The sequence below is a fragment of the Neopsephotus bourkii genome, unplaced genomic scaffold (genome assembly GCF_033783945.1).
Source record: "Neopsephotus bourkii isolate Nb327-2 ecotype Australia unplaced genomic scaffold, CSIRO-AGI_Nbou_v1 NB_354, whole genome shotgun sequence".
NCBI lineage: Eukaryota > Metazoa > Chordata > Aves > Psittaciformes > Psittacidae > Neopsephotus > Neopsephotus bourkii.
The window spans coordinates 507-72,404 of NW_026900860.1; the positions used below are offsets into that span (position 1 = coordinate 507).

Here is a 71,898-nt window from a genome sequence, read left to right on the forward strand (position 1 = left end):
TGATTGCCTGGAGCCAGCTCCCAGTGCTGGGGTTGGTGTCACCCCTTCACCAATCCCTCACGGAGACAGGCAGCTCCTGGGGGTGCTCCGAGGTGCAGCCCAGCGCAGCTCTGGGCTACAGGCTGAGCTCTCAGCACAGCCCCTCGCAGAGCTGCAGCACCCACTGCCGCACACAGCTCTCACCTCTCCAGATGAACTCAGCATCCTGTTTAGCACCTCATCTTGGGCACGGCCGATCGGTTTCTCACAGAGGAAATGAGCTCTCCCTGTTCGGCGTGACACGCACATAAATACGCATACACATACGCACACGTGCGTGCATGCACACACGCAGACAGCAGTCCTTCAAAGCCCTCTGGGTGTCTTCTTTCAGGCTTCTACCGTGTGGCTTAAGGAAGCGAGGAAATGTAAAAAGCAGTCAAAACGTTAGGGGGAAACCCAGATAGAAATGCCTTTTCCACAGCAAAGGGGGAGCAGCTCCCAGGATGACTGGCCCAGCCCCGCCAGCTCACTTTGTCCTTGCTTCCTCCTCCTCTGTGGCTTCTTAGGGCTTTCCATGCCACAAGAGCCAGCCAGGCACTTGCCTGAATGAGACCCACTGCTGCCAAGGACAGTTTCTCCCATAAATTCAGACTTTTAGCAGCGCTTACTACAGCTATTGAATTCACTTATTGTAATATCACGCCTCCCATTAAGATTTCAATCAGTGCTTCAACTGGAAAGCCTTACTCTCCAAGAGTTATAAACCTGCCTCTATAAAGTTGATTATTTAGCATCAATTACCCTTTAGTTATTATTTAGCATCAATTAGCATCCAGCTTCTTGGCTCCCAGCTGCGTTTCCTTCTTGCTTACCTGATCTCTGTTTGCAAAAGCTGATGTAAATTGGTTTGGCAAGTCTGTTTAATTCCAGGGATAAACAATTCCTGACTTAAGAGGCATGTGCGGAAAGTGATGGAGTGAAATTATCCAAAGTTACCTCACTACTACATTAAAAAATTAAACCTACTCCAGATATCTTTTTTCTCCCTCTTAAATATTAATATTTTTTTACCTAGGAATGCTATTAAAAAATTTCACCATTCCCACTGGCTTAAAACCTTGAATATTTTTTGGAATGGTGCACAGCGCTGGAGGGGAAGGCAGTCTCAGGAGGTTAAAACCTTTCAGAATACATCCCAGCACCTCAGTGCCAACAACCGGTACCACTGCAATGACCTGGGCAGCATGTGTTGGCATGATTTATGTAGCAGCCTGAAAAGAATCTGTGGTGTTTGTTTATTACCGCAGCATGACTGATGGGCTCCTAAGTGCACGGGGACACAATCAGCTGAGCTGTGACGGCTGCGGGGTTGATAAGCTGGGAGTTACAGCCATTACAGCACGTCAGTCCACTCAACTGCAGAAGTCCTCAGGGTAGTCGTGACCTGGGGGAAACCACAGTGAGACAAAACCCACTGCTGACAGGGTCACTGTTGGACCATCTCTCCTGCACGGTCACACTGCCACCCACCTTGGACTTGGCAGCGCTGGGGTAAAGGTGGGACCTGATGGTCTTAAAGGCCTTTTCCAACCTGGTGGATTCTGTGATTCTCTGGCCCTCCTTGGTAAAGAATACACACCATTCAACCCAAAGAGCAATTCCTTGTTCTGTTCTCATCCTCGCCTCTTCCAAATGTTAAAAGATGGCTACCAGCATGACTCAAACCACAGAGCAGGAAAGGCTACTCAAGCATTGTCTTCCAACAGTCAGCAGCTTTGTGACAGGCAAATGAGTAGACAGAGGCACCAGGTACCCCAGAAACACATCCTTCACTGGGAGCCCCTGGAACAACCTCAGCCCCTTCCTGGAAAAAAGACTCCAGGCTTATACAATCATAGAATCTCAGCCTGGTTTGGGTTGGAAAGGACCTTAAAGCTCATCCAGCTCCAACACCTGCCACGGGCAGGGACACCTCACACTAGAGCAGCTTGCTCCAAGCCCCTGTGTCCAACCTGTACTTGAGCACTGCCAGGGATGGGGCAGCCACAGCTTCTCTGGGCACCCTGTGCCAGCGCCTCAGCACCCTCACAGGGAAGAGCTTCTGCCTTAGATCTAACCTGAACTTGCCCTGTTTCAGTCTGAACCCATCACCCCTTGATGAAGAGCCCCTCTCTAGCATGCCTCCAGCATTATGTTTATGTACAACATGTAAATAAACACCTAAATCCAGTGAAGGCTTAGACATAACAACACAAACAAGAAAGCAATCGAGTATGAAAGAAATTGTATTTATCTTTTATTTTTTTCTTACAAAAATAAACATTTTGAGAAACAAAAGCACCTTTTTTTTTCCCCTCCTGACTGTACAATCTACAAAACAGTATGACATTGGTCACTTCAGCATTTATTGCTTTCACTGAAAGCAAATTCTCTAGACACACCATGCCTGTAAAACGCATTTATATAGAGTTAAGGCTAGCATTCATTCGGCATTATTAAGGTCATTTTCCTTCCTTCATTCTAAGAATTAGCAAGCGGTGCCTTAGAAAACCAAGGATTTGATGATAAAAAAGTATGAGTAACTGCAAGGTAGTCATTCAGCCAGTCCTGTTCCACCAGCTGGACTGCTCTGCCCAAGATGTGGCTTCCTGAACAACTCAAACTCCCTTCAACAAAAGTCTTAAGCACAGGCTTAATTGTAAGCATATGCTTTGGGCTATCCCTATTCAGTAAAGCACTGGGGTAAGCCCCTACCTTTTCAGTGGGACTATTCATATGCTGATGTGATTTGCTAGACCCACAAAACGACTCTTTTAAATCAGAAATGAAACTTTATGATAACATTGGAAGCAAAGATGAAAATTAGCTACAGTCTTGCAACTCTAAACAGAACCAATTCCTTCCTTTTGACCAAGAGGCAGGCACTGCATATCTGATGGCTGTTAACACAAATGCTGATTGTCTTCAGTAACCTTTGCTGTTCAGCTTATAAACTGATACGTTTCAGTTACTCCATTGTGATTTTATGTGCCCAAGTAAGCATCAGCGTGGAGGATACAGACTTCCCATAGAAATGAACAACTCTGGTCCCTGTACACACACGTACAGGTCAGAAACGTCACACTGCCCTTGGTCAGAAAAGGCAGAGCTGCCAGCCGATTCAGAACCCAAACGATTCCCTAACAGTGTATCATATTTTGTATTCTGCTTTGTTTAAAAAAAATAGAAATAAAAATAAAAATCACATTTTCAAAACGTTGTTCTATTGCACATTCATCCTGGTCATGCAGGTTATTTCTTTAAAGTTCTCTTTAGCACTCTATAGATTAGAATGAGTAATAGTGCAATTATTCCTCTGGCCACAGCCACCTTCTACCTAACAGCTGCCTATATTTATACACAAACAGCTCTTATCACTCACAGGGCAGACGGAGCCACTTTAGGTGTAGTCTGTCACCTTCACATACGTTATCTTGTCAGGATCAGGCATGATATGGTTTGAGGCCATCTTGAAGAAGACAAGCTGCCGACCTGCACCCGGTAGGAAAGGGGGAGAAAGGAAAAGAAGTAATTTAGAAGGGATGAGCAAAATGCTGCCTACCCTAAAATACTGCAATTTCACATTCTTCTTCAACCTATGCATTCCTCAGGCAGCCCAAGACTGAACTGTCCCTCAACTTCCAATGGTATAAACCTGAAATGCTTTCATCTAAAAGGACACCAGATCTCCCCTGGTTTCACTACATTTATTATGATCAACACATGGCTGCACGCAGCTAACAGTAAATGAAGATTTTAACACACATGTCACACGATCTTAAAACATTATTTAAAGACTATCCCACTGACAAAACCAGGCTTGAGTTCAGGCTTTAGGAAGGATTCCATTTCATTGTACAGGAGCAGAACCACCTCTGCGTACTTGAATCCTTGCAAAACTGGTCAGTGCAACGCATGCTGAACACAACTTGCTCCAAGTACTGATCGCTTTGTAACTCTGGGTTTTAAACCAGCTAGAACAAGGTTTCTGCTCCTGGAACGCAAACACCAACAAGTAGTAACAGCCTGGATGGTGTAAGGTACCTCCCATATACACACCAGCGGCCAGTGGGGGCTGAATGCAGTGAGGTTTCGCCCTCCAGTATGTGTGGGAAGCATAGCACAGTTCTTGTACCTTGTATCAGAGATAACTTTCCAGGTCAGTTCAACCTCTGCCTTTCCTCTCTCTAACTGCGGGAAAATCAAACGCCCTCTCTAGAGGGCTCCCATAACACTGCTTTCTTCAGATGCTTCACACTGCTTTTGCATCAGATGGGATGCCTTACCTGAGCAAATTCCCATGCTGCGTTCCAGAGGCCCAAGCACTCATGCATCAGGAGCAGCACGGTAAAGGGAACGGTAAGCAAGACCAAGACTGCCATGTCTCATTTGCTCTTGATATTGTAACCTGAGGCAGGAGCTGCTCTAAACTTCCTACGGATTTCCCTGTGCCATAATAATAATTTTTTCAGTATATTAATTAACTTCAGTAGTCTGGCTACAGACAGTCTGACATGATGGTCTAGTAGCCACCGGTTAGCCACAGGTAGGTTAGTCTTTTTTAGGTTCCATGGAAGTCTCTGGTCACACCTCCCAGAATCACACACTAATGCAGAAAGCCATAGCAGCACCTAAACTAAACCACTCTGAAACGTACGAACTGTCTGAAGTTTCTACTTGTTTGTGGTGCTTTCAGAGCTGGGGACCTACCAGGCACATGTATAAGCCTGCCTGTGATGTGTATTTATGCTGCTTAGCTAAGCACAACTAAGGCACCCAACTGCACACAGGGCAGAGTTTGACATTAAGGTTAAGACATGCAGTGATTGCAGATGTACAGACAGAAAGCCAAGCCTAAACAACTTGCTACACTACAGTCTGCGGCAGAGCAAGGACTTCAATCATCCTTCCCAAGGCATCAGCCACCCTTCCTCCCAAAGCCAGGAGCAGGGGAGCTGACCTGGCCCTAGCAGAAAACAGCAGGGAAACAGCCCTGTGCTGTGGAGGCAACATTCCTCTTTTCAGCAAGTGTGTTCTGTTAGACAAGAAAATGAGCTGTGGTAGCAAATGGCATTTTCCTCTGGAAGCTCTGTTTCTACCTGGCTTAAAACCCTCCCTTCCCACTGTCCTTTAGCCAAAGCCCTACTGCGAGAAGCACGGCATTCCCACCGGAGGCAGGGAATCTCTGACACCAGCCAGGAAGCCCCAGCTAGATGCACAGGAGAACCTGTTTGGTGTTTTGTCAAACTGCACCAGCCACATGAATTGGAAAGGTTAATTTAAACCCAGGTGTTGGTCCATGTCCTGCACGTCTAACTGCGCAAACAGGCCACAGGCTTTTGGTGGTGCTTCTGATGCTGTGTTTTACAATAAAGCCTCAGAGCCCATGGTTTGGAGACCTGTGGCTCATGTGTTGTAGCCCTCTCTGGTGCCAATGCCTCTGAGTCTGTCCACAGGTTCCTCCTCCCATGAGAGCAGGCAAGGAGAATCCCCATCAAAACCAAAACTGCCTCATCTGGAGCATGAGAAACTACCCCACTTCTATCCCAGAACTCCCCCCAGACTGTATTAAAACACTTACAACATCCAGGCTGTGTGACTGAGCTGCTGTTTCTGCTCCACAGCATCCATGACCTACCTGTCCAAGTTGTCTGGTTGGTAAGGACAAAAGCTTTGCACTGGGAGTAGCTATCACAGATCTCAATGGCTTCATTGACGTCGAACACAGAGAGGAGACAGCCCTTATGATGGTACGACGGCCAGCATCTGTAGTTCTCATCGGGAATAACAGCTTCAGGCACCCGTCTGTACTCTGCAAATAACCAGAGCAAAGCAATCGTTTTGAGAGCTCCACCAAACTGCTTGTTTTTAAAAGGCAAAGCTTATTATAACAGCTTAGAAGCAGGCTATGTGATGGAAAAGGTGACGGGCTGGACTTCCAGCCCTGGTTTACTCCCAGATGTGTTTACAGCTCTGCGCCTTACTTTCCTTTTCCTTTCCTCCTTTCTTCTTCTCACCTTTTCCTCCAGAAAGTGTCTGCAAATAAACAGCCTGTGCACAAAACCCTATCCCCTTCCCCACTGTGTAGGCAAGGCTCTGGTTTTATTAGGAGTTTTACAGGAAGAATGTCCCATTGAATAAACAGCATCCACTTGAATGAACCGACTCACTGTCCTACTTCTTCACAGTGAGCAGGATTGTCGGGGTGAGACCTGACCAGGCGTTCCCAGCCCTCCCTCTCCTTCAGAAGAGCGCGCTATTTTCCTCAGGCTCCTTTAGATGGAAGAAAAGACAGGCTTTTAATTAAGCAAACGTTTTTTGCTTGCTCAGATCCACACAAAGGGGCAGTCGCTCGATGGGCCTCCAAAGAGAAGGGGGAGAAAAGCAAGCAGTGGGAGCATGTCAGCATGGTCCTTGCCCCGCGCCTCCGCGCTGCCCTGCCCGTTACTCCTCTCCCTTGGCTGCCGTTCAGTCTCACTTGCCTTTATGAGCTGCGTCTTGTTCTCTGTTTGCAGCTCCTCTCACTTTCCCAGCCGCTGACGGGGTTTCTCTAATGAATGCATCAGCAAATCCAGCTCATCGCTTATAAACATTTCTGTTTATCACCCAGGTGCACAGATTGATGGTTCCCTCTCGTCTCTCCCCTTTCATCCCCCGACCCTATTCAAAAAACTTCAGACTCTTTATTTTTTCTAATTGTATCTATTATGGAAACCAGAGCTGCCCGCCCTGACTCACAGCCTATTCTCAAGTCGCTTCGGTTGAGGCATTCTCTGCCTGATGCTGCAGATTCAGCCCGCTAGCATTTCATACAGCACATTGTACGAACATCACCGTGTCATAGGCAAGCGTGTCTTCTACTCTAAAGTGCCAGTATTTCAAGTGGGAAAAGAAGTACACCTCCAGAAGTGCTCATTCACACCACACAGTCTGAAACAGTGGGAAACAAACGCAGTAAATACATTCTATTTTAAGTTCATTAAAAATATCATGAGGAACATTCCGAAGCAGCAAAATCAGAGCTGCTCATGCCCCACTTAAATCAAAGGCAAGGGAGTTTCCATTAATTCAGAAATGGCAGATTTATGCACATGAAGGGAAAAAAACCCCGCAGTTCCCCATTACTAATGGTCATCTCTCCATCAATGAATGTATGTGCATCCCTTCCCAGGGCACTGCTGGAGTCACCATCCCTGCAAGGGTTCACACACCGTATGGCCCTCAGTGCCATGGGTTAGTGGTGGCTTTGGCAATGCTGAGGAATGGTTGGACTTGATGAGCTTAAAGGACTTTGCCAACCTCATTGATTTTATGATTATTCTGAAGAAAAGCTGGAGCCTAAAACAAACTGTTACTGGCTGGATAGATAAAAGTCCCTTTTTTCCAATTTCCATATCATCTGTACCGTGTAGCAGTAATCGAATGGAACTGAATTATATTCTCTTCTCTCTCTATGGTAACTGCTGAGTATTGATTTGTACCTTGAGCCAACGTCACTAAAATAATGAGCACAAATTACTCATATTGATACATTAATAGTGGCACCATGTGTTTGTATCAGTGTACAAGCCACAGACTGGATGTAAAACAGGACTACCCACAACTTCCCATGGCTGCCGTCGTTCCCCCTAACACTTTACTGTGCCAGACCCCACACCACAGACAATGATCACAGAAGGATGGCCCTTGAACACCAGCAGAAGATGAAGCATCTGCCTGGCTCTCTGCATGAGCAGGGAGCACGTCCTAGCCCTTTCCAAGAATACCCTTGGAGCACGCCAGGCTCTGTGCCAGGGCTGGGAGGGAGCTGCAGCATCCCTCAGCACACCATCAGAGGAGCCTCATGTCATGCCTTTTTCTCCATGCAAGGCAGAACCACATCTAGAAGAGCCTTACTTTGAATCATTATTCAACGTTTAGAATGTCCTGCTCACAGATACACCTCTCAATACACCTGTAGATATGCCTCTCAATACGCTCCTCAGCACCGCTTCCAGTACAGCTGTCAGGGGTTAGGTTCTCACTGACGTAAACAGATCTAAAAAGAGCAGCAGTGATTTATGGGACACAAGGCTCTGTCAGACGCAGGAGTTAAAGTTCTCCCTCTCCATTGACTTTTTCAAGGTAACCGAGCCTGGTAAATCATTTGGGCAGCTTGGGACACGTTAATCGACAGGGTTGGATCAGGAATAACTGCAGTGGTGATAACAAGCTCCTGGCTTGTTGGTGCAAGGGAGGATGGAAACCTCCACGCTGGTGCTTAGGGTGGTCTCACACACAGCAGAGCCCTGTGACTGTCCCTGCCCACTCCCTGCCAGTATCTACATGAGAGAAACCATCACCATCTGCACCATCTGCAATGACTCCTGGGAACAGGGCAGTGTAACAGGCACGCTGCAGCACAACCCACATGCAAAGAACATTTTCCCTGGCTGGGAGATCAGCAAGTGCCACACAGGTGAAAACAAAGCCCCTGGAGCCTAAGTGAGAGCAGAGATTTACACAGGCAGCTCCTGGCAGCACTCCTGAGCAGGCAAAGACCACAGTGTGCCTGCAGTTTGGGGATCTATGCTGCATGCAGGGAGAGGAGTGGGATGCAGGGAGGAGGGAAGGCAGCCCCTCTCCCTGCTTGCATGGCAGCCAGCAGGGGTAGCTGCCTGGGAGTGCCTTCCCCTAGGAGCATCCACATGGGAAGGTGGCTGCAAGGAGCAAAGAATGGAACACACAATGGCCCTGCACCCTAACTCATGCTCCCAAACCTGCCAGACACTCCTGCTGCCCCTGGAAGCCAACACGGGATCTCCTCTTAAACTATCAGGAGAGGCACAAGGATGCTCAGGGGCTGCAGCACCTCCAATATGGAGACAGGCTGAGAACATTGGGGCTGTTCAGCCTGGAGAAGAGAAGCTGCGTGGAGACCTGAGAGCAGCTTCCAGTGTCTGAAGGGTGCTACAAGGATGCTGGAGAGGGACTCTTCATCAGAAACTGCAGTCATAGGACAAGGGGTGATGGGTTCAGACTGAAACAGGGCAAGTTCAGGTTAGATCTAAGGCAGAAGCTCTTCCCTGTGAGGGTGCCGAGGCACTGGCACAGGGTGCCCAGAGAAGCTGTGGCCACCCCATCCCTGGCAGTGCTCAAGGCCAGGTTGGACACAGGGGCTTAGAGCAAGCTGCTCCAATGGAAGGAGTCCCTGCCCATGGCAGGGGTTGGAGCTGGATGAGCTTGAGCCCATTCTATGATTCTATAATAACAGTCAGAACTGAGCAGACACTGACTGCAACACCAACCAAGCACCGGTCTGAGGAAAGTGCATTTCTTTCCACAACTCCCTTTATCTTGAGCAGAGCAAGGAACAGAGCCCCTGGAATCTCTTATTTACACAGCGACAAATTTGGGAGCTGACCTCTTAGCCCTTATTTGTATGAGCTGTGAAGAAATGCACACCTCGCAGACGAACTGTAAGGACACCTGAGGGCTCCTCCAGCAAGAAGTGCCCTGGCAATGACATTAGCCCCAGCCTGCACGAGAATCAGGCTTCCCTTACGCCCCTAAATGATCCTCTTGGTCACTACAGTGCAGTAACTCGTTCAATTAAGCGATACTGCACTGGTTTAAAGGCAGCTCCAGCTCAGGTTTTTGTCCTGCCAAGGCCTGAAACGTTGCTTAAATGGAGTCAATGGAATTTGAAGGCTCACGGCAGTAAATCACATCATAAAAAGGTCAAAGTTCTGCTCGATTTCCAGACTAATGGTGTTTAAAACCAATAAATACTTGCCTAATACTATAAATGCAGCTGTAAATTTACACTTTTGCGTACATACACGTAAGCTGACACAGAGTGCATAAAATCTACCCAGGTAATGGCAAGGAACAGATCAGAGAAATGCCCGACACTCCTCCTGGCATCGCAACAGAAAAAGAATCCTTTTCTCCATCTCCTGCTTTAGTGAGGATTGGAGCAAATAAAAGCAATACAGTTAAGCCTGATCTTGATGCCACAATGGAGCAAATAAAAGCAATACAGTTAAGCCTGATCTTGATGCCACAATGGAGCAAATAAAAGCAATACAGTTAAGCCTGATCTTGATGCCACAACAGATTTACTGCAGAATAACACACAAGAGCCAATTCCCTGCTCACGGTTATACAACTAAACCCTGCTAGGGAACAGTCTCCCTGCCCTGTAAACATCACGAAGCTTTAAAACATCGTGCTGAATCTGGGCAATGCTCAAAAGTTTGGGGTTGGGGTATTTTTCACAGATTTCTAGTATGTTTTACAAGTTTTGCTTTGGGCAATTAAAACACTGTTTTGTCCTGGCCTAAACCTTCCACCGAAAATCACCTGCATTGTCCCAAAGCCGACTACAATCCCTCAACAGACACTCATTTTCACTGTGCTAGACTGAGTCATATAAATAACTCCACAAGTATATAATAAACTATGTGAAACTGCCTGTGGTTTCCCCCTTTTAGCTTGCTTGGATCACCCTAAATCTGACTTTAATCAGGCCTAATGACCGTTTATTTCAGCCACAGCAGCCAGATTGCAGTTTTACTACCAACTACAGCTACTCATTGGAGATTTGCCCAGTTCTTTTTTCTAGTTATCACCTGCCAATACACCATGGGTCAACGACACAGGGGCGGTAACGTTCATCCTTGAGAGAGAAATCACATTGCTCCTTTTCCTCCCTCCTCCTTTCCTCCACTCTCGAGGGGAACACTGGCAGCTGACTCTGGAATTGCTTTTAATTGCTTTGCTTACAAGTAAGTCGAAAGAGCCTGATCTTGCCAATCTCGGCAAGAAGTGGTATTGAGCAGCGTTTTGCTTTACAGTCCCCACCAATTCCCAGGATGCTTATGGAAAACAGAATGGGAGCCTAAAAGGACAATAATACACTTCTGGTTTCAGCGTGCTTCATTTTTTCAGGCTGACATTTCCCTCGTGCTCCAATACCTCACATTTAAACACAACGAGCCTCAAAGCACACAGTTGTGCTACGGAAAGCTATTTTTTGGGATGGCTGAGACAAGGACATGCTAGGCCTATCCCACGTGTCTCTGCTTTCAATCATTTCTGACGAATCCCAACTGTTTGGAAGGGCAGGCAAGGCCTGGCAGGACGCGGGTTTGCCGTCAGACTGGGAGATAGCCCTGCTCCTCTGGTGAGTATTCCCATCCTGTGGCTGTTTCCCGCATGCAGGCTGGAAGCAAAGGAAGGCTCGCCTCTTTTCACATGCTTCTATTGTGCTTACAGTAGAGCCATATTTAAATCGGTATGCAGGCTGTCACCGAAACACAAATAAATAAGGGGAAGAACGACATGTTCCCTTGCGTTTTACTCCCATTAACATGACACAGCTGGAGCGGTTTTCCTGCCGCATCCCGGGTCTGCTCCCTGGGCTGCAGGGCTGCTCTGCACCCCCAGCTACCTCTGCAGTCCGCACCAAGCTCCTGAAGGCGCCCAGCTCAAATCAGTGCCACGGATGTTTGTACGGTGCATCTGGCCTGCTTACTCATCAAAACAACGATACTGCAATGATGGATGAGCCTGTGTAGAGTCACCTGCGCAGGGTATTTAAGCTGACAGACATGATTTGTAAGAGACACTCATGACTTCTTCAGTGCTCTCCAGAGGAGCTGAGGACCTAACCCATCAGCAGAAGGCATTTTGCTGTACGCTGCCAAAGTGAGACCTGGAGAAGCTTAGCAGCAGCAGAACAGGCTGCTCAGCGAACAGGGCAATGGTTTGCACTACAGCAGGGATACATGTGAGCAACAACCATGGGTCACTGCACACCCCACCATATTCCCAGTGCTGCACGGGTGCAAAGGTCCTGTGCTCCTGCTGATGCAAATGAACGTCTGCACAAGGCAGGGCATGGAGGGAGACATTCTGCCCATGCTTGCAACCTTTTTCCCCCTCCGCTGGCCACAAAGCAGCCGTGATGTCTCTATGGAAGAAACACCAAATGCACAAGTGCTGGATAAAGCAGGAATCTGGGCTTGAAAGGATGGGACTGCACTATATTCCAAGCTGAGCCTTCAGCTGCATACTTCCAGCCTTCACACTGTGGCCTGCAGCAGGCTATACAAGCTGCCTCAAACAATACTGCAGCAACCCCACACATACACATGAGCACAAACACCACCACTCCCCATCCCCATTTCAATCAGTCTTGGGTGGATTGCTATGCGGTAGCCTGGAGTGAGCCACGGGGCCCACAGGGTGCCTTTTCCCTCTGTAAATGTGATCATACTCACAAAGCTGCTTGGGCTCCTTGCCTTTAGAAGATGGAATACTTGGAAAGGAAAGCACCAGAGGGAAGAAAACCAGCTCCATACGTCTCCAGTGCTTCAGATTCAGAAGATTCCAGGGGGAACGGTTGGACTTGATGATCTTGGAAGTCTTTTCCAACCTAAATGATTCTATGATTTAGGATTTCCTAAGCAGGTTGCTATAGTGACCCTGCAGAATATTTTCTTCAACACACTGTTGTACTGTAAATATTTACGTACAGCCTAATCCTGCCAAATTGTTTGAAGACAAAGGAAAACACAGCGTGTCTTTGCTTTATGTCCAACCTTCCAGCTATTTTAGCATCGAGAACAAACTCTCAACTAACAGCAGCAGCTAACGACGCCTTTCTCTGGGCTTGCACGCCCTCAGGCCTAATAATGGGTCATCTATTAGCTTTAATGAATAACAAAGCTATCCGATTTACTGGTGTTAGCTGATTTCACGCATTTCTGAGTAAATTCGGAGGTAACTGAAAGGCTGGGGCTTAGCTCAGGGGCCAGACACCCAGTTGGTACAAATCAGTGTCACTTAATAGAAGTAATAAAAATGTTGATACTGGGGCAGGACTTTACAGATGAACAGATTTCTTTTATAGTCTTCTTAATCTCAAGACTTAATGGAATGATTTAATCTTTTTAAGATAACATATGTCACAAGAAATACATGGGTTTAATCCACATTCTTCTGGATTCCAGCAAGACAGACCAACAGTCAACGGAATATAAAAGTATTTGTTCATGGTGTTGTTTTAAACACTGTAATGTTCCTAGCTCAACGTTAACAGTAGTATGATTTATGATTACAGAACACATACATAGCTATCGAATGTCTCCCGTGCCTCTACTCTGTTTCTAAGATACTAAAGCAAAGTCCAGAGCATAACATAATTTACAGCACTATAAAATCTTTTACAACTGAAGCACAGTGAAAGCTTAATATCCAAGACCTTTTGTAATATGACTATGTCATCTTGTTAAACTTTATTTACGGGAACACTAGGGTTGACAAGAACATTCTTCATGTCACTTCCTTAACGATTATCAGTATCACCTTTCTCACTTCGTGGTGCTCATAGGACGAGGGCTCCCTTTCAAAAACATTGGTTCACACAGATAACAGACTTGTATCCTCAGTTAATGTTTTCATTACGGCCTTAGATCGCATGCCCAAGATCGTGAGCTCTTCTTTCCTAGCACAAATTCACAATGCTCTATCCGAAACGACAGATTCAGACCTAAGCCAAGCTCTGAAGCACCATTACACGAACCTTCAGTGGGGTTTTTTTTCCCCCCAAAAATCTAAACCAAAACAAAATCTTGCAGTTCTTGGATCTGAATTCTCCTTCAGTTCCGCTTTTAGGATTTCAAAAGAGGTTATACACCAGAAAGGCTTTATTTTGTCAAAACCCTTTACATGCCGGAGGAGACTGACTGGCACTGTTAATTCTTGTCATTTCTACTGTTTGGGAGACTGAGAAATCCTGGGAGCCAGACACTTTGGGAGGTTTCCATTATCTGGAGCACAATCAAGTTGACCTTATGCCAGCCTGATCTTGGCACACCCCCATACGAATGCAAAGCTCTGATTAACTCCGGTGTGGCTTAAAAACCAAACCATCCTCTCTGGTTTTACCTTAGCCTAGCACCCTAGGGTTGGAAAAGTCTCCTTGAACTTTCATTTTGATGTAGAACAAGGAAGAAAAGGTTTAAAAAAACCTAAAAATCTTACAATTTTAAAACCACTTGTGCACCAGTCCCTTCCAGCAGCACTGTGTCCCATCCCCCCCCCCCACTCCTGCAACTTCATTGTACCACAGGAGAACTTCTTATTCAAGAATCTCTGGATAATTTATAATTAATAGTTTATAACCCCATCATCTCTGGACTGAGAACATTAAAAACTAATCCTGGTGTGGTATTACCAGTCAAATACCAGTTTAGGAAGGAATATGTTTGGAATAAAAGGGATACGAACAGGTAGGTAGGCACATTTTCACCCTCACAAAATGACTTCTTCATACTTTTCTGGCACGGAAAGGGAGCCTTAAAATAGAAATAAATTACAACCCCTTTTCTGTTTGGTTAAAGTCGCCTTAGAACAAACGAGAAACAGGCCTGCATATCTTACAGGCATGGCAGCTAAGTCTGAAAACACATCTCAATCTAAGCGTAATTTCCACTAAGTTATCTGATTCCTCAGGCTTGCTATTAGTTGAGAACATTTTCCTATCAAGAAATTTGGTACCACACTCATGGTCTTTAATGCAGACTGGCCAAATACGTTACACAAAACACCTACGGACTCTCAACATCTCTGCTCATGCTGTGGAGTGCCTAAAACCATGAGCAGTGTCCTGCAAATAAAAAGGGCTCCTTGCACAGAAGGGTGTTACTAACCATGAACACAGGTAGCAGGTTCTGTGCTGTATTAGCCAGGGCTCTACAGAATTAAACTAACATCAAAATGTGTAATTATTACAGTGGCCAAATACACACGGAGCCCTGCTCGGTATTAACAGAAACCTGCACTGTTACATTTCCTACCACTGTCCTAAGCTTCTCTCCCTGAGATTCCTTATAAACATGACAAGCCTCTCAAAACTTCATCTTGTCCTGATAGGGCAGCTCAATCTGGAATCAACCAGCACCACAGAAAAGCTTCAGCCCTCCTGGCACTTCCTCAACAAAGGACGTGTTTGTACTATTGATCGTACTGCTGAAAATCATTCTGCTGCGTTGACAGGCATCACTCAGCGCAGATTGTGATGAAAAGCTGAAAATTAGAACGTTAAATGAACACCTGCAACAATTTTCCTGCCAATTTTACAACAAAATAAATATGGAATTATTCTGATAAGTGGGTCAAATTCATCCCTGGTGTCATGGCCCCTTTGAGGTTAGCAGTGCTACGACAGGAATGAATTTGGCTGCTGTGTCTCTTTCGCAGAGCAAATGCTTCAGTGAACTTTTCAAACCGCCTGTGCCAACATTCATCTTCATTTAGAGCCCATCTTTCCCTCCTTACGGAGCTTTTCCAGCAGAGCCATAATTTTCCTATCAACTCGCAGTCAATTACGTTGACAGTTTGACATGAATATTGTGCGTACACAAAAATGATTTGCAAACCAGCTTTCAATTGTTAGACTTAAAAGTCATTTCCATCATCCACGATTGTCTTTGATGTGTATAATTCCCCAAGCTATCCTTCCGGGAAGAATATGCATCCCTTCGCATCACAGCAGTTTGAAGAGCATTCTATATACCTGTGGTGCTGGGGAGACCTTATGGCAAAGATACTGTTCTGCAGCTTTGTTTTCATCCAATTTTTGTTTCTCTTTTTCATTCTATTGCTAGCAAGCACAAATGCCAGTTTTCCAATGTACAGATGCTTACATTACAAGAAATTCCTGTCAGTCCCAGGAAACCCATGGAGGGTTATGGCATCTTGGTTTGATTCCCCCCAACACATGTTTGGGCAGGTTCTGATACACAACAGCAGAGAAGTACAGGGACATGACAAAAAGTGTTTTCCACAAACCTGATTGTGGAGGCAATCATGGAATCAGCCAGGTTGGAGAAGCCCTTTAAGCTCATCCAGTCCAACCGCTCCCCAGCACTGTCAAGGCCACCACTGACCCACGTCCCCAAGTGCCACATCTGTATGTTTTCTGAACACTCACAGGGACGGTGCCGGCAGCCTGTTCCAATGCCTGAGCACCCTCTGGGGCAGGAATTGTTCCTCAGCTCCATCTAAACCTGCCCTGGGGCAGCTTGAGGCCGGTTCCTCTTGTCCCATCCCTGGTTCCTTGGGAGCAGAGCCCAGCCCCTCCTGGCTCCATCCTCCTGTCAGGCAGTTGTAGGCAGCCACCAGGTCCCCCCTGAGCCTTCTCTTCTCCACACTGAACCCCCCAGGTCCCTCAGCCGTTCCCCATCACCCCTGTGCTCCAGGCCCTGCACCAGCTCCATTGCCCTTCTCTGGCCTCACTCCAGCCCCTCAATGTCTCTCTTGTAGTGAGGGGCCCAGAGCTGAACACAGGATTCGAGGTGCAGCCTCACCAGTGCCCAGTGCCCTGGCCCTGCTGCCACACTGATGCCAATATATGCTCCATTAGACTTCCTTATCCCCATTACAGCCTGCTCACACCTATGGATGTCCAGCTACAACATTTATTAGCTTCAGAAGTCACCCACGAAGCAAAAACCAGGCAGCAGATCACCATGTTCATGATTTCCAGGGCCACCAAGCCCCATTTTCTGCACATTTGCCCTTTCAAACCTCAAAATACAGACAGTCTCTGATTTTAAGTTCTGAGAAAGACCACTTTACCAGCTTTCGGTGTGCGGGTCGTGTTCTGCAGGTACTCTCCACTCTTGTACAGCTCCAAGACTCTCTCTAGCTGAGCAGCCGTCTCATCTATGCCCCAGTGAAGTTCTCCTTTAAAAGCACAGAAAACAAATGAGTTAGACCAAGAAGACCCCACACAGGACAAAACAAGGCTGCATTCAAATAAAGCCCTAATCAGAATCGGAGCCCAGCAGTGCCCCGCTCTTTGGCAGCATTGTGATGTGGACCCTGACTTACCTCAAATAGGGTTTCAAACGTGGCATGAGCCAGGCACACTGCAGAAGGTATAAAACAATGCACTGAAAACCCTCAAATCAGATTTACAGGACATACAACTACTCTCGTCCTGTAGGCACTACCTTAGTAAAGATCTATGGTAACATCACCTGCCTCTGACTTCTCAGATATAAAAGCACCACTGGCACCATTGGCAATGGGGAAGTAACCTGCTTTTGTCACTGAAATTCCACTTAGCAGAGACAGGGGTTCCTTTAGATCCCACAAGGAACTGCATTCTGATGCTGTTCACCCCAGTGCTGAGGTGCCAGGAGGAAGCAAATACCTCTGTAAAGCCGAGATAAAGCCTCCAACGGGATTTCTCTGGTATACGGGGCCATTCTTGTCTTTTCTGTATGAGGGAAATAGTCTCCTGGGTAGAAAACCAATCTGGTTCTATTGCAGTGAAAATAAAAGCAGCATCTTTCCCATTGCAAAAGGAAAAGGAAATGCTCCTCATGACCGTGTTTAGTGTGATTACCTGTTGCATTGACTATCTTATCCAGTAATGGTTTCAGTGAGGATGGAGCGCTGTGTGGAAGAAGATACGTGAAAAAGAACCTGCAATGGAAAAGTAACTCATATTGAGAAAGTCAAAACGAGAGATTATAAACATCTGGTAACTACTGAACAATGTCAGGGATACAATTCCTATTGCTTACAAGCCTGTTCAAGGAATGTGATCATATCCTATACTCAAATAAATATATAGCTGAGAGCATTCACCCAGCTGCCTGGCAGACCTAGACCATGCTGCCTTATAACTACATGCAACTGTGCCATTAACAGAGAAGATTGCCGTGAAGCCCATTGGACTGTGACTATTTGTAAAGCCGTCTGTACTTTAACAAACTAAAAGGATGCTCTCAAGCCCAAAGGCCTTGTGGGGGTTTTTCAGATCCATTTTCTGCTCATTTCAAACAACTGGCTGTTAGTTTCCTGTCTATAGTTTCCTTAGACTTACACATGAATCACCAGGAGAAAACCTTCTGCTATTGTTTTAATGCCACTGCAATTCAGAACGTCTTCTCTTTTCCTCATCATTTAACTTAATTCAAAATGCATTCATGTAGATATTCATTCATGGGTGCACATTTGCCATTTTAGCGTTTTTAATTGCAAAAGAACAAACAGCATGCCTTCACCATCACTTCAAGTGCACTTCATTTTCACACTTTTCCTTTAAATTTCTATTACTCTGCCAATAATACTTACTGATTGCAAATGCAGTGTCATAGAAACCTAAGATGGAGATGGACAGTTTGGGATCTGACTATATATATATATATACACACAACTATTAGGCATTAATATTTGGTAATGAGCAGAATGGGAACACAATTGGGAAGTTGCCCTGCTTTACTTCTAACCTGCAAAGTAAAGTAAATGGGTTTTCATATACAGAGGCCACACTGTCAAACAGAAACCTCCAGGGACTGATGCTCAGGAGGGAGACTAGAAGACATCTTCCATAAGCACACATTAAAAATTAAGTTACTGATAGCAAAAATTGCTCACAGACACGGGTATTACTGAGCTGACATGTTTTATTTAGACAGTGAATATTTCCTTGAGATTGCAACTCCTTTTTTCATCCCTTACAAAAATAGTATTGACAACTTTCCCATATGAGATTAATCCCTAGATAGGTTTTCTTAACAGTGAGTATGAAACAGCCAATATAAATACATCTAGAAATCTAAAGAGCAACATAACATAGAATCGCAGAATCCCAGACTGGTTTGGGCTGAAAGGGACCTTAAAGCTCATCCAGTTCCAGCCCCCTGCCACGGGCAGGGACCCCTTCCACTGGAGCAGCTTCCTCCAAGCCCCTGTGTCCAACCTGGCCTTGAACACTGCCAGGGATGGGGCAGCCACAACTTCTCTGGGCACCCTGTGCCAGCGCCTCAGCACCCTCACAGGGAAGAGCTTCTGCCTTAGATCTAACCTGAACTTGCCCTGTTTCAGTCTGAACCCATCATCCCTTGTCCTACTGCTACAGTCCTTGATGAAGAGCCCCTCTCCAGCATCCTTGTAGCCCCTTCAGACACCGGAAGCTGCTCTGAGGTCTCCACGCAGCTTCTCTTCTCCAGGCTGAACAGCCCCAATGTTCTCAGCCTGTCTCCACAGGGGAGGTGCTGCAGCCCCAGAGCATCCTCGTGGCCTCCTCCAGGCTTGCTCCAGCGGCTGCATGTCTTTATGTAGGGAACATCAGCACTGCACACAGTGCTGCAAGTGGGGTGCAAACACCCACGTACGAAATTCTGGCACATACAGACACTGGCTCCTGCACAACTTAGCTGCAGGAACATTTGTTAGCCATTGATTCCAGGGCCAGTGGCATCTTTTGTGGTCTGTATAACACAGCTTCCCAGACCCTACAGCCTTTTTCCCTCCTTTCTTTTTTTCTTTCTGTGAATTAACTGACTGAATTAGAATTAGAATCGTCAATGCTGGAGAATTCACCTCAACCATTAGCTAACAGTTCAAAACATTAATTACCCTTACTTTTGAAGCTGTCCAGTGCTTTGAAAACTGTTCCTCCAAACATCTGCAGGAAAACCCATGGAGACACATTTGTGACAGAGGGTAACCATTCAAAAGTCAAGAAGAGCCAGTTCTTGCATAATAAGAGTTTTCTTACTGAACAGTTTCCCTCCTTTAATTATTTACCTCATAAAGAACCCAGCTAGATAGCTTTCATTATGCTGTCAAGGTTAGGGCATGCTATATTCTAAAATCACAAGCGGTTTATGCACTGTTTGACATACTGCTGCTTTTGATTTCTACCTAACACCACTAGCAACCCTTTACTGAGGGCAGTCTCCAGCTCTGCAACACCAGAGTGCATCCAACTAGAGACATCCAGCAAGACCAGCAACCTGCCGCAAGCCCACCGCATCGCGGATGCATCCCCACTTCAGACCAGGATGGATGGGTGCCTATTAAAGGTTTCTTATTTGGTGTATTTTACTGGTCTTAACCAAGAGCTAGGAAGCTAAGCCAGGTCTTTAAGCCAAGCAAATGGAAATGGAAAATTCTGCAGGACACACTAAAATGTGCACTGCAAACTGCAGATGGCTGTCATGTGGTGTGGCCCATTTCAGTGTGGTCACCTAATGCATCACACATGCTGGTGAGTGCCCTGGGACCAAAGCAGAAGACTCTTCTTTGGAGCAGCCTCTCCTCGCTGTGGTCTGGCAGGCAGTGAATGGCGTGATACTTGAAAGGGAAGTCTAAGAAATGAGCACACCATTATAGCATTGCTTTGAGATCCTTCATCCTCCTATCTGGATCAGACGAGGCAGGAGCCTGCCCCAGCACGAGGAGCATGGCACTGAGCATCAGCTCTCGGCTCCCCTGAAACAGGAAACACTGCTCCCCCAGCATCCCACACAGCCCTCCAAGCGGAGCGATGGCCAGTGGGGGAAAGCTGAGACCACAAGCACAAAGCCATCACCCAGAAGGACTCCATGGGAAACCCACAGAAACCTTTAAAGCCAAATTTGGAAGGTGGATGTGTCAACTGAACACCTTCTTCAGCACGGTCCACTGTGACCCATCACCCGTGCATCCCATCACTTACAGCAGCACCAGGAGTGAGTCCCCCAGTGCCTGCCCATGCAGAGAGCAGGGGAGTGGGGTGAAACTGAGCTCCCGTTGCTTTGAAAGGTTTGGGATTATACCCCAGATCATCAGTGACTGACATCAGGGCCTGTTATCACCAAACCATGGCAGGGTCTGGCATGCGGGTTAAGCTGCAGCACAGGATGAGAGTTGAGCTCTAGCTCTGCCTCTGAAGCCAGCCCTTTACTCAGCTGGTGGTAGAAACCATGGGATGATCCTTCTTAACTCACACCTAAGAAATGCCCCAATCATCCCAGCACAGAGCTGGCGGGCCCCCATCTCCACAAGCACCTCTGTATCACTCCTGTGAAAATCTCTACTCATGGGAAGAACTCAATGGGTTTCAACCAAAGCAAATTTAGACCGAGCGGTGAATCACACCCCAAGTATGCAAAACATTCCCAAAGTTATAAATGCAACGTATTTTCACAAATGAAACCATTATTCATGGCTTCACTTACTCCTGGGTCACGGTTCTGACACAGTATGTGCTCACTGGTGTGAGTAACTGGAAAAGATGCTGGGGACTTTTGGCTTGCTCCTAATTCTCTGCCTTATCTGATCACGTACCTGTAGGCGTTGTAGAGATTCCTCTTTTCATTCATATTCTGACACCGCCCCTCAACTGAACAGGGCAGGGTGAAGTTTCTTGCAGGGAATTCCATGAAGCAGTCGCTGTTACTGGCGCAAGAGCTCTCCTCGATGCTGGCATCGTCCAGATCGGTGACCTTCAGCTCCCCATCCACGATCACAAACTGCCGGGGCCGAAAATCCAGTAACGTCACAGAGCCAAGCGGAGAGTGAGCCAAATAATGCAGCAGCCGAACTAAGCTGAGACAGATCTGAAATGCAAAAGATGTGGGTACCTTATGTTATCTTCTCCATGCAAAGTGTATAAATGAAAGCACTTAAGCTGAGTACATGACTTATCATAGGCATTATAACTTATCCTCCAAACCGAATGTTGCAACTAAGGTATTTTTCACAGGATTAACACAGTTGATTGTAAAACCCTTAGAGACCTGAAAGGAAAACAAGCTTCTTTAGCAGTGCTTTCCCACACTATCCTTGAAGCAGGGCTCATTGTTGCTATTCTTGCTTTTAACAGAAATAAAAGCATTAACTTTTAATAACACATTACACACAAGCCTTAACCGCACAGCCTCATTCTGCTCCTTTACAAATGCCAGGTCTGGAAGTTTTGGCTGGACTTGCCCTGCACCCATGTCTGGAGCTCCAGCGGGTGTCTGTATTGCCTCTGTGCTGATCCTGCCTTTTGACTGCTTTGGCTCCTATCCTTTTTCCCACTGGTTCCCTCTGGTTTGCCTTTTCCCATGGAAGGAGAAAGCAGATCCCCAGAAGAGGAGCTCCACAGCTCCCCTGGAACTCCTCAGTGGGGTAAGAGCCTGTGTCCATCCCCCTTGGTGGGCCCTCATGCACCTCTTTGAGGCAGGGGTGGGAGCTCTGCGCTGATGCTGCACTTTTTAAATGCAGGTTAGAAACGTGAGTAACTCTTACAGCCAAGGGGATGACCATCGAGCTCAGCCCTCTTTCCAAAGTGCTGGTTTCAATTCATGCATTCATTTAGTCTGCTAATGCTGCAAACGCAGCATTAATATGAACATAGTTAAATACTGGAATTTTTATTCTATGTGCTAAATTAACAACAGGTCTTTTTCAGTCTAGCAAGCTTTTTATTGTTCATATATAATATTTGTTTTCCGTTCAAAAACACTGTCAAAGCCACTGGCACTGAGTTAGTCAAATCCAAATTCAACCTCAGGGCATAAATGGCATACTAAGGGCAGCACCAAAACACATCCTTCATAAGAAGCTGAAGTTACCGCTCAGAGACAACCTGTGTGCAGTCTGCTGCCCTGTGTACCTGCTGCCAGGCTGGGGCAGCCAATGCTCCTCTACAGCAAGCTTTAAGCACATAGATGAAGGCCTTGCTCTGTATCACAGAGCTCCTGATATGGGGAGCAAGCTCACTGCCAAGGCCTTCAGCACAAGGGAATTTATATTTGGAGGAGGAAGGTCAAGTATTTATGCAACCATTTTCAGTGCTGAACCACAAACATGTCTCACGTTATCAAGAAGACAGGCTTTTACTTCTTCTATGCGCTAGTGGCATCCTAGGCAAGCTAACGAGCATGCCATTATCTAAGACTTCATTACAGCAGTCACAGGAACGGTTCATTTTAACTCCACCTCTGTGAATCAGCTCAGCACCTTCATCTAATTCTCCTTCATCTCCCTCTGCAATTGCTCACCCCAAAATATCCACGCTAAAAGGAAACTTCCCTGCTTACAATCCACAATTTAACATTTCTTTTGGTCATTTACTTCACACGTAATCACTGCCACAGTCCACTGTGTGCATTCCCTGGACAAGCCAAAGGCAGGCACTGTATTTTGGGAGCTGTGAAAAGTACCTCTACTGCTTAATGAAGACCACACTTCTTTTGGGGAAAAGGAGGTGAAGCTTAGCACAGGGAACACACTTGCTCCATCTGTATTAGATGGATGGAACATTCCTGGGCAGAGAAACTTAACCCCGCACGCACACTTGCTAGCACCAGGACCAAGGCTGCTCTGCACCATCCCCAGACACCATCCAGGGGCTGTTTCCAGTGGGCATTCAAAGGGTGCAAGAACTCAATAGTACAGAACGGGCTGCACATTGCCAGTTCCTCTCTGAGATCAGTCAAGCACACTTTCAATTCTCTGGTACAGATGTAGCCATGTAATCCAAAGTGGTTTAGATAAAGGCTGCTGCTGCCTTGCAGCATCTTAGGGAATTAACCTTCAGCTGACAACACATCCCCATATACACTGAGCAAGGCAGCGCTGTCTTGATCAAAGCACTGCTGCAGTCTGGCTTCATTTTGGACAAATTAGGTGTGATCTTCATGCTCCAACACGGCAGACAACCTGGGTTTGAGATCTGTGTCCGCTTATTTCACCCGTCCCCAGTAAAAGATGAACAGAGCAGGAAACAGTAGAAAACAATTATACAACCAGCCTATGATAAGGATCGGGGGGGAAACGTAACATCCTTCTATTGTTCCAATCCCAGTTGCAGAGCACAGTGCTCAATGCCAAAAATCCTGTGCCCTGAGCTTTAACAAGTAAGAAATGTTTGAAGGTACCACATGAAAAGCATAAAACCGGCTATAATTAAGACAACATCGACAAACAAAATAACAGTATCTCAAACACTGCAGAAAGGGAGTGTTAAACACCGTTTCTAACCCAATATGTGATCATATGCAAAGCAAACACTTAATAACGTGAGCTGCACTGCACAGCGCACAACCCCTGCTTCATGCTCCAAGTTATTCTGTGTTCATGGCTCTCCTAAAAGTCCTTTTAAAACAGTTGTTACTCACTCGAAATCTGTCTTCCCAGGATGTCTGCAAAAGCTGGATCATCTCTAATGGCGAGCCCAGCTCAGTGATGGTCGTCAGTGTGTCTGGGATGTCATTGCTGTCCTGGTAGCAATAGCCATAGAGCTGAAAAAAACAAATCACAACCATTCACTATCAGCGTAACATATCTTGCCATGCTTTTACGTTTCTTCATGGATGAAGTGCAAAGTAAGCAGTGTGTATTTCAATGACACCATAGCTTGAAAAACAACTGAAATACCAAAACTTTCCCTTTCCCAGCCAGAAATTGCTTCTCACTACATCTGATGGACTTCTGCGTGCAGCATCATTAAAGATGGGCAAATACCCCAAACTATTATCTGCCAGTAGCTTCTTCAGTCTAAAAGCATTGAAATGGCAATTTCAGCTATGCTCCAGCTCCTTCCTGTGCTTGCTTTCCAAGGACATTTGAATGATTAATTTGGACTTGCACAAGAAGAGCATTTCAAGCCTGTGGAGAAGTTATGTCTCGCTTTACATGGAGTGTGACTAGGTCTGACCAGGCTGGGGACAGGCCTTTACATGCTCCCTGCCAAGCCCTGGCAGAGAGGCAGTTAAATGAGCCCGGTAAGGATCTGACTGCAACTTTCCAGCCAGAACAGCATGCACATGAAGTAAAATTAAGCGTAATCTCTGCCCGCAGTCAAATAAACCATGCAGCAAAGGAGCCTGCATGAAAAGGCGGCATTAACAAATGCCCTGCTGCTATTCCTCTGCTGCTGTGCCCCGAGTTATGTGACTTTTTAAACCTCTTAGCTCTAAAAAGCTTGGGGAAGGTGATGGGGGGGGGGCTCCTCCAGGCTGAGGGGCTTGGACACGAAGCAGAAGAAGCCGTGCTCATGCAGACCAGAACAGGGACTGAGCCCTGATTCAGAGAGCCAGAGTAGTGAGTGCCATCGCTGCAAGAGCGGGTTGAGGCTGAGCACAACCACGGCGAGCAGATTCAATTACCAAGCACATTCTTACTGCCTGCGACCCTGCCAGGCAGAAGAGCAAAGACCAGGCTAAACTCAGCAAATCCAGGGATTTATTAGGAACCATGCTGCTAGCTCTGCCTGCCGCTGTCTACATGGAAAGGTGAAAAGGGTGCCAAAAACCATCCCAGAAGTAAACAATTTTCCTTTTTGGTGTAAAAGCAGCACTGTATTTCCAAGCAGCTGCTTACCACGGATGTTAACCCGCACAGAAACAAGAGCTAGAAGATCTTCTTTTAAAACATGCTGAAAAGATTTTGGCATCGATGCACAACACAGAATTTGTGATAGGTGCCTATAAGAACACTGGAAATAGGAAAAGGGACTTTTCTCTTTACTGCCCCAACCAAGACAAAGACTGCAACAGCAATTACCTCTTAAACTAGAGCCATTCAGACCGGACCTGAGTTTGATCCTTATCATCTGTGACACCATTTTTATGCTGTTTATTGGCAGGAGTTAAAATCTTGGTGTGCTGTGAACTACCCAAGAGGATCACATCATGACGACTCTGTCTGGGCCTTCTGAGCTAACAACACCACGGGACTAAAGGAAACTGTTTAATACAACATTTGTCTTTCCTCAGAGACAGGCTGGATTCTGCAGCTCCTCCTAGGCATCTCCCTGTGTGAGGGCAGATGAAGAAGGCAGGCTGAAGGTCAGCAGATTGAAAGCCACCCCTTTAGAGCATCAAAATCTAACATCCTTTTCTGCATCACCCGCGGAGTTCAGCTCTTGTCTTACCTCAGTAATGCTATCCCTCAGGAAAAATGCCATAAGGGGAACTAGCAAGCAACCCAAACTGGGAAATGACAGTATCGCCCTAACTGTTGGTTTACAGTAACACTGGGTGCAACAAAGGCATCAGTCTTCATTAGGCATTCCCAACGTTTACGGAAACCATTCCACGGACAGAAAAACATAAGACAAACAATTATACATATGAACACATAAGCAGAAATGAATTGCATATCTATCTGTGTCTATTTTATCTCAATCGGTCAATGCCAATAATAATAATGCTTTAGGCTTGTTCTCAGAGAGCTGGAGCTTTCCTTCTAAATAATTCATTCTAGTGTCCAATTTGTACCTCGGCAAAAGTCTTCACTGCCCGAGTAACTGAGTCTTTGGTGCATATTTTACTATATTAGCACCCATTTGATCAGTTCAGTCCTTGTGGAAGCTTAAATGACCTGATCCAGTTTTGGTTTTGTATGAAATCGCTCTTTCTTCGCAGCAGAAAGGGTTCTTGCAGGAGCACTGCTGAACGCCAGTGATCTCACAGCGCTGAGTGAGTTATCGTAGGGCTGACTCAAGAACACATCATCTAACCTGAGCTCCTTATTGCTTTTGCTTAAGTGAAACCTCTCCAGATGCAACGTTATTACATAATTATACAGAGCTATAAAAGCACAGAAGTCTGAGATATAAAGGATTTATTGGGCCGCGTTTATACTTTTCCAAACGAACTCCTGAAGCTAAATGCAAAAATGCACGTGTAATTACATGGCCATATTTGTATGTGCAATTACCATGATTACAAACTAGGCAAGTCCCAACAGCCAGTTAAGCATCTAAAATGGTTACATTCACCCCCTCCTGATGAACCACCACCCAGCATGCAGATGTTTCCCAATACAGAATATATATAGACACATAATACTCCGAGGCAGTAATTCTTCAGCCTTTCGTTTAAGAAGTGGCTTATTAAGACACAGAAACAAGTATAGAGGTTCTACCCAAAATACTTCTTTCCCTCCCCCCCCCCCCCCCTTTTGTTTTTTGTCCAATCCATTTTAAGGTCAAAATGGTTTGTATTCCCAGACGGTGAAGTAAGAAACAGATAGCTGGATGCATACAATAACAAGAAAAACAACCACACGGGGAAACTGAATGTAGCTGGAAGCAAAAGATGAGCCAAAATACCTCCTCTATCTGAAATGCTATTAGGTTGGACATCATTCTCAGCGTCACAAAGCTACGCTTTAGATACATGCGAGAGCGATGGTTTTCATACGCCTTTTCAGCATGGTTTCAATTAAACGAGTGGAAAGAAACACAATCCCACATCTTTTTGCTATCTCGAGTCACTGCATTTAAACACCACCCCAATATATTTGTGCACAGAATCTTACAGCAAACACTCTCGCTACTGGGATGCTCCTCTGTCTGTTCAGAAGGCCAGACACCAGATAGGAAACGCTGACCTGTTCTCACATCGCGCGCTGCAACTCGGTTTGAGGAAACCCTGGTGACTGAATCATTTCTTTCCCCGTTTGGATTTTCTCAGTCACAGAGGCTCAGTCCTGAATCAATCTTTATGCAGCCAAACTCACACTGACTCCAATGATTTCGGGGCACACCGGGCATACAGGGTCAGCCCCTGCGAAGTTATACTGCATTGTAGGAGCCCACGGCCCTACAGCCGGTCAGTTCACCTCTCCTCACAATCCCCTTTTACTACAAATGATGGGGACAGAGGTGACCCTTTCAGAGGAGCCAGGGACGGCAAAAGCAGAGGTCAGCCCTGACACAAAAGCCGACAAGCTTACTGAATAAAAGCACAAAATAAAGGAGCTTATGAAGGCGTCACCAGCGGGGTAAGGCTGTGCAAACAATGCGCGCTCCTGCATTAGCACAGGCACCCTAGCTGGATGCTCAGGAAAACAAACAGCAAGCCAGAACCTCCGCCAGAGTGTTAGGTGCCATTTACAGAGGTTGCTCAGTTGGCAAGGGTACCAGCTGCCCTGGTATGGATCGTGCCACTTCCCTAAGACTTACAATACAGTCAGAATCTTTTCCTCTTTTATGCTAGATTTCAGCCCTTAATGCTCCCATCTTTAGATTTTTCTCTACAACCATAAAACCCGAAAATTTCCCCCTTTTTCTCTTTAATGGACTTGAGATTTCCATGAGTCCAGGAACAGGAACCTTGAGAACACTATTTCCAGCTGTAACAAGTGACAGGCTTAACTACATTACACCAGGGGAAATAAAAAGCTTCCACTGACATTGGTAGCCTTTTAATGAGCCATTTGTTTGAGCTGCTACATGTCAAAAACAGAACAGCACGTGTTTTAGAAGCTCTGGCTACTTTGATAGCAATAAAGTGAATATAATATTCTTTATGCAACCAACCCTTGGATTCACCTTTCATTCATGGAGCACTGGGACAGTCTCTGCAAGAGCTGGACCCCCCCCGCACTGCGTGATACTGCTATGATTTACCAGTACACAGAATCCCAGACTGGTTTGGGTTGGAAGGGACCTTAAAGCTCATTCAGTTCCAGCCCCATGCCACAGGCAGGGACACTTCCCACTAGAGCAGCCTGCTCCAAGCCCCATCCAGTATGGTTCAAGACATTTATGTTACTCTACAATCTATTCATCCCTCGGGTTTTAAATAGTTCCTTTCATTGCTCTTGGTATATACATATACACACATACAGTCACAAGCACATACATATATACATTTGTCTATGTGACATACATAATGTACATGTGTGCTCCTATATACAATATATACACATGATGCTTGCATCTATATTTTAATACATTATATGTACATATTTTAAGATATATACTGCAATATTATTACATATTGCCACAGCTACTCGGTCCAAAAGCATCTACAAGCCTGTAACATGAAACAATGATGAGTTTCTTAGAAGTCCCAACCTTAAAAGTTCAATCCAATGTCAACCTTCCTGCTACAGCATATAAAGAGACAGTGCCTGAGAAGTGAATTGATCTTCCTCATTGAAATCTGGCAATCAAACCCTGCCAGATGCAAAGCTCCACTGGAAGAAGACTTCAGCACAGGGCATCCCCAGCACCGCACCGAACCTTTGAAGAGCAGGACCAAAACTGCCTGTGCTGACAGCTGTGGGGCAGGATTTCCTCTGCTGTGGGATGCTGGAACCGAGAGCGAGCAGCAAGGAATTCAAGTATTAAACTCCAAACCCACAGCTCTGCTCAGGCTTGTGTTTATAAATGTATTATTAGGACTAGCAGTAAACCCCAGAAGGAGCAGGAATCTCACCCCTGGCACCGTCTCTGAACACTGAAGCTCACTAATAGAAAAATGGGAATGTACTATTTAGAAACACACACGACTGTATATCCAACCATATCTGCCACCATATCCACAGAGCCCCATGGGTATCTCCATATATCATACACATAGGCATGTATATGCATACCCACATATATCTGCTGTTCTGACGCAGATTATGTGGGCTATAATCTCATGATTTAATAACGTTATCTCCCTTCTTACTCTCCCTGCTTTCCTCACACTCTGAAGTGGAAAATTCTTCCCCTAAAAACATTTACAGCGCTTTGGATTTGCACTGCACTGCACAAGCTCAAGGCCCAACCCTGCAAATATTTAGTCACACAAGTAGCCTACTCTTGTAAAGCCTTCCAGTGAAGACAAATAGATCACTCATACGACCCTGATTTCAGTGGAAACAGGCCGGTATCACTGCAGAGCAGTTCAGTATCCCTGTAAAAGGCCAGAGCAGCAGCTCCCCTGACCTCCATCCACAGCCACTGCATTCAGTTCCACTGCACCGCAAGTTTAACCCTTCGTTAGGAGATGGTTTTGCACTACACAACTATCAAATAACCTCTGTGCATTGCATGTTTGGAAAAGCCTGACTTGGATTCATTAGAGCCATTTGTACAATTCTTCTTGCTTGGGCATCTGTACTTTGTACTTTCTCATAGTGAGCTTTAAAATAAGCTTGGAGTCTATCTGCAGCTACACGGTCCAAGAAGAAAGAAAAAAAAAAGGCCTCTCTTCAAGCTATGTTGCTCCAAATTTGGCTTAAAACAATATAAATACCCATGTTTGGTGTCTACTACCTAAACTGAGTGCTTCAGCGGCGTGTGACAAAAAATAACACCTCCTTTAAAATGAGCCTAGAGTCAATATTAGTATTAGCACAGCGCCTGTGAGAACTTGTTCTTGTCAAGCTTTTCACGGCCACCACAGAAATGAAAGACTGCAGTGGGAGTCAGATGCCAGGAGGCACCTACCTGAACCATGCTGGCTGCAAGGACAGACTCAGAGAACAGCCTGGATTGGAAAGGAACTTAAGATCATCCAGTTCCGACCTCCTGCCATGGGCAGGATAGAACAGAGGATATTTCAATTGGAAGTAACCTACAATAATTACCCGGTCCAGCTGCCTGCCCAAAAGTTAAAGCATGTTATTAAGGGCATTGTCCAAATGCCTCTTAAACACTGACGGGCTTGGGGCATCAACCACCTCTCTTGGAAGGCTGTGCCAGCGTTTGACCACCCTCATGGTAAAGAAACACTCCTAACATCCAGTTTGAACCTCCCCTGGTGCAGCTTTGAACCATTCCTACACACCCTTTCACTGAATACCCCAGGGAGAAGAGGTTTACACACCTACCCCTTGCTTGGCGAGGCGGGAGGGAGTGAAGAAGGGAAGAGCTCTAAACCCCATGTGCAGCTCTTGTTCTTCTAAACCCTTGCAGTTCTGCCCCGGTCACAACTAATACCCAGGCCAGAACAGACAGGGTGGATTAGCCCTGTTCACTCATTGTCATTCCTAAGACAAAAAGCCAAGTGGCAAGGACGAACCTGATCATACCCACAGCATCCTGTGGTGACCAGTGATTTCCCCAGGCCGCTGCACAGAAGGAGCAGTGCTGGGCTCCCCTGAAGGAAACCGGATGAGGTTGCAAGTCATCAGCTCCCATAAAGGAGGCAGAAATTCAAACCAGAGTCTTCTGGAATGATTTACATGGCACATAAAACTGAGAAGCAATCACAGAAATCATTCAACAAATGATTGGGATTAGTTTTATGAATGCTGCTTTCAAAAGGAGGGACAATGTAGCCCTTCTAACTTCTGCGATGGCACGTGCCTTATGGAAAGCTGTTCCTGCCAACAAGCTGAACACCCTCTGCCATCCCATGCAATTCGATGGGAATAAGCGCTATTTGGCAACTCCAGCACCAAGACACGGAGCTCGCCTTCCAGTGACATGAATGGTTAGAGCTGGTTTGCAATTGTATCAGCTCTGTGCTTCCAGCAGCTCTGGAGCTCTTGTTAACAGATCCTTTCTTCACTCTTAAAAGTGCAGGATAACATCTGGGCCTTTTGGGAAGCAGTCTCGCAATAAAGAAGCACTTTGTGTAATTCTTCTTTCCTCGCCAAACCGCATCTGTCTGCTCCCTCTGCCCTTCTCCACTCCACCCGAGCTCCTTGGGGCTATGGGGACATCTGTTAGCAGAGCGAGCTGTCTCCACCGAGCCATCAGTAGGTGGCACTGCCTGCTTCTTTCTCCCCATCCACACCAACGTCCAGGGCTGACACCCCACATCACCCAGCACTAACTACTTTGAAGGGTGCCCGGGTGACTCGGACACCTCACCTCTTGCAAGGTGCACCTATGGCAATGTCAAGCTGGGACAAAGAAGCAGCTCCATCGCTCCTTGGCAGGCAGCTTTTCCAGAGGAAGGAGGTGGCCAGCAAGCAGTGCAAACCTCTCCTGTCACCTCAGTAGGATCTGGCAGGCTCCTCTTGATGATCCTCTCCCCCTAACACCAGTTAAAGAGGCAGTGTCAGCCTGGTTGAACCATGTGGTGGCCTCGTTCATCTTTAGCCAACCTGTTCCAAAACCAGCTCAACTGAGCTACTTGAGAAAACCATCTCAGTCTAAAACAACCCTCCTACTTGCAGCAATCCCCTACTGATGCCTGCATTTGGAGTGCATGGTCAGACCCGCAGCCTTCACTTGGGTTTGTCAGGTTTGTTCCCAAGAGCCGTGAACCTCTGCTGCCCCATCCAAAACACAGAATGACAAAACCTCCACGTAGCCACACACCAGCTGGTATCAGCAATCGCTTCTCAGGCTGCAAATTCCCAACGGGGTCATGGCCAAATTCCACCCACCTGCAGAGCAAGGACTGTTGCTGGGAATCCTGCACCACTGCCACCACAAAGGGGATTCAGTGCCCACCTGCTGGCAACAAGGAAGAGGTCCCTGAGTAGCTGTTTCCACTGCAGCTTGATCTTCCTTGTGCCCCCCTGCTTTCTGTGACAACAACAGTGGATTCATGCAAGAAGGACGGTGAAGGACCAGACCTTCCAGAGTTCACACACTCCCTATGCAAGTGTGTTTGCACTAGAACTTAATTGTATATTGACTCTCTTCAGACGTGGAAAGCCTGTCTCCTTCCACCTGGAATAAGCAAAACATACACAAAGCTTTATCATTGTAATCCTCACATTAAAACTGAAACTGCCCTACCCTGCTGGCTGTGCATACGTATAGGGAAACCATCAGGGTAAAAATCTGTTCATTATCACATGTAAAGAAAAGAAAAACGTGTTGAAAAGTATCAGGACCAGCTGGCACATCCGAGGTCCACTGAACTTGCCAACAGCAAGTGATGCATGTACTATTTTAATCAGTAAGTTTTCCAAGTGATAAATATCACGACCATTTAAAAAAAATGGTAACCAGTACACTAAAACCAAACCAATTCCTATAGAAACTGCTTTGACATCATATCTTGGTGACTTCTTTATATGTAGATGTCATCTCAGTGTTTCATTTGTGTGCTTTAGCTCAATGCTAAAGCTACATGAGCCTGGGCAGTCAGCAAACCACGGGTACTGTTAGCAGCTAGTGTCTTCTTCCATGGGCTTCAGACTAAGCCAATCCTTCCCCTTGAGCTTTTGTGTTTGCTTTTGAGCAAGAGGTAGCTCCTTCGTAAATGAATCATTGTGAGCTCACAGGAGGGCTGATAAAGACGGAGCTGCCACAGAAAGAAGCTTGCGCTTCTCCCAACGTCTGCAGTTCCAAACCTCCCCTGCCTTCTCTTCAGCAATGCAAAAAGGAAGGAGGAATGGCAGCACCCTTCATTCTGATACTCCACGGCTATAATTACATGATTAGAGTGAATCAAACATCTCCTTTGTGTCTTTACAATCATGCTCATTGTTTGGAATTAACTGCAAATGGTTTGATTTCCTTCTCTTCCTCAAGTACGGGCAGGGAGGAATTAAAGTAAGCACTAAACCATCCTCCCCACCAAAATGCACGGAAAGGCAGGATTCAGACAGCAGCATTTGAACCTTGCAAGAAAAGAAACCTCAGCACGGAGACCACGGAAGAGATCAAGCACCTCATCTGGCACAGAGCGACTGGAAAGCAATTAGCAGGCTGCTAAACCCTCTTTTACAATAAATCACTGACCCAGTTTCCCCTCTTCCTTAGCGCCCTTCATTATAAAATCAACTTTAATGAACTGCCCTTCTCTTCCCCACTCCAAACCAAATCCATCTCCACTGCAGGCTGCACCTGCCCTTCGCTGTCACACCAGGGAGCCTCTCAGAGCCCCCAGCGAGCTGCAGCAGGCCTGGGCCTGCCCCAGGCCATGGGGACAAGGGACAATGGCCCAGCGCTGGCACTTTGGTGGCCATAGGAATGATGGGCAGAGCACAGAAAAGCAATTAGGAAATGCAAGCTGCTTTCGCCTCAGCATCGGCTGATGTGAAACCGTTCTCCCTCATGCTGGTTTTCCATGTTTCTTTTGCCTTGATTCGCCACATCTGCCGGAGCTGACACATCTGGCTCCCTCCCCAGGCGGAGGGCACGGTGGATATGTCAACATGTTGTCTGAAGGCAGTGGTTCTTTCTGGAAAGAGCTCTCTCTCCCCCCCATCCTATATTGTACAATAATCGAGCCTTTAAAAAGGATGACTGAAAAAAAAAAAAAAAGAAAAAGGAAAAGAAAAGCTGATTTTGACAAGAGACAGGCCAGAATGGGAACTGCTGAGACAGTAAAGAACAAGCCTGTTATCTTACAAACTACACTTCAGGCTGTCAGCTGCCAGAGATTTACAGGAAAACCCCCGTTCACAGGGCTCAACGTCCTCGGAACTCTTCTTATTTCCAGCAACAGAGTCTCACGGAGACGCTCACCCCGAATAGCCCCTGCCCGTGGCCGGGGATGCCCCAGCACGGATGGGCAAGAGGGGGACAGTGCAGCCGCGGGTACCCGGGCCGCCTTCCCCGTCCCGGCCCCGAGCACGGTGCCAGGAGGGTGCCGTGTCCCTCCAGCTATTTATAGCAGCCGACTCGTATTTGGGTATGCCGGGAGCCGCCGGGAGGGGGGTAAGGAGCTAAAAAGAGGTAAGAAGCAAAGGCAGGAGAGGTCCCGGCCTTCGCTGTGTCGTGCCCTTGGCAGTACGGGTCCTGCGAAAGTGCCTGTCAAAAGCCTGAAGAGGGGAGGAGATGCTGGCTTTTGGATTGCCTCGGCAGCAAGCTCTGGACAGTGATTTCTATGCCCTCGGCCAGCTTAGAAAACAAGCTAAAAATCAGTCTTGAGGTCCGCAGACCCTCTCCCCTTTGCCGTTTTAACAGAAACATAATAAACGCCAAGCTGCTCGCTGGTGCCCATTTTCCGCACCGGTTTTTCGCCTCCAGCATGACACCAAAGCCCCATTCCTGCCCGCACCGCCGCCCCACCGCGCCTGAATAAAGCCTGGCAGGTCCATTTTTACAGCCTCCTTTCAAGGTGATGTCCTTCCAATGGTCCAGCCCTCACCCTCGGCGCAGAGACCTCGCCTCTGGAGTGAAACGCATTAAAGAAAGAGGCGGGTGATGCCCGGGGCTGACCGCGGACAGGCGAAAGAAGGAAGCGGGACGAGGCTGAAAACATGTTTCTGATTTAAATGTAATCTCTTTTCAATGGGGTGGACATTGGCTCGGCTCTCCCAAAACCAAACTAGGGCAGTAACACAGGAGTAAACTAATGCAGTTCCTGGGAGCTTTCTGTGCTACCCTAGGTGTACTTGTTATATAGTTGGACCTGGCGGATACAGGAGGAAGGGAAGGAAAGGAAGACGGGAGGAAGGTTAACATCTCTTTTCTCCTCGTGGATAAATCACAACTACACCTTCTTTGAACGCGATATGAAACTCGAGAGCTTTGATCGGTGGGATCTGAAGCTCTCGTGGGGGAGCTGGTACTCGCTCCTGCTGCAGCTGCTTAAGAAACACAAAACTCCTTCACTCGATGCAGTTCAAAAAGCACCTACTGTGAGACCGTCTGGTCTAACTTTCATTTTTTATCCCCTTGCAACGCTCGCGCTATGCGAAACGCAAGGGGAATTTCCATAGCAGCATTTACATCCAAATGGACCCGTCGAGGTTCCCGCTGATGTGTCACAGTCCCACCACGCAGCCCTGCCGGCAAGTGCCGCGGTGCGCTGACTAACCCAGCCACCACCACCCTCCTGCCCCGTGGACCGATCCGTGCGCCAGGGCTCCGGGCACCCCGCACGGAGCCAGAGGGAGCCCATATCCAAACCGGCCACATCCAGTCCCCCACATCTGCGGAGTGCTGCTGGGCCTCCGAGTCCCTTCCTCAGTCCCCCTCCTTCCCACCTCGGTGTTGACGAGGCAGAGCGACCCGCAAGGCCGAGCGGAGCGGGAGGATGCCGGTGTGGGAAGCGCCGCAGCCCGCACCTCTCCAAAGGGACGGGGTGGGGGGGTGAGCCCCACTGCTAGGAGCGGAAAGCGCCCATCGACGCGCCTCCAGCCTGCCCCGCGACCCCACGCCGGGGAAAGGAGAGGCGCGCAGAGGAGCCCCCATCCCGCTCCGCGCTCTCCTCCGGCAGGTTTCCAGCGGCGGGGCCAGGAACCCGGCGCAAACCCGGCGCAACCGCGCAACTCCCGCGTACCTGCAGGACGTTGGCGTGGCGCAGCCGCTGGAGCAGGATCATCTCCTTGACGATCTTGTAGGCGGCCAGGCGGTAGCAGTCCCCCAGGGCGGAGAACTGCCGCACGCAGCGGGCGATGTCGTGCCCGCCGAAATCCACCGCCTTCAGCGCCACGGCCAGCGTGCGGTTGAGCACCGCCTTGTAGACCGCCTTGGTGTAGCCGGAGCCCAGGTACTGCACGCCGCTGACATTGCGGATGTCGCGGCAGCCCAGCAGCGGCGGCTCCAGCGACAGCTCGGCCGAGGCGCCCGCCCTGGGCCCCGCCGCCGCCGCCGCTCGGCCCCGCGGCCCGGGCTGCTCCGCGGAGGTGCGCGGCGGCGCCAGGTCCATCAGGCGCCGCTCCCGCGGTCGCAGCGGCCGATGCTGCCGGTAGCGCAGCACCTCCTCGTAGCGCTCCCGGATCTGCCGCTCCAGGGCGGCCCGACCGCCGCCGCCGTCCTCCTCCTCCTCCTCCTCCGGCGGGTAGAGGGGGCCGCCGGGCGGGGACGGGGGTGCCCCTTCGCGGGGCGGCGGCGGGTGCTCGGAGCCGGGGACGAAGAGGACGTTGAGCAGGGTGCCCAGGAGGAAGGCGAGGCAGCAGCCAGCCGCCACCGCCGTCTTCCTGCGTCTCATCGCCGCGGGCTTCTCCAGCCTTTCGGGCTCCTCTTCTCTCGCCCCTGCCCCGGGAACCAGCTCCGAGGGGCTTTTATCGCTCTCCTTCGCTCTCAACCTCCTCCTTCTCCTCCCGGCGGCGGCAGAGCGGAGCCGGGCGCTCAGCCGCAGCGCAGCTCCTCCCGGCGCTCCCGCATGACACTTGCCTCGCCGCTTTTAAGCCTCTGAAGCACTTATTATTAGCGGGACAGGGCGGAGGGCGGGGGGGATCCCCGGCTCGCTGCCCCCGCCGACGCGCACTGATTGACAGCCCGGGCGAGCAGCAGGGGGGCCTGGGAAACGTAGTCCCCCCGCCGGCGAGCCCTGGAGCCGGGACTACATCTCCCAGCCCCCCGGCGGGGCGGGGCGGAGCGGGAGATGCGCGGGTGCGGTGCATGCGGGGGTGCCTTTGTCCCTAGGGAATGGAGGGGGGAACACAAACACTCCCGTACCCAGAGAGCCACATAAAGGACGGGGAGGGGGGGAGCTGCCTTTTTCCCACCTCCGCTCTCATCTCCAAAATAAAGCGAGGTGAAAGCCGCGGCACAACGCGGGCGCGGAGGAGAGCCGGGATGCGGGGCTGTGCGGGAGGTGGGTGCGTGTCACCCACACGGGGCTGAAGCCACAAATCACGGCCTCGGCATGGGGTAGCCCCTGCCCGGTTGGAAATGTGAATTGCAGGGGTGAGTGCTAATGACAGGGTTATCCATCAAGGCCGCATTACGATGCTGTTAGCAACTAATTAACAAACACAATCAGCCCGCGGAACTGCCAGTGAGAAAGGGCCATCGGCAAGAGAAGAGTCAGGCGCGGCAATAATCACCACAATGGAGCGGGAAAGCGTTTCCAATGAGGGGAAGGGACGAGCTATTGAGGGAATACACATCGGACAGACAAAAAGGGGGGGGGGGAGGGAAAAAAAAGGATAAGAGAAGAAAAAAAATGAGGGGAGAGAACCCCCCTTTTTTTTTTTTTAAAGAGCGAACATAAAATATAGGAATTAAAAAGGAAAAAGGAATCTTCTTCGGCCCCCGGCGTGCTGCGATCGCCCGCGTTTCCCAGAGCCCCGACAGACCGCGGAGCTCGGGGTGGGGGGCCCAGCCGAGGGACATGGAGCGGGGCGGCCCCTGGAGGGGACGTGGGCATGGACCGTCTGTGCCAGCACCCTCCGCTTCCTGCCGCCGCCTCCCGAGGGCCCTCGGCACGGTCCCGCACACGGGGTGGGCAGCGGCACGGCGGAGCGGCACTGAGCACCGCATCAAACGGAGGGGGGCACGCTGCGGGTGATGGGGAGCGGCTTTTGTACCTGCTGTACCCTTCTGTGTGTGTGTTGGGGCGGGGGGGGGGTTGGGTTTGGGGGGGTTTGGGGTGGTGTCGTCTGCGTCCCCCCCCCCCATCGTTTCTGTCCCTACCTCGCGGAGCAACGTTCCGCTTTTCAGCCGTGCCAGGGCAGCTCCGACGCAGACTTCTGGAGCCGGCCCTTAGGATTTCACGGGTGTAGAGGAGGACGGGTTCGAGGCCAGGTTATATCTGTTACATATCATCTACTATCCATTATATATCATCTATTATTTATTATATATATATAAAATTTTCCCAAATGAGTGGGATCATAACGGTATGAAATGTGTTTCCAAAGATACTGGGGCACCTGCAGCCCTCCCTGTTTGGGTGTCGGGCTCTGCTCGTCACCGTGAGGAGGCAGTGATTGAAGGCGGGCAGCCCCCTCTGTGTCTTCTTTGCCTCTTCCCGCAAACCCGGCTCTTCGGGCTGCGGAAGCTGCGCGCCCGCCCGCCGTGTTTGCGCAGGTTACGGGAACACAACCGGACTGCAAAACAGATGCTCCCGCAAGCCGTTAAAGTGGGCCACCTGCTTTTCACATCATGCCCCATCACAAAGCCGGTTTCCTTCATTATATCCCCCCCGACAGACACCATGAAATACATCACTCATTTAGATATGGGAGCCGACCTCTGCAGGCCGACTTGAGCGGAGCGCTTTGATGTCGAGAGACAGATTGCAAGAGACAGAAAAGCCCCTTCCATGTTTCTAATTACCCCGTGCCCGGGGCCTGCCGCTGATTAGGGCGGCCCGGCTCGGCTCGGCTCGGCCGGGCACGGTCGCGGATAGAAGGGGGGGGGGGGGTATTCCAGCCTCTTCGAGCCGCGCTGCCAGCAAAACCAACACGGGTGCACAAACAGAGCTACCGGTTAAAGTCAACAGCGAGCTGCGGCCGACAGCAAACAGCCCGTGCCGGCGTGGAAACCGGGTTAAAAAGCCCTTTGTGAGCACACTCCCCGCACCGGTAAAGGAGGTTTAGGAGCAGACGGTATCTGGCCCCGCAGCAGAACGGTGCGCTGAAAGCACTGCAGCCCTTGCTAACGCTTGTGCTCACATGCGAGCCTTTTATCTCGGCTGAGCGCTTGGAAAAGCTGAATCACGGCGCAGGGAGTGAGGGCTGAAGGGTATTTTTCTCATCTGCAGCAGGGCTGCTCTTTATTTGATCTTCGCAGTCCCTATTTCTATCAATATTCCTAAAGCTGAGGGATCAAACACGGGGGAAAAATTAAAACCACGCTACAGCGCTAAATAAGATTAAGATTGTGGCAATATTGACTGCTCCTCAGGGAAATGGTTTTGCTGCTGCAGGAGACACGGTCGTCCTAGGGGTTTGTGGTTCAAGAATGGGCAATGGGGAAGAGAGCTTTGGGAGTTACATCCAGATCCAGCTAGGGGCAATCTCAAGGGCCCGTGCCTCTGTTCCTCTCTGCTCTTCAGCTCAGATGCACGGGTGTTTCTGGTCTATGGAGTCGACATTTCCCAAGCTAAGCTCACCCATCCCTGGTTTGACACCCACAAACAGGCATCTTCAAGCAAATCCCACCCTTGGTCTCAAGGCGTTTTGACTCCAGCCCCCCCCCCAAGAAAAAAGAAGCCCCACATTTTAAGTGTGGGTATCTTCAAGATCTTGCTTAAAAAACACAACTGGAAAGATGTTTGTGGGAGCTGGAATCCTTCAGAGCTTCTGCTGGCAGAGAGGCATTGCACACTCACGTCGCTCCCCATTGACACTGAGGAGTTAATTCTTTCTTGCGAGGACTTCATAACATGTTGAATTCCTGGCCACCGCTTCTGGCTGCTTGCGTGGAAGGAGAGCTTTAGTTGGAAAAACCAGCCTCAGCTGGGAGGCCAGAAGGCCCTTGAAAATGCAAGTCCACGTCCTGCATGCCTTTTCACTGAGGGCTTCTTCCACGTCCAGCCTCCCCATCCGTCACTCCCTGCTTTGCCAAGGGCTTGTCAGCTTTCAGGGCAGGGTGGAAAGCTGCTCCTTCCCCAGGGATGTGAGCCCTTCCATTTTGGATCCTTTTGTGAGTTTTCTTAGGTGGCAAAACCTTTGTAGCGCTTTCTGCTTTGAACAGAAATCTCTTTATTTGATGTTGCTTCCTCCTCTCTCTCTCCGGAAATCCACTCCCTTGTATTTTTGGAAGCAAAGCTGAGATGCAGCCAATTGTATTAGCTCTGGCTGGAGCAAGAAAATACATCGTGAAACCCTGGATGTGTGCTGTGAGGCCAAAATAAATGGTCACGAGCAGAGCCAGCAGAAACCTGCGAGCGCAGGCGCCCTACAGAGGAAGGAAAAGCCTGGCCTCTACCTGGAGTGCTCTGGGCTTTGCCAAAGGGGAAGACGCACTGTGGGGTTTAGGGAGCTTGGGAAGAGACACTGGGGCACTGGGGGGAACTTTGGGGTTCCGTTTGTGAACCGTGATGATTCTTGCAATGTGTTGTGTGAGTACAGCACCTGCAAGCGGGGGAAGGTGTTTTATCTCCTGACCTGGATCCTCAAAGCGCAGCAGTTTGGGGTTCGTGTGCCAGATGTCAGCGTGGCCCTGGTTCTTCAGGCAGTTGCAATTAAAGCTTCCCTGTATCAGAGAGGTGTTAGGAGGGTAACTCCATTAACGCACGTGGCAATCTGGTGTGGCAGCGATAAAGACCCTGTAAACATTAACACAGACAGGGGAGCTCATGGATGTTTTACGTGATTAGCCTAACTTCATTACAAGGAATGCTTGGGAAAGCCACATAGTCCATTCCCTTCTCTTTTTTAATTAAACATTGACAACACATCTGGTGCTGCTTCAAGCCCCAAGATTCAGAGGGTCACTGCTCTAAATATTTTACAATCTGCGGGGAAATATCAAGTCTCAAGCAAAGGGGGAAAAAAAGTAATGTAGAAGAATAAATCTTAACCAGTCAGGCCTTTTACACTTTTAAGAGTTAATAAAATAGCGGGTAAAGAACAACCAGAGGATGTAATTTATTTGGACATTCAGAAGCCTTTTGATAAACACCCATACAAGAAACTGTTAAGGAAACTTGGTAACCACAAAGTGCGAGGTAAAGTCCTGTCATGGATTAAAATGTGGTTATAAATGGGTATAGAATAAATGGGCAATTCTAGTAGGGAAAGAGATTAATAATGAGGTGCCCCAGAGAGCAGGACTCAGACCCCAATATTGTTTAATGCTGTATTAATAACCTGGGGGTGAATAGTGACGTGGCAAAAGTTGATGTCAATAGAAAAGTACTTAGCCTGGGTCAGGAGCAACTTCAGAGGAATTCAATAAAGTGGCAGGCCCATGTGCAGGAGGATGGGGGCAGCTTGGAAAGCACCTTCCGAGCCTACAGCAGAGCTCGCTGGCACATGGGCCTGCCGCACGTCTCCACAAAGGGGAGGACAGAGGTAAGCAGAGGACGGGCAGATGTTTCCAAGCATCTCAAGTGCTTTTCCACTCCCCCCAGTTGCTGCCCAGCTCCCCCGGTTCATTATGCCCGCAGGAGTGACTGCGCTGGACCAGCCTGCGAGCAGTAACCCCAGGAGCTGCTGCGGTAGCTGCTTAGAGCAGGCAGCGTGCACTCCCCTGGCTGACCCTTCCCTGGGGACATGCCAAAGGCTCCATCCACATCACCTCTGCAGGCTGTTCGGAAATGAGGTGTTTGGTCTGATGAGGGTGACGTGGCAGCCAACAAGCCTCAAGCCCACTTGGTCTGAGAGTGTGAGCTCCTGGGTGCTGCCTGGCACCTACTGAAACAGAACCTGCCAACACAGCTGGGCTGCAAGTGTCCATATGAAAGCAGTAGTCACATACCTAGTGTGGAGCAGGCAGCTGCCTGAACTTAGCACTGAGCTTCTGGGTGGGTTATTTGAGTGAGTCGTTTACCCTGTGGCTTTTTCTTCCCACTGATTTCACTCTTGCGGTGTGGCTGTGTCTTGCTGGACCACGTGGATGTGAACTGTATCATCATGACCTGGAGAAGGCCTGAATTCACATTGCAAGCTCTTTATGTGGGCCCGGTACATGGACAAATGTACTCACCAGCAGTCTGGATGGGATCTTTGTGCGATCGATCTCACTGCTGCCGGTCCTCTGTTCCAACTGTTCTGCTTTCTCCGTGGTGCCACCCAAACACAGCGCAGGCTGTGATGGCTTTCCAAGGTAATGCCATTCATGGCAACTACACCGGCTGGTTTTTTCACAGGGGTTTATTATTGGCTTGCTTTTTACCCAGTGGGTCATTTCCAAGGATGCTATTCTGGAAAAGAAAGCAACTCGTAAGGAAAGATCTGTTAAAATCCTCTTGATACGACTTGTAAAGTCATTTGAAGTACCAGCCAGAAAATAAATGTTTTTTAAATCCCCTCTTTCATCTGACGATTAATATTACATTAGAAAAGCCCTGTGTGCCCATTGCCAGCACCCCAGAGCAGAAGGTGGGGTGCTGGTACGGCTCACAGAGGGCTCTGTTCCCAAAGGGAACTGGAAGGAGTCACACCCCAGCTGGGAAGTCCAAATGCACATGGGAAGTGACTTACCTCCAGCCCTGCGACACCCAGGAGACAGCCGAGGGCTTCCCACTCTCAGTGAATCACGGAATCAGCCAGGCTGGAAAAGCCCTTTAAGCTCACCCAGTCCAACCATGCCCCAGCCCTGCCAAGGACACCACTGCCCCATGGCACTGAGGCCTCGTCTCCACGCTGTGTGAACACTTGCAGGGACAGTGCCTGCAGCCCTGCCCTGGGCAGCCTGTTCCAATGCCTGAGCACCCTCTGGGGCAGGAATTGTTCCTCAGCTCCATCTAAACCTGCCCTGGTGCAGATTGAGGCTGTTCCCTCTTGCCCTAGAATCCCACCACCTTGCCTTGTCCTCACGTTTGTACTTCAATGCACACAGTATCCCTCCAGCCCAATAAACAATCCCCTAATACTCTAATGCAGGGGGGTGAGCTCCACGCGTGAGTGGACTTCCTCTGTGAAGCTTTATGAATTGACACCAAATGGGGGCCTGCTCAGAGGGGAAGGAACAGCTTCAGCAGTGCTGGTCTAACCACCCAGCATGTGTAACAAGGGGTTCTGGCAAGGATCAGGAGCATGATTCTCTCTTCATGGAGTCATTATGGGAAGAAAAATGCTCAGGCACCATCACAGTAACATTTGCAAGAAGCATGATGCTACCCGAGCATAGCATACAGTCATGGGCAGTGAGGGTCACTGAATGCCTTGGGATTGATGCTTGACATTTGGTGCGTTTTACTGGTAGCACCATCCCTTTTCTCCATGAATGCCACACAAAGCAAAGGGTTTGGAGCTTGTCCTGAGGAACTGGGATAAGCCGGAGCCTGGGACAGCCCGTGGCTTTGGGCAGCTGCAGGATGAAACCAAGAAAGACTAAAACTCATGTGTTTGAGTTCAAACTGCAGAGGCAGAGCCCTGGTGTTTCCCTGCAAGGAGCTGCTCCTTTCCTCCTGAGAGGAAACGCTGATTCCTTTCCTCCTGACTCCCAGGACAATTAGCAAAGGCTGGCACTTTGTTAATCCTGGCCCAATTAATCACCGCCAGCGTTTTTATGTTCATTGCTGTGTTTCCATAGCCTTGAAGCCTTTAGGAGCTGTGAGATTTATATACACAACGGCAGGAGATACTGATGTGAATGTTTTGCCAGGCCATAAAATCCTTCACAGCAGCAGTAGGTTTTTTAGAGGGCTCAAACAGTTTTGCATCGAAATCTGGACAGAAACACGGGGGCCAGAGTTGCGAGGCAGAGGAGGAGGTTGTCTGAATCTTAGTTGTTCCAGCAACATGGATCAACGGGAAGGGACAGGAGCAGGGTATTTTGTACTCAGAAGACTGTTTCTTGCTGTCTACCGGTTCACAAAGACATGGCAAAGAGGAAGACCTGGATCTGCAATTGATTCCTGTGCCCTTGGTATCTGCCTCCAAGGATGCTGGCAGGCTAATTGCAGTAGTGGGAATGCAGTGCTTTCTATGAGAGACCCCAAGACTGTGCCCAGGAAAGATGTTTGAATAGACAAAGTGTTTGACTTGTTTCTTAGAGTCACTTTAAAATAAAAGGCATGTGAAAATGTCAGGGAATTTCCTCTTTCCCTTTCCCACCCAAACACAAAAGCAAACACATGGGACATATGAGCGGCCCCCCTCTGCATGTATTCCCGGCGATACACAGGCTGTTTCCAGATGTATGGATTAGACCACATCCAACTACTGCTTAAAGCTCAGCCTTAGCATATTGACTGAATGCTCACTGAGTTGGAAAATTCTGGGAAAACTAATGTACTTGGTGGTTAGGCTCCCACCTCCGGCCGTGATACTGGTGAATGCAGTGACCCTGCTGCCATCTCTTCATTCCTCTCGGACCACTTCCAAGCCTCTAAAGTACAGATATAAAGTCCTTGGAGTGTAATTAATAATGAAAAATTGTCTTTTGTCTGAATATCTTTAAATCAGCTGTTGCTATAGTATAGGAAATACAAAGCTCTGGCAGCATTGAAGTACACTGACGGTGAAAAAGCACGGCATCAACACCACATCATGTACAGAATAACAACTGCATCAGGTAGAAACAAAACTGAACCCACAAGTGTTCAAAAGCACTTCAGGATCTGCAGTCAGAAACAGTTCAGGATTTTCACACATCGTGTGGATGAACGTCCACATAGTAACTGCTTTTGCTAATGGAATATTGGGGTGTGTAGTTGGACCACAGACGAGAATGTTTCATAGATGCATAGAATGGTTTGGGTTGGAAAGGACCGTAAGATCATCCAGTTCCAACCCCTCCAGATGTAAATATACCTGCACTAACTACATGGGCAATAGGGCATCACTGTGCTTGTGCAGGGCTGGAGTTATCACTGCCTAATATGATGCTTAGTACTTTTGGTCCTGATCCTGATCCTAACCTGCTTCAGCACTGCTTTCTTATTTGTGCTATGAATAAGGCCGGACCATTCAGGTCCAGCCCCCCGCCATGGGCTTTCCAGAAATGCTGGGAATTTTATATGCTTTGAGCACCCCGACGGGCTGCAAATACTCCTGAGAGAGTCGTAGGCTCTGAGCTACTGCTCCGAGTCATAGAAATTAAACCTTCCATCATCTGGTTTCTATATTTGGGAACTGTCAGCTCGACTTCCTATCACGTCTATTGTTGCTTCAATGCACTGGGCCTTCGGTGAATTTCCAAACACATAACTCAGCTCTCAAGCATTCCTTTTGTAAATATTGATAATGGTTTCAAGTTCTTTATTAAATAACTTTTTAATGAGCTTGAGGACAAAGGACTATTTTCTCACAGTCTCACAAAGATAAGAATCATAACATATCTTTCTGTACCGCGGAACACATGGTTCCCAGTACCTCAGTGTGCAGCATGGGGTTTCCTCGCTTTCACAAAGCTTGCTCAAACGACAGAAAAAGCCCCACAATGACAAGAAATAAAAACCCAAGCGGGCCATCCTGAAATCACACACCAGTGCTACGTGACAGCTTTGCAGGTCAGCAGCGTTAGAAAGCTCCCTTTACCCATTTAAGTCAACAGCAAGAAGTACAAAATGCCACCATCGCTCCCCAGTCAGGCTCAGTGTAGAGATCCCTCCTTGCTCACTGTTATTTACTGCCTGCTTTTCCCAGAAAGGATCCCTGTGCATACGTTTTAGGCTCGAAGACAATAAAATATTACACCGAGGTTCACCGGGGGAAGTTTCCAGGGAGAGGTTTATCAGTTTAGAGCCATGGTCAAAGCCCTGACGGGAAGCTCCTCGTTGGAGCAGGCTGTAAGCAATCTGCATGGGGAGGTAAGAGGAAGTCTTTGGGGTGCCTTGAAACATATGAAGTTATGGACGTTCTGACCTCTGTCTTCTAGACCTGGCCCAGAGGACTGATGTTTACTAGCAAGCACGTGCCTCTCTAGGAAACTGCATACTGTCAGTGGAAATAGGGTTATTTTCTAATACATTTCAATTAGAAGCTGGGCTGGGGAGCAGTATATTAAACGAAATCCACTGTACAACTAATTTTCCCTATAAGAAGCCAAATGTTTACCTTTGAACTCAAAAACGTTGCCTTCAGGCATATAGCGTTCCAGCCAGCTGTATCTTAAATGCATGGTGCAGGTTCTGTGGCTGGCTTCTTCATTCAACACTCAAAATCACTCATGTTTGCTGAGCAGAATGAAAAGCTGGCTAGGAACAGATGACAGGTCCCCTGATATTAGCCTTTCTTCTCACCTATTTCCTTGCAGACTTTTAGGTCTAATAATAACATTTTCCTGTGCTGGTCCTACTGACACCTTAATGATGATCCATTTGAAATGTAAATACTTGCTCTTATTTGCATGTTTATTGAAAGGAATTTATGTTGAATCATTCAGCTGTGACGACAAACAGTGATCAAGAGACAAACAAGGGAGTTTAGGTGATTTTAGAGGTTGTTTTAGGCCTGCCCTGCGGCTGGACATGTTGCCAAAATTACGCTTTCCTAGAAGGCTGAGCGACGTCTCAGCACTCCACTGGTGCGATCCTTGTTTGCGTCTATTATTGTAGTGATGCTGAGACTTGGCTGCAGTGTTTAGGATGCGTTGGGGTACCCAGCACATTCCAAAGGCATCTTTTCAGCCGTTTCTGGTTAAGCAGTATGTATTACTGAGCTGCGAATTAGGAGAACCATTCAATCTTCCATCTTTGTCATTGTGCCAACACACGGGAAATGACCTCGTCCTAAAAGCTGAGCACCTGCAACTCTCATTAAAATCCTAATGTCACCCATTGCTTTTCAGACTCCTGAAAGGGCCTCTTACAATCTACCTGCTTCAAATTCCCTGAGGATTTATTGGCTCAGAACACAGCTTACTTGTCTTGGTATCAGGGATTTCCTTTCTTTTGAACAGGAACATAAAGACACAAAGAAAGTCTAAACTCAAGTAATGTGAAAATATTGTGTTGGATTCCAACCCATACATTCAAAGTTACAGCTGAGTATCTGACCTTAACTTGAAACATAATGCCTTGACTCTGCCTATGATCTTATGGAATATAAAATGTTTGGAAGCCTTTGAACAAATGGAAATATTCTTGGCTTCAGTTGTGCTCTTAGTATTGTGCTTTTTTTAATGCATTTATAGTTGGCTCAATAGATCTTTACATTTATCAGGCTTGGGTAGCAAGTTTCAGGACTCATGAAATCCGTGTCGTTACTGATTGTAATGGCAAGACCCTGTCAACTCTGTTGTGTGCTTTACAGATGATGTATCTTTAGGTGAGAGGATCCTCACATCAATGGTGTAGTCCAAAAGCTTGATCTAAAGCCTCCTGAAACCATTCCAGCTTATTTCAGTGGCACGCAGCACTGAAACTTACTTCAGTGATATGCAGGACTAGAAGTCTGAAACGTTGCGTTCTCCCTTCTGAAGAACAGTAAAGTGCAGGCACCTGCAACTTTACACTGCCTTGCAATTGCCCTTTTAAATTCAAACAAAGCCATAAAATTTAATGTATACATGCGCTTACTGCATTAAAATTAATGGTTTCATTTCCAGACTGATTACTGACCATGAGCTGAAATGGAATTGGTTCTCCGAGAAGATGGCTAAGTACTCTGGGAAATGAATACTGCTTTTCAGGCATAGTTAAAATGCAGCACAGAAAGCAATGAAAATTTCATGCTCAGCATGCTCAAATCCCTTAGTTTAGTTTTTTATGGGTCCTGACAAGAAATAATCTCTGAACTCCATGCAACGGCTCACTCAAGTTTGAGTTAAAAGGAAAAACATATCAGTCACCTTGAAAGGTTTAAATGTAATCCCTTCTAATGAATATTTTTTTTCCATTGCTCCATGTTCATTTTTAATCCTATCAGAAGTCTTCTGGAAGAACACCTAAGCAACTGTATACGTGGCTTGCTTTAGAGAAGAGGTCGTACATTCATCAAGCACGTTCAGCAGTGCTCTCCCAGGGGTGACTTTTGTATTGTAAGAGTAAAACTTGAAGCACATAATTAATCAGCAGTCAGAGCTAGCTGGATGTGAATGGAAGCGAAGAGCTTGCAATCAGGCCAAATGAATACAGTCATGCAGTCGCAGAGCCTGCAAGCATACAGTTCCGTTCAGCCGGATGCAGTGTGACCCCTTGAAGCAGACAGTCCCTATCCCTGTTGTCTGTTACTGAAAAGAAACCCTTTGCCATTCTGTGAGGCAAGCTTCCAGGATTTTGAATGATCCAAAAGCTGATATTGTTACCCATACAAGCATGGATCAGGGGTTTACTTTTCGATCAGTCGACTTGAAATGCATGGGATTCCTTCAAGCCGGAAGTATGAATCAAGGGGAATGAATGTGTTCTCAGGTAAGTATTTAATTGATGAGAAAAGGTGCCTGAACTAGGAGACAACTGGAAAACAGAGCCATGAAACCTCATACTGTGATTTCACTGGGACTTCATAAGCTCTAGAAATCAAAGCCAGTTCCACTGAATGCTGTCTGTGCTCACAGTCCTGTTCAAAAGCTGACAAAGTAGTATCTTCAAAGCTAGTTGAAGTATGACAGCATTGTGTTTATGCATGGACTGTTTATCACACTTGCAGCACTTCCTAATGTAAAAATCTTTCCTCAGTTCTGCATTCATTACACGTGCTCTTCATACGTGAGCAAAGCATAAAAGGTGACTTGCGTATCTTTGAAGAAACACTGAGAATATAGCAACTCTCCCCATGCATCTTCTGTTTAACATGTCGATAGACACACATGCAGGCGATGTACTTAGCAATCAACATCTGGAAAGTTGGCAGAACCAAGCTTGGGATTTGGATTACAGCTCTTTTCACAAGGTGTGCAATCGTCCTAGGCAAATAAAGCCCTTAAGCCCCATAAGGAGCTTTAGAGTATGCAATTACTTTAAGGGACAACCATTTAAAGGATACTGAAAGCCTCACAAAGTTTTACAGCCTTTGTGGCAAGACCTTCTGGGTCTTAACTGCCAAACTCAAACCCGTGATCACAATTCGTCTCATGAGGGGAAAATTACCCGCTGGATGTTCCTAATCCTACACACAGTTCAGCAGTTGGGCATCCCTAAAACAGAAGAGCACGGCTATTTGTTTTTTAGTTCCTTCCATTGCTTACCTGTCAGAGAAAAAGAGTTGTATAGATAACCCAGTGTTCCCCTTCTTTTCTCCGTGCATATGAGCTCTACATAGAATAGAAGTGCCAGAGAACAGAAGCATCTTTATATTATACTGCAACAATGGACCAAAGGACATAGAACTGAACCTAATCACTGTGCATTAAGAAGGGCAGCACTGTAGCTGTGACCCAGAGGGAAGCAGCTCTTTTGCAGGCTGTTTTCTTGAGGAAAAGATTCGAACCCAATGCTGCTGAGCAGCTAATGCCGTATTTACTGTCCTGGCTTTGTTTTAACCCAGGCTGCCTTACAGAAAAGGACACTCCAACACACTCCTGCAGCGCTTCTTGCCTGAAGCAAGGGACCCAGCAGTTTCATCTGTCAGTGACACCAAATCACAGCACACTTTTCTAAGCTTAGCTTGTTATTGTCTGTCAGGCTGCGGAATAACTCGGGGCAATGGAACAGTCCCTGGCACTGTAAATGTTTTCAGACACCGAAGCCGGTAATGTGCAACCGTATTTGAATTAAATAACCTCTTTAAGAGAGTCTGAAACCGGATGACTTCATATAATTCATTATTTTTGAGAAGGCGGTTTAGGGTGGCAAGTTAAAACCCATTAAATTGCTCTGTAGTTTTCTTGGCTGTGGTTGTTCTTCTTAAGTGAAAGTAATTAAACATAAATATTTACTAATATCCCAGCCTGTGAAACTCTATAGCCAGTAAGAGGAACAAGGAGAACCGACCCAGCTTTGGCTTTCTACGTTAATACCCCACAGTGGCTGAAACGTGCTTGCTGACTTTTCCACACACAGGGCTGGCCACTGTGGAGCTCTGGGGCGGGGAGGGAAATTAGAGCGGAGCAGTTGAATTTACTGAAATAGGGGGAGGAAACAGCTACTCAGATTTGGTGCTTTAATATATGCAGGATTAATGCAATGGGCAGTAAGACAGCACAAGTAAATCAGCTTTTTCCCCTACTGACCCTGTCTAAAGACCTGCTCTGAAAATCAACTGACATCAAACCGATTGACATCAAAGTTTATGTCAATGGAAATAGCCCCACGGAGCTGCACGGGTCCTGCATCAAGGCTGTATTTTCACAAGTACTGTAAATGAGCCCAGGCCAGCCCAGCCATAGAGGCAGCACTGCCTTCTCCTGCCTTCTCTTGCCCTGCCACCCCACCTCACTGCTGCTAAGCCATCTCCCTCCAGCCAGCATGAGTGGAGAACCAATACTGCAAACACAAACCACGGTTGCTGTTGCCAGCTTAGCTTAAAGCTCCTGTTTCTGTAAAGCAAAAGCTGCCCCTTGCCAGGCTCCTGTAAAGGCGGTGAGGTCGCAGACACTGACTGGTAGAGGCAGCAAGCTGTGTTAGCTTAGAGAATATAAACTCCCCATATGTATGTGCTTGAGGGGTCTGTCAGGATGCCCAGCGTGCCCAGTGAACATCTCGGGGTTAATACTCCAGCTGAGAACTCTTCAGATCTGATTTTCAGAGAAAGGTATGTGGGACTTAGCCTCAAAATAGCACTCTTTATAACCCATTTGAAACTAAGGGGCCTCTTGTAACTCTTCAGGACTCCAAGGTAACAGCATTAAACAGAGTTGAATTACTCATATGCCGTAGCACTTCACTAAGCTGCTCTCTGGACAGATTTTGCCCTTCCTACACAGACTGGGGGCTGGAACTGGATGAGCTTTAAGGTCCTTCCCAACCCAAACGGTTCTATGGTTCTATCTTCCCTGTCCAGCAGGCAGAGATGATGCATGAAGAGTGATGCTGCACTCTTCCCTGCTCCCTGCAGGGGAACAAGACACACTACAGGGGTTCAAGTGACCCGTGGACCAGTATTTCTTCCCATCTTCTGCCAAGCAGGGTGGCAGTTCATGCAAACCATACTATTCACACACATGATGTATTTCGGTCATGGTTAAGTCCAAAACCTTCTGCCAAGAACCAGCTTGTTAACTGCTGCTTTAGTCAGAAAGACCAAGTACTAAGCTGCCTGATTTTACAGGACAATAGCTCATAGGAGCTGAAATTCAGCCATTTTCCTTTGGAATAAGCTGGCTGGATCATTTCAGCTTTTTAGGAGTGCAAAACACAAAGAAACTGCCAAAACGAGCTAAAAGATTAGTACTATACGTGGCTGGGAAGCAGTGTGTTTGTTCTGCTGGAAGAGATGACCCTGTGTGTGCTCTCAGCTCTGCCCGGATGGGTGCCTGTGGCTCCAAGCCCTCATAGGGCTTCTTACGTTCTCACAGTGAAGTGCTGCTGCATTGGCTCCTGATGGGAAAAGCCTCATTTAACACCAGGCCCCAGCTCCTATGGCAATGGGCAAAGTTTTCTGCCAATAAGGGTTGATGGTAAAATATCAGCAGACATTTGCTAAGGCTGTGATGTGTGCAGGAAGAACACCAGTTGAAAACGCATTTATTGCACGAACAAGCCCTTATCTCATTTATAGCTTCCTCAGCCAGAGCGTCCTTGAGCCGTATTACCCCAAGCTAGGCTTTTGTCCAGGTTTTTGTCACTGACTCAGGAGGAGTTGATCAGATTGATACCTGGAAGGAAACTGCCATCAAAAAATGAGGTCTGGGGGTGATAACTCAGTAAATGGTGTTTTTATCCAAGCTATTACTAAGCAAATACCAAGAGCCAGGCTTAGTACTGTCACTTGAAATCTGGAAGAAGGCAGCTAGCCGTGCTGTAGCCTGAGAGCAGCACAGTTATCTCCCTTCAGCCTTCGGCACACAGAGGGCTCCTGGACTCCACGATGCTTCGTTTAGGAGCGTGCTGAGATTTTAACCCTTCACGTTGATACAGGAGACAGATGCAATGGGACAGACCTCTGCCTGGTTCTCAGACCAGGGGAGGGAGCCTGCACTTGCCCTAAAGCTGTCGGGGAATATAGAGCTCTGCATTGGAATTCCTATGCCAGGTCAGAATCACTGACCTAGTCTTGGGCTGCTGCACGTTGTCTTGCAGGGGGCACTGAGGGCAGGACCCCAACCACAGCCCCTATCAACTGCTGCAGGGAACAGAGGGTCAAACCTCTGCTAAGGCTGAGAAACCGCTCATACATTTATGTCCTGGGCAAATCTGGTCCCCAGTGCTGCCTAACAGATTGTGAAGCTGGGTTTTGTTGCTTGTTTTCTCATGTGAAGTCTCTAACAAACCCTCACTAGATGCTGCAGCGCATCTGGTGCCAGCAAATCTGTTAATTTGTGTACCTTCAGGGATTCTTCTACAAATCTATCCTTTTATTCTAATTGCTGTGGGTATTCCAGTCCGCAATATAATCCAACCGAGCAAACAGAGGAGTAAGATGAAAAGGATAAAAGTTCCTCTCTATTGCATTTAATTAGGAGTTTCCCCACAACCTGTGTGGCAGTAATAGGCTTAGAGTCTTATTTGTACAGTAATGCTTGATTTACTTGTTTCTCCCCTTCTTCCTTTCTCTTCCCATGGTGGCACATTATTGTTTCAAACCGCTGATCTTTGCTGTGGTCTCTTGTTTCCCACAGCTTGCATTGCTGGGATGTTTACTTCCTGGGTTTAATTCTAATTTAGCTACTACACTAATCCTTAAATAAATCTTTTTCAGTTCGGCTCTTTCCCTTAACCCCATACACCAATGTTTACACTGATTTAAATAGGCAGGATATTAGATTAAAGTTAATTGAGGGAGTCAACAAACTAATCCAGTTTCTACAGGTTTACACCCCCGAAGAAAATACCAAGAGCAGCCATAGAAATTCCTCTTTCTCATAGTCAGAGCGAGGGAGAACACGTTTTGAAGGGTGGCCTAATGTCAGCTTTTGGAAACCCAAGTAATTTGTGTTATAAGTTTCCCCAGTTGTCAGCTGTAATGTAAGACAACACCGAATCCTCGCGCTTGCCCATTTCAAGGCTGGCAACTCAGGAAAGCCACTTGAACATAGCTGGAGAAACTACACGCTTCCATGAGGGCCAATGACAGCACATTAGCAGCGCCTAACAGTGCACACAGCGTTGCCAAACAGCACAGCTAAACTGAAGAATCACTTATAATGAAAACCAATTTGAATTCAGCGCTCCAAATGTCCTGGGGGGGTTTAAAGAGACAAGGCGGAATTTTGCAAGCACCACATCTAGAAGTGAAATTTGCAGCTCACAAGCTCTTTAGACCTGTACGTACTGGGGCAAAAGTTCACCTGCAGTTGTGTCCAAGTATACTCTAAAGCATATCAGCATCTAAAAGCCAAGACAGAGATATCTAAATGATAAAGCATCATTATTTTAACACAGACCCCAAAAATCCCCCACAAACAAAACCCACCACCTAAACATTGAAAAAGCTCTGCTCCACACCTTGCTTTTATTTTGTCTGAAGTTCATCCATCTTACGAGCATAGAACCATTTAGGTTGGAAAAGACCTTTAAAATCATCGAGTCCAAACTGTAAACCTAACACTGCCAAGTTCACCACTAAACCACATCCGTAAGTGCCGTTTTAGTGTACTTCAAATAGGGAAACAGGGTAAGAATAAAATAGGCTCAAAAAAATCTGTATATTAGGAACCTTTGGAGTAAAAAGCTACATTTTGACCAAAGAGAAAGGGCAATAAAAGGCATTCCCAGAAAGCTCTTCCCCCTGTTCCTTAACCACTTGTGAAACAAAGAAGCTTCTATATCCACAAAGCTTTTGCATTCTTATTCATTTCTTCCCCCATCTTGTGTTTCTGATTGATTCATCTTCTGGGTGTGCTGCCAGTTCCTGCTGGTTTTGTGCAAGGTGAAGGAACACAAGGCCGTGATGGGAACAGTTCTGGTGCTTGATAGCTTTTTGTGATTTAATTTTGGCACTGATAAGCAATTGCAAGTAGCAATTTCACTCTGTTCTATATTGTCTAAGGAAGCGGTTTAGGAGTACTCCTGCAGCTGTGTATTTCCTTTCTGTCTTTGTGAGTGACAAAGATGCCTAGGAATGGAGAAGATGCAGGGCTGCCTATAAAATAAACGCAGTTAACTCCACTCTACAGATCTATACCTATGAAATGTCTCCTTTTGAGAAATCAAAATCCGCTTCTGACTATGACAGCCTGGAGTTCTCAAAGCTGAAACCCACACAGAGTCACCTCCCTCTCCTTTCAAAGTGCAGACACCTCGGTAGGTACCTTTCCTGTACAACTTGGATGCTGATTTACGCCAATCAATAATGGGAGCCGGGGTGAAAATCAGTGGCAAAAAGCAAATCACATTCTCAGCTCCTCCTATCAACCTCTTGTCCGTAGCCCACGCACATATTTATGGCGTAACTCCACTGTACTGAATCCTGTTAAACCCCAAACGCTCTGGGGCAGAAGTTGTAGCTTTTCCTTGCCAGGTAGGTGTTTACGAGCCTGGTAGCACCAGAAGCGTTTCTGGAGCCCGCAAACATAATTTAGCTGCAGTAATGTGAAATTACTGAGCCTGTCTCGTGCCGACATGTGTTACACTCCATTGTAAAAGGGGAAAAAATGCTTAACAGCTTAGCCACAACGGCATGTTTATATCTGATTACACTAACTGCTAATTTAATGGTAGTTAATCAGCGGCATGTAACACAAGCCAAGCAGCCCAATGGGTTTATTGATGAATGGCATTTAAAGTTGTTGTTAGAAAACCAGCGCAGTTGTTACGTTAAACAAGCACAGAGCCCTGTCAAACAGCAGTGCTTTTACTAAGGGCAAACTTCTGCTTCAGCTTACAGAGCTCCAAACCCTGAGTTACTACAGATTTACATCCAACTGACAGGGCAGCGTGAGAGCGGCAGGCCCAATCCTGCCCAGCACGGGAGAGATCCTCTGAAATACCATGAACAAAAGTCACCAGGGCTGCAACTTGAGGCTCAAATACTGGAGTGGGATCTTTATTCTTCTGGTTTCAGGTGTGCCTCTGCTGCTCCACACCAACTATAGGTATATAAGTTGCAAAGGGCTCGTTTCTTCCCTCCCAGAGTCAGTGGGGGCTCAGAAAAGGATGCAGCCATGTAGCAAATGCAGTCCAGGCAACTGCACAGCAACATCATAGAGTCACAGAACAGAATCACAGACTGGTTTGGTTTGGGTTTGAAAGGACCTTCAAAGCTCATCCAGTTCCAACCCCCTGCAACAAGCAGGGACATCTTGAACTAGATCAGGTTGCCCAGAACCACATCCAGCCTGGCCTGGAATGTTTTCAGGGATGGGGCATCCAGCACCTCTCTGGGCAGCCTGTGCCAGTGTTTCACCACCCTCGTGGCAAAGGATTTTTTCCACTCATTCGGCCTGAATATCTCCTCTTTTCATTTAAATCCATCACCCCTTGTCCTATTGCAACAGGCCTTGCTGAAAAGTCTGTCCTCATCATCCTCAGAGGCTCCTTTCCCTTCCCAATGTATAAGCCTGCCTATGGCTGGGCTGAGCAGGGCTGATTTAGGAGAGAGGGAAAGAAAGGTACAGCCACCTTCATCCCTCTGGCAAGTACTGATGTGCCTGGATGCACGCTCTTCACCTCCCCAGAGCTGACCCATACAGCTGCCACGCACCGTGCGGCTTGTTTTCCTTAGCATGAGAGACGAGCAAAGGGAGTCTGCGGAGCAGCGCTGGGAGCAGATTCCCATGGAGCGCATCCATGCCCATGATCCAAACACAGAGAAAAGCTTTTTGAAAGAGACCACACTGCATCTTTTTACTCACAGAGGCTCCTCTGAGCAGCCGCTGCTCCCTGCAGAGTGCTGCATCCTCTGGCTATCCAGCCTCAGCCTCCTGACCCTCCAGCCAGCTGGGATCATCACGACGTTTGTATTCCTGACTGGGCTGGGATGAGGCACCTGTAAAGGAATAGAAAGTGGGGAAATCATGTCAGTTAGTTGTTAAAGGGAGGCAGTTTAGTGAATGCTTCTGTTTCTTTTCGAGCTTCAGTTCCTTCTTGTGCAACTGTCAGGAATGTGTCCAGCATTGCCCATGCCATGAACGATTTTCTTTTTCCATTTAATGGGAAGGTTTATGACAACACAAGATGGTGCCTTTTCGGGAGAAAAGCAGGTAGAAGGAAGAAATACTGCACTTGAGAGCCTTGCCAAATGAAGTGCCTTGTGACCCAGCGCTATAACGACAGGGTGTTGGGGAAAGGTTGCACTTGAGCCGTAAAGCCTGGTCAGAACGTTGATATGGTATTAAATTCACCCCAATGGCAATAATTTCTTGTTTGGAATTAAGTGTAAGCCAGCCCTTAGAGGAGGCAGTTCATTAAATCACCTCTTGGCTTGAGGGAAAGTGTGTGTATATATATATATAGCTATCCGTACTATATATCATACTGTTCCTGATGGAAACAGTAAGCTATGCTAACCAGTTGCATCCTCCTGAAATGATTTACTTACTAATAAAATCTACTATTAACATTATAACTCACGCTTGATCCTGCATGACGCAGCTATAGAAAAGCACAACTGAAAGTAAAAACCAAGCAGACAGGAGGCAGAGGGGAATTAGATCTATCAGACGTGGGAGCTGGGCTGGGGAGGTTCCAGATGTCAGTCCCGTGGTGGCAGGATTTGGCACATGAAATAGTTGGTGGTGTTTATGAGTAAGGAAGACAGGCAAATTCTGCATGGATCCTCACAAAACTCATTTGCTGCTGACTTACTTCGTAGCCCCAGTGAGACTGGAGCATGTAGGCACTCACAAAGGACTGGAACAGGGGATTCCTCTGCCTCCAGCTTAGTCACTGGCAAGTCAGGTATGTAATGCAAGCTGCTCATCCAGGCCTCCTCTGTAATCAGTGATCTGTAGATGGGATGAGACACTGCTCAGATGCTTTTTGCCCCATTTCTGTGCCTAATTGGAAGAACCACCTTCAAGAGATGCCTCTTCTCTTCCATCACTTGTTAAGGGTGCGGAGCTGACTGGCTTCAGCTCACTTAGACGACTAGCAGTAGGTGATATAATCCCCTTTTGGACTGGTATTGCTCAACCTTATGTCCTTTCTCGCTGCACCACTCCCTAGGGAAAGCACACAAGCAGCTGCGGGCCCAGAATCAAGTCAAAATGCATTTGGAGCTAAATGTCAAATGCAAACAAAACTGCTGAGGTGTGCAAAAAAAATATGCAGGAATCTGAAGGGTTAGGCATCAAACTTGCATTTTCCAGCAACAACGAGCTATTTCCGACCTCCTGGGGTCCATGCTCATCCAGCACAGGGCTAAGGTCCCCAACAGCATCAGGACAGGGAGCACCTTTCTGGCTGGGCTTGCTGGGACCAGCAGGATAAGGCTTTCTGTCTTATTTTCCCTCCAACTAGCAGCACGCCTTCTGGGAAAGCACAGGAACAAAGGAGGAACAGCATGGCTGTCAGGGAGGAGCTTGGTCCCAGGACATCCTTTGTTTTGGGATGAATCCCCTAGGGATGGACCCTGGCAGGTCAGATCAGCAGGGGTTGCTGAAAGCAGCAGGACAGAAACCCACCATCTCCCACAGCCCTACAGAACCACACCGATCTGAGGCCAAGAAGCATTTCAGTAGCACTGCAAGTGTTTATCAGTGCTGTGAAGGATACAAACAGCATTGTCCTTCCAGGGCAGGAGGCCCTGTCAGAGTAACCCACAAAGTCTTATATGAGGAACACCTGGATTAAACACAGAAGTCTTGGCATTTGTGGAGCCGGAACCAGTGATAGGGTGAGCAAAGCACACTGCAAACCTGTGTGTGCAGTGAAATAAGTGCCTACAAATGGGTCTTCTGTGTCCCCTGCAGATGGAGACAAACATCAGCTCGGACTGTTGGCTTTCTTCTCAGCTCTTCCCCATCATGTGCCCTTTATGTTGTGTTGGGCTAATTCCCCATGCTGTAGACATTTGAACAGCCCATTAAAAGCTTACGGTGCTGGTCACTTCTCAGGCAAGAAGGAATATTCCACAACACAGGAGGGTTTGTTGCTTGTTTATTGCCAGAGCCAAATCCTTATTCCTTTCCAGCTCTGCAAGTATCAAAACGGAGCAGTGGTAGACACAGACTGCGCTGTGGAATTTGTTGCTGGTCTGGTATAAACAGCCCATCCTGTGTATTGACCTAATGTAAACAGCCAGTAGCCTATATAAACACCCTGCAGTTGAGCCCAGGCTAAAGGAAACCCTGAAGTATGCCTGAGCAGCAAGAAATCAGACATCAATACATGCATTTCCAAGTTGTAAACCGGTGCTCCTCTGCTTGCAGAAAGAATTCTCTTCTTTGCAAGTTCCTTGGGAATCTGGCATCACGCAGCCTGTAGTCACCCCAAGGAGCAGGGTTGACTGGGGATGCTGCTGCTGTCTCACAGCCCTCCTGGTTGAGCACTCCCCAGCAGGGGAAGAGCTGCACAACAGCAGGGTACAACAGAGCCTCAGGGGGAGCAGGTCCAGCCTCAACATCCCAAAGGGGATTCTGCAAGTTTCAAAGTGTCCCACTGGAAGAAACTAACTCAACCTGATTTGTTAAGACCACGTTTTCACACATGGGGATCCATATAGTCACCCTGAAGACCTGGACTGAAAAGTTGACTCAGTTGAGAAAACGCCTCTTTATTCAGAGTAAAAGCCTATGAGAAAATTGCTGTCATCCAGAATTACACCTTTTTTCCCCCCTGCTTCTTTTAGAGGCAGCTGTCTTTGAAAATCCCATCCGTTCTTCAAGAAATACATTAAATATCCTTTAAAATTCAGTCGACAGACCAAGCTTAATCTTGTAGATTGGACTACACAGCCATTTCGTTGTTTTACTCAGAGGCACACAGTGAATCGGAGCTGGAATTAAATGGAAATGGTGAAAGAGAAGGCACAAAGGACAAAGTGATGGAAAGGAGGACTCAAAGGGGAACCCTCGTACAGCTATACTTAGTAACAGCAGGGAAAGAAAATAAATAGATGCAGTTATTTTGGGTGGCCGAGAGAAACTACAGAAAGAAAAGAAGCCTTTTATCTTGAAATACTCCATCTAACTTCAGCCCACCTTGGCAGATAGCCGTTTGCTCTGCAAGGAGAAAGGAACCAGACGGCTCTCATGTTTCTAATGGCTATCTATGTGACAAATGCCATCTCCCAGGTTAGCAGTAACTGCTGGAAGCTCCACTGGAGCGTGTGGGGGGGAAAGTGATCAAGAAAACATGAGGTTTTTTCTTATTTTTTTCTTTATTTCCCTTATTTTTTTTTCCCTCCTCTCCTAAACCAGCCTGGGATGGGAATGACATCCGCCCATCAAACACCTTTGGGTGTATCTTCACCTTCACAGGGTGGATGGAGGACTCTGGTGTCAGTTAAGCACTTCTGACTAACTGGGTTTATTGCAAGCATACAAAGATGAGCTGCCCAGTGTAACCATGCCTCCTGCAAGACTGTGGATGTTCTGCATCCATACCAAGAGTAAAGGATGAGACAGAATTCAGCCTGAGGTGAACTCTGCTGGGGCACAGTGCAATAGGTTTCTGTACTGCTGAACCATGCAGTGAATCCCAGGGTTGGTGCTAATGCGCAGCTAGTGGAGATGTGCTACATGGTTTAACTGCCCATAAAGTGGTGGCTAAGCACTGGTCCAGTGTTTAATTGGGCAGAGGAAGTTCAACAGCAGCAGTAAAACCATACCATACAAAACTACAGCGGTTCTAAACAAAGGCAGAAAACAGAATTAAGGCTGAACTAAAATAGCTGTTGTACATAAGGAGTCAGAGGGGCAGCAGGCTGAAGGCTTCCACTTAAAGTCCTGAAGGAAACATTCATAATCAGAAGGCAGTTTCACACTGCTTTAAAGCTACCTTGAGCTGTTCAGCTATTCATAGGAATTTACTGGAGTGAATGTTAAAAAGACTTAACCTGGAAGCCTATCAGGACAGCTGCACCATTAACCCCGTATTTGCACTACAGCAACAATGACTTTGCCTCAAATAGCTGTGCCGCGTGAACAAGATGCCCTAGGTTGCTTTGAAGAGCAGGAACCAGCGTCTATCCCGCTTTAGTTGCAGTTTCCCCAAATGAAAACTAAGCCACACTGTTAAAATAGGCTTAATTGGACATTAAATAACAGGAGAAAAAGAAAAAGAAGAAATACCGTAGCAAATATGAAACATCGCAGGCAGAATGGTTACTGCCAGAGCAAGACTTGGAAGTAATAAAGTAAATGTGAATGCTGAGGTCTAACTGAAATTTAGCACAAAAACATTACATCTGTGTTGTGGACTACCCTGCACATCCTGTATCAGCAACCAGTGAATGCATTCCCCCAGGTACTCAGAAATAAGTCTGTGTATATTTACAGGAGTCTGTGGTCTCCTACATCGCTCTGTATGTGCCATCTTACCCTTACATTGTAAGAAATGCCATACACCGAACCGCAAGAACATCAGTTATTAAGAGAACTTCACATCATTTCCTTCCTGAGTCCTCCTTCCCCCCACCCCACACTGGTGAGGACCACCATAGAGTCAAAGGTACCGACAGAGGTTCAAAAGCATCTTCCAGTTTGTGTAAGGCTCCGCTTTCCTAAGGTGTTAGTTATAACGAAGACCCTTCATTAGGAAACTTGAGAAGACAAAAATGAATTTACATTAAATCTTACTCTAACAGCTCAGCTCCTCAAGGTCCGGAAAAGGGAGAAATAAGGCATTGCTGCAAATACTTACAGCAACTAACCAGAGCATGACCACCCACCTTTGAGCTCTAATAAATCCCAGCTTCTTGAGGTCTCTGCAGTGGGTGTATAAATTCAGATCTGTTAATTCCAGCTGCTTCCTATTTCCTTTGCAGCACTAAAGATGGTAAGCTACTGGCAGAGAGTAATGATGAGGGTCACCTGAGAAGAGGTGTGCTCCTGATAGGTCACACTTGAAACAAATGCAGACAAATTCACTAACAACATCACTCTGAAGAGAATCTGGGGACTTGCCTATTTTATCCTATAATAACATTGTCTGGTGTGTGTGTGTATATATGTATTATATATATATGTATAGTGTATGTATTAATGCATATTAATATATCAACGGTGGTGCCAGGAGGATGGTGCCAGACTCCTTCCAGTGGTGCCCAGTGACAGGATGAGGAGCAGTGGCCATAAACTGAACCACAAGAGTCACCTCAACACGAGGAAGAGCTTCTTTACGTGAGGGTGGCAGAGCCCTGGCACAGGCTGCCCGGGGGGTTGTGGAGTCTCCCTCTCTGGAGCCATCCCAAACCCACCTGGAGACGCTCCTGTGTGCCCTGCTATGGGTGGCCCTGCCTTGGCAGCACCTTCAATTCAAAACGAGTGGATATGGAAGCAATACAGCTGTTTTAAAAGCAAATATTGGTGATCTATCATTCGTTTAAAGGATTTGGTAAAGGATTTATCATTTGTTTAAAGGAGGAAGGTACCATTAAGGCACTTTTCTGTCACAGGAATACAGATTTCAGCCGTACACAACAGCCTTCAAGGTGTTATGTGGATGAATCAAACCCTTTAAAGGTCTCAGATGAGCATGGCTGCAGCTAAATCTGTGTTGTATCAACAAAAAGTGTGCAACTGACAAGTTTAAAGCCATCAGCCTGGAACTAGCTAGTTTTTATACCCACATATTAGTGAGCCAGCATGATGCTGCTTCCAGTGTTAAAACCCTGGATAGCCTTTGGGCTGCAGTGAAGCTTCCTGACACACACAGATGTTTTCCCCCACTGGAGCAAAGCACAAGGAAAGACAGCCCTGCTCTGTGTCTTGCTTGGTAAGGACGTGCCTGAGGGTGCCTGTTTTGTGTGGAGAAAGGGGCTATGGACCAAGCTCTGCGCTGTTGGCTTTCCTCTGGCTGCCTGGGGGGCTCTGGTTGGTGTCAACCCCATCAGCCCCACCATGGAAGGGCAGCTCTGAGCCATGGGGACCTGAGCTGGTGGGCACCATGTTCCCATGGGGCAGGAGTGTGACCCCAAACCTCTTAGCAGCACAGGCATGGCCAGCTGAGCCCCCAACGAGGGCAACGTGTTGGCACAAACCAGATAATACTGTAAAGGTGACCTTGGCATTGGGTCCTCCCAGGCTGGTGAGGGTTTGGACCCGAGTTGCTAAATCCCGTGCTCACTTCAGGAAGGTCAGGATTTGGGCATTTGCATACAAAGACACTAAGGCTTATAGAAACAGCCTGTCTAAGCTGCACTGTGGACTGGGGTGGTGGTAGCTGTGAGGTGTCCTCAGGACCTGACAACTCATACACCTCCACATCCATACTCAGTAATGTTAGCTTTTTTAATAGACATGCAAATTCAAAGTATTTCAATAATTAAGGAATGCATTCCTTTAGAAACATAGGGGGTTGAAGGCTTTCATCTCCATCTTTAGGAATCACATTCCCAGTCCCAAAAGCTTTAGCATGATGGGTGTGCAGCAGCAGGTCATTTAAAGGGAGAGCCTGAGGCGTGTGAAATCAGGAATAACTGAAAGTAAAGCTTGACTGGGAAAGCCAAACTTTCATAATTAAACTCATTTCAGTGTGATGGGTGGTTCTGGTTTGCATAGGCAGCTCTGTGAGCATACATCTGGGAAATACCAAACTACCGTCCAGAAAACATGTCAGATGCTTTAGATTAGGGATTATATTTTTAGTCTTTCCTTAGTTCCCTTGTTATACATATCACTTCAAGGCAGCTGATGTGCCAGTTGCCATAAACCCTGTTTAAATATTCTCCGTGTCTAACAATATCACCAAAGGGAACTGAGTACTGAAAACCACTCTGGCTCAGCACGACCTTTTTCCTCCTTGCAGGAGAGCCTGCAAACGCTGCTCTCACCGGCTCTGTTAGTGGCCTTTGCAGGACAGTTGTACTTCTCACAGATCAGATGGTTCAGATCTGGTCATGTACATATTGTTTTAGAGCTTTCAATGACAGATCCAGATCTTGAAACTCTACTGAACATGAAGTTCACCGTATGGCCAAGGCGTAGGGACTTTTGCATATCATTCGTATCAGCGAATCCAAACACAATGCAAACCCCATCAGAGATGCTGCTCCCTGCCCAGCACTGCTGTAGATTACATCTGCCTGCTGGTTTTTACATAATTCACAGTCCTCCGTTCTGCTCCGCTGGGAATGATGGACAGAAACGGACAACGCGCAAGGGCTTGGGGTGTGGGTTTGGAAACACGTGGGAAGAGCGGAGATGACAGATGTGCGGATGCTCCCTCCAAGGCCACAGCACCACCACCATGAGGAAGGGGCTCCGAGCAGTGGCCAGGGGGCTGAGGGAGGCAGGGATTAGGGTACGTGGGTTACACTCCCAGAGATGCAGAGGACACTTGGGGCATTAAAACAAGTCTGGCAGCTGTTACCTGCCTGGATGGGTCTTCTTGCTTTCACTGCAAGGAAGTAAAAATATACTTTGATCTAAAGATATACATGTATATGTGTTCATACATACAGATGATTAGCCCACGGTTCTTCTTGTATATACAACACCGGTTCTCAAGCCTAAGCTTGACCCTTTTTACCAGGCCCTCTACTCCATCCTCTGAGGAGCCCTCTGAAGGACATCATCTAAATGTGTCCAGATTTATGTCTCTCAATATGTATATAAATTTATCTCCTTCCATTTATATTTATTTAAATGGTCTTAAGTATTTATTGTCAGCTTTCTCACTGATGTGCACCCCCAGCACAGGCAATGGAAATAAATCCACAATCCCTCACAACGATCAGAGTGTTTTGTGTGTAGCTACAAGTTCATCTCACTGATTTTAATTTCTATAGGCCACCTATCACCTAATGATGATGATGATATACCTGAACAGAGGCAATATTTTGAGATAATAAGGGTAAGGTACCACACTGAGGAATGCAGTATAAACCTAGATGGGCTGAAAAAACTAGAACGGGATTAGTGGTGTTTTACAGCTTGTGGAAGACATCAAAATACCCATAGAAGCAGTCTGTCTAAGCTTCCAAAAGGGTTGTACAAAGCTCCAGGTTCAAAACCTGGTATCTTGCTCAATTATGTGTTTCTTCTCAGCCTTTCTATTTAAAAAATGATACTGTTGTCTGTGACTTTTTTAGTCCCTTTTGAGAATAATCTCCAAAAGGTCAATGTGTCCACAGCATACTAATACAGTCAGCTTAAAACCATTTCATATTCTGCTACCCATAGGAATAGGTCATTCTGATGGGTAAACACTTCAAGCAAAGGTGGCAAAATAGGTTTTGCTGAGCTGGCAAGATGCATCCGAAACCTCAATGTTTTGGGAGGCAGGTTCAGTGAGGATTTTGTACCCTAAGATTCCTTTTATTTATAGCCTGTGATTTGCTTACACCGTTGGATACCAATTATTCCAGAAGTTAATGAGCTGTGTAATTTCCCATAAAACAACAATCTCATGCAAAATATTTTAGTAAAGGAAACACTATAATTGAGGGGGAAAGGGGGGGGTGTGGGGGTGGTGTTTCCCCCATAAAATGTGCAAAAGGAAATTCTTTGACAGCACTTTTCTGAGCGCTGTGTAGTTAATAATTCATTATGCAAAACTGCTCAGCGTGAGATGGATTCTCTAAGGAATGGTGGGCTGAGGAGGACAAACCTCAGAGCTAAAGAGAGTGAATTACACCCAGCAAAAGCTGTGGCCCAGGCTCCAAGGACTCTCCCAGGAAGCGATGTCAAAATGCCTTCCATCTTCTCCCATGACCTTTTAGGCAGCCGGGCTCTAACAGCAGCAGCTCCTTCCTCTCTCTGTAAAGCAGCTACCACCTTCCCTACGTGACAGATCCAGACTGGGGTCCATCTGGTTGCTGCCGGATGTGCTTTGCTGTGCCCAGAGTGAAATGAAGTGCAGCTGAGAGTTCATTTCCTCACATTTCCTCCTACCACGGGCAGCCCTGCACTTGCTGCCTGGTGCTGCGGAGCACGTACCATGAGCCTGAAGCACTGGAAATAGACCACTCAGAATACCTAGCTGTGTATCTGGACACGGTTAAGGTAGTAGACTATACCCATCATTGCCCATGAGAGAAACCACCAGCTTTCTCCTCCAGATAACTTATGGGCAGGGGCTTGAGCTGAAGGTGCTCAGATGAACAGGATGCCCAAAGCAGAGGAAAGATAATTTTTCCCATTCAAATGGCACAGACCAAAATACTCTCTCAAACACCTCATTATTCCTATTGAGGTAACATTTTGATTTGAAACATCTGTGGGTTCTTGAGACCTGGCTGAACCTGACATTCCCAACCTTTGGCAACTGTATTACGCCTGGCATGCATTTGTGTGTACATGTGCCTTAGGGGAAAGGCAAGGAAGGACTGAGTGTATTCCGGTACAGTGGGATCCCCATCCAAACTGCTTCTAGGTATAGGGTACCAGCGACACCCCTATCCTTCTGCTTTGTGCGCAGTCCTGCTCTCCATACAGAGCAGGACTTGGTCCACAGCAAGTTTGAAGAACCCATGTTACACCTCCAAAAGGATTTCCACAGAGGTCATTTCTGCTTTTTCACACAAAAGGGGTTTCTGCCTCCCTTTACCTCTGCTAGGTGACAGATCCAGGCTGAAGCCCATCTACCTGCTGCAAAACCAGATACCTGCATTTCCTTCCCAAAGCTGGTATCTACCAAAAATCATCCCTCTTTTCCAAGATCATGAAGGTTTTGACTACAAGCAGAAAGAAAAGACCCACAAAACAACAAACAGCACAATGAATTAACAGAAAAGGGAAAAGGGAAAAAAAAGCCCTTCTTTCTATCACAGTGATAATTTAAAACCCTCCTCAATGAGGGCATTTCTGAATAACTAACAAGACATGTCTCTGGTTAGCATAAAGGCATGCCTACTGTTGGGTCTTTGTATAGAAATCCTCGAGGAGGAAAAGATATATTCTCAGCAAAATCAAATGTTGTCAGCTCTTTAAGCCTTAGTGGGAACTGAAAATGTCAAGCTTATACCTGTTAGGCATCATTTAAATTGAAATATAGACCTGCTTCAGTCTTCAAAGTAATGCACTTCAGGTGATAATGATGGATTAACGTTGAGAGAAAATGACCCAGCGGCCTGTTAGCTACATTTTGGAATTGAGTGGGAGCACACCAAATTTTTCATGGATCTGCCAATTGGAGACAGCTGAAAAATGACGAGTGCACTCACTGCAGGCTTGGAGCGTAAATATCCACCGATGAGCGCATGAAAACATGGGAAAGCAGAGGCACAGTTTGCTCAGATGCTGCTGCGTTTAGTCTCGTGCTCGAACAGCGATGCATTTCTAACCAGTGCGGGTTTACAAGTTCAAAGACCTGCCCCCTTTCCCAGTCAAGTTGCTTACAAGTTTCTTACAACATCACACAAATGCATTTTACAAGGCAACTCCGTTCCTCACAAGATTAATTCAGTGCCCTTTAAACTGTGGGAGTCGTATTCAAATGTGGTTTAGATTAAAGTGATTTAGCATTATTCCAACATCCAGCAACATGAATGTATGTTTTCAATGGATGAATCTGAAATCAGCTGTTCTGCATTGTTAAGCCTCTTACAACAAGCTGTTTGGATTGCTGGCTGCTCAGCACCCCGAAGGGACAGATTAATCTCTGAACTCTGTAGCTGCCTCCTATTTAGAGCTCTCAAGCGTCTGCTGCTCATCTGGGCAGCCCTCAGACAAATAAGACAATTTACAGGAATCAATAACAAGCAATTGCAGACAGCAGTGAATTGGAGATAACTCTCGCCCTAGGCACACGCAGAGACGATGCTGCACCGCCCATGCTCTGTAAATCCCACCCTTGAGGTTGTCAGGGTAAGCCTCCCTGAGCTGGGAGAGTCACCTGAGTGCTGAGGACACACGGTCTTGGTGAAGTAATGAGCATTCTGCCTGAAACGCGGCATGTGCCATGCAGCCCAAAGCGGTGCTGCTCAGGGGTGCAGCAAAAAGCCCGTGAATGCACACTGATACAGCACTGCAGCAGCAGCGGCAAGAACAGAGATACAATGGCAAACCCTTCCTAATGCTGTTAGACATAAGCAATAAAGTAGGAACAAAAGGGGGTTTCTTTCTGAAGGGAACAGTTAGCTTTTCCACTTCAGAGACCAGGGAGAAACGGCTTTTGTTACCTGGAGCACTGAAAAGCGCAGGAAATGGGGCTCCATGGATCATTCGGGCATTAAGCCTATGAACCTGAGCTCTTTTCCAGAGAGATGAGTAAAGAGCACAAGAAAATAAATGTAATTCAATAACTGTTCAGAAGAGAAAAGCTGTGCTTTTGCTTATCAGTGAAACCTAACCACATAGCAGGTGCATGAAAAGAAAAACCCACCACACACAAAAACATGAAGCAGGAACACCTCACTGACATATCTGGGTCAAGGTCTGAGAAGGAGCCTTTTAGATCATTGGTACATGAATTTACCAGTCTGCTGATACATAAGTAGCTTGAATTCAGAGGACTGTTTTCTAGGGGATTTATTACCTGTATTACCTACTATAATTGGCTACTGGTGAAGAGGCTAGTGGAGCATCACAGAGGGGAGCGAGAACCACAAATACAGCCCATCATTCTGCCCCCACCGTGCCCATCCTCTTGATTCATTCAGCTAAACTGCTCCATGGAAGCCAGCATATTTCTTCAGGGCTCGCCCATGACCCTCCCAAGGGCCAGGAAAAGGAAGAAGCTGAGCTCCAGCTGTGACTGAAACCGCAGTTTCTCTATAAGCAGCGATGGGAATCAAGAATACAGCTCATTTCTCTCTATCAGAAACTTTCCCCAGGTTCGATGCATTAACTGCTATCATACTTCCATCACAGGCACCAGGCAATGATCAAATGTTGAACATTCACAACGGCTCTCACTGGAGCAGTGTGGGACAGTCATTTTGGCTGGAAACGTCATGCTGTCAGTGACTGGACACGCTGGAAAATGTCACAGTCTTAGCGATCAAATAGGCCTCTGTGGCCGGGCTGTGTCTGCATTCCTGTTCGGAGCTCCTGCCAGGACTTTCCCTCACCCCCAGGTCACTCTGCCAGCAGTTGCAACAGTAGGAGCATTTTTGTAGCCCAGTGAACTGTTCACAGCTGGTGCCTTATCACATGCGTGCTTTCCCCACTTTTCCCATTGCCGTAATTAATGCAGCTCGTGTATGGAGCTGGATACCTCCAATAGACCGGGCTCTGGCAAGTTCTGTAGCTCCCGTTTTTAACTGTTTGGCTCCTTTCTGAAATTGCTGCTTTTGAAAACCTTTGATTTCAACAGAAACATGAAATATGGCCAGCATAAACACTGCCCTGAAACAGCAAATAAGACCTGCGCAGTAATGACAGTCTTGGTCTTCCCAGCAGTGCCAGTATTCCTATGGGACTCCAGCAGGCCCAAGTTAGAACAGCCTTAAGGCAACTCTAATGCCCACCTAGGAAGCGGATGGGTCCAAAGGCTGGCATAGGAACAGGGGAATATCAGGATTACCATAGTTACTGTTTACTCACCATCCCTGACCCTACATGAAGTGTAGATCATGTGGAACTAGGGGTGAAAGCCAGACCGTTTAGTACAGAATTAAGTGATGGCTAGCAAGGAGCAAGCATCAGAAGTACGGCAATTAGATCAGCTTAGCTAATCTCCTCGAAGCCCAGCTGCTTAGCAGAATTCTCCAAAGCAAACTACCACTGCTATTCCTTCTAGGGGAAACAAATAATATATCCTTTAAAATGACCAAAAATAACCCCTATGTGCAAGCTTTTTGCCTAAGTAGACTGATCTGGCTATTTTCACCCAAGCAAAGCTTCTCGATTCAGTAAAAGGTTTGTCTTGGACACGGTTATGAATCATGTGCATTCTTGTCATATATTTTTACCTGTATCATTACACCACCCATTAAAAAATGGGCTTTTTTCCCTGTATCTAAGACACATCAAGTCCCTAATGCAATAACATCATCAGTGCGTTCTGTTGGATAGAGGACACTCAAATAGGAAGGAGAAAGGCACAAAGTAAATTACAGCTTTAAAAGGCAAGTGCGGGCAAAAGCAATGAGAGGAGATTTTGGGTCATGTTATTTCCACATTCAGCCCCAGACTGGCTTACATTGGTATGTGTGTGAGTCCTGGGCTGACAAGAGGCTGGTGAACCTCGGAAGACCCGGGACTTCTTTCAGCTTTGAATTTCAATTTGGAAGCGAAATCTGACACTGAGCGAGTTTCACCTGGTTTTGGGTTTCATTGGAAAAGGAGGAAAGGGATGAGGAAATGCAGGTAGCTGTCAGAAGGCAATTACAGGGAAAGACATGGGGTTGTGAGCAGCAGCGGCGCAGGGAGCATATTCATATGGCAAAAAGAAAAGCATCCTCAGGTGAGGAGCATCCGTATTCCTAAGTGTGCAATGCTGTTGTGTCTAATGGGGACACACGGAAAAGTGGGTTTGGTGCTCTTTAGGCAAATGCCTATCTGTATGTGAGTTTTGTGAGCAGAAAGGAGACAAGCTGCTTCATCCCATAGGATATCAGAAGGCACAGGCAGACTCTGCTGATTTTCCCACAAATATTGTCTGCTGTGAAGCCCCGTTCCCCAAAAAAAAGTTATGGGATGATAAAGCATTTGTCCGATAGTAAGATAAATGCACAACAGCTGGAATGTGAGACCTGGCACCAGAGGGCTTTTGCCAGCAGGGCAAAGCAAGCAGGAATGAAATTCCATGCCTTGTTTGTCCGTGCTGTGTAAGAGCGTGGGGCCAAGCTACCCAGAGTGACAGCCCAGTGATTCATCATTGTAAGGGAAGCAGTTTACAAAGAGCATCATCATCATTGACAGATGTGGGACACACTGATTGAGGTCTCCAAATCATATTTTACCAGTAAGAAGAACCCAAGGGATGTTTCATTCTGTACCCCACAAACCCCCAAAATAAGTCATGAAACATCTCAGCTGCCTCATTCCACCCTTCCCAAGTGCTGATTTTTATCAGCAGTTTCAAATGCTTCCAGCTTAGTTGATTTTGTGTTTTCTGCCTGTCCTGATCACAGGGAAAGCCCGTGGTCCAAGGGAAGCACAGTTGTAGGTGACTGGAGGGATTACTGCCTACACTGGGTCATTTCCAGTGGCCTGCAGCTCTCCATTCCGCTCTCTGACATTCCTGCTCTCAAAAGCAGCAGTGTCTGTCCAGTGGCTGATAGTGCTCCTTTGTCATAAGCTCTCCCGCCTTCCCCTTAACCACTTTCTTCTCCCCATGCACAGATCATATTCTTAGAAGGATACAGATGTAAATATGGAAATGGTTGGGAACCCCCCTGCTTTTGCAGGTATTAATGCATGGCAGGTTATGCTGCAGCCTGTCAGAGAGCAAACTTGTGCCTATTACTGCAGCACCAAAGCACTGCAGGCAGAGAATCACACCCCAGGGGCTTTCGTTGCATTCATTGCATTTTTCCAGCCATTTTCCAAGTGTGACCATATGAAAATCTTAATCACTGAATCAGAATAAATGAGACGGGGAGAGATTTTCCCACAGCCTCCAGTACCCTGAGTAAACTATCCACATACTTACACAAAACCAGCTAAAAATGTCTAATTGTACAACAGTTCACAGATTCACACATTAACAGAACCCCTTTCTGGCAGGCATTCCGCTATGTATGCTTTGGACTAGCATTTAGACGTCTGTGCATATATATATACATATATATATATGCACACGCACACTTATCAGCCCAAAACGCTCAAGCCCGCAGAAGAACATCATCCTGCTTTTAATTTTGAGGAATATTTTCTTTCATTTTTTTCCCTCTTTTTCATAACCCTACCCCTAACCCTAACACCTTTTCATCTTTTTCCCTCTTTCTGTTTTCTTTGCTTTTGGAGCAGTTGCATTTCTAGCACAGAACATCATCTTTAATGAAAGCTGGGAAAGCTCCACAAAGGCACACTCTGGACTAAGTCATACTAGCTTGTGACTTTACAAGTTAAGGCCTAACACTGCATGCACTTTATGTCACGTCCTGTGTGCAGCAGCGGGGCTGCTGAAGGTGTGAAATCAAGAGTGTATTTTGGTAGTTTAATATTAAAAAAGCCAGATTACAGAATCCCAAGGGTTGGAAGGGACCTCAAGAGATCATCTGGTCCAACCCCCCTGCAAGAGCAGGGTAACCTAGAGTACATCACACAGGAACTTGTCCAGGTGGGCCTTGAATATCTCCAGCATAGGAGACTCCACAACCCCCCTGGGCAACCTGTTCCAGTGCTCTGTCACTCTCACAGTAAAGAAGTTCTTCCTGATGTTAACGTGGAACCTCCTATGCTCCAGTTTACACCCATTGCCCCTTGTCCTATCACTGGACACCACTGAAAAAAACCTAGCTCCATCATCCTGACACTCACCCTTTACATCCTTGGTATATATTGCATAGCATTCATTGAAACAGGACCAGTACTGCACCAGTTTGGAACATGGCCCAAATCAATCGCATACAACCTGTCTAAACATATATATGTATAATGTGGCTGCCCCATCCCTGGCAGTGCTCAAGGCCAGGTTGGACACAGGGGCTTGGAGCAAGCTGCTCTAGTGGAAGGTGTCCCTGCCCGTGGCAGGGGGTTGGAATTGGATGAGCCTAAGGTCCTTTCCAATCAAAACCATGCTATGTACACAAATATACATATATATACACACACATATACACATTTTATACATAAATAAAGTATTTGACACATCTGGTCATTTTCTGAGTTTTTCAAACTCTGCTGTTCAAAGCAGAGCACAACCTCAGCATTCAAACAAGAGAGCACACGCTGGATGGCTCTTGCTTAGCAGATTTGCGACACATGCTCTGCACAAGTAAATAATTTGACTCTGTGACAAATTCTGCAATAGGGAAGCCTGGATTAGTTGGATTTTCCTTTACGTCCTGGAATAAGCATTGCATGCACTTGAGTGTGTAGCGTAGAGGTAGCCAGATCTAGTTCTCCCAAGAGCCCCAGCTCAGACATCACCAGTGGGAGGACTGGGAGGAATGCAACAGGCTCCTCAAAAACCCTAATGTGCCCCAAGCACAGCAGAGGCACGGCAGCCTCACCACCCTGCTGCCAGCACCACATGCACCAGG

At 47.1% G+C, this 71,898-nt stretch overlaps 1 protein-coding gene and 1 long non-coding RNA gene across 2 annotated transcripts; both read right to left on the reverse strand.

Moving 5' to 3' along the window:
• Positions 1 to 2,249: 2,249 nt before the first annotated feature.
• PKDCC (protein kinase domain containing, cytoplasmic) lies at positions 2,250 to 36,455 on the reverse strand. Its single transcript, XM_061348296.1, has 7 exons — positions 35,712 to 36,455; positions 23,964 to 24,086; positions 21,142 to 21,413; positions 17,426 to 17,505; positions 16,651 to 16,758; positions 5,660 to 5,833; positions 2,250 to 3,513 (listed from the first exon to the last, which is right to left on the reverse strand). Exons 1-7 carry the CDS (start codon positions 36,360 to 36,362, stop codon positions 3,422 to 3,424), a joined length of 1,500 nt encoding a protein of 499 aa, XP_061204280.1. The 5' UTR covers positions 36,363 to 36,455; the 3' UTR covers positions 2,250 to 3,421.
• An 18,261-nt stretch (positions 36,456 to 54,716) lies between these two features.
• On the reverse strand, positions 54,717 to 55,678 carry LOC133209595 (uncharacterized). Its single transcript, XR_009724688.1, has 2 exons — positions 55,553 to 55,678; positions 54,717 to 54,886 (listed from the first exon to the last, which is right to left on the reverse strand). It is a non-coding gene; the product is annotated as an uncharacterized LOC133209595 (long non-coding RNA).
• Positions 55,679 to 71,898: the final 16,220 nt, after the last annotated feature.

What these genes read in the sequence shown, in the direction of transcription:
- PKDCC (XM_061348296.1), bottom strand. Translation starts at nt 36,362, where the DNA reads ATGAGACGCAGGAAGACGGCGGTGGCGGCTGGCTGCTGCCTCGCCTTC. An exon ending in GCCACGCCAACGTCCTGCAG is followed by an intron (nt 24,087 to 35,711) that starts GTACGCGGGAGT and finishes TGTTTTTTTCAG; the next exon opens with CTCTATGGCTATTGCTACCA. An exon ending in AATCTCTACAACGCCTACAG is followed by an intron (nt 17,506 to 21,141) that starts GTACGTGATCAG and finishes TTTCCATTGCAG; the next exon opens with GTTCTTTTTCACGTATCTTC.